The 71,921-nt window shown below is 43.5% G+C and overlaps 2 protein-coding genes across 4 annotated transcripts; one reads left to right on the top strand and one right to left on the bottom strand.

Annotated features, from left to right (window-relative positions):
- The first annotated feature begins 27,536 nt into the window (after positions 1-27,536).
- Positions 27,537-64,490, top strand: LOC123093804 (callose synthase 9). 2 transcript variants are annotated; one of them, XM_044515858.1, is made up of 51 exons: positions 27,537-27,970; positions 28,477-28,574; positions 28,986-29,149; positions 29,284-29,407; positions 30,228-30,338; positions 30,580-30,705; positions 32,776-32,865; positions 33,717-33,814; positions 33,900-34,017; positions 34,750-34,875; positions 34,957-35,033; positions 35,109-35,187; positions 36,037-36,153; positions 37,138-37,240; positions 37,344-37,467; positions 38,462-38,639; positions 38,716-38,768; positions 38,855-38,915; positions 38,999-39,080; positions 39,518-39,567; positions 40,903-40,989; positions 41,513-41,598; positions 41,671-41,695; positions 42,626-42,720; positions 42,797-42,878; positions 42,992-43,152; positions 43,250-43,370; positions 47,912-48,009; positions 48,105-48,195; positions 48,295-48,455; positions 50,896-51,005; positions 51,344-51,478; positions 51,586-51,654; positions 51,742-51,916; positions 52,056-52,170; positions 52,528-52,647; positions 53,633-53,748; positions 53,838-53,921; positions 54,024-54,136; positions 54,928-54,980; positions 58,968-59,144; positions 60,020-60,067; positions 60,653-60,811; positions 61,101-61,214; positions 61,321-61,409; positions 61,486-61,644; positions 61,746-61,848; positions 62,309-62,428; positions 63,144-63,194; positions 63,286-63,468; positions 63,872-64,490. In XM_044515858.1, the coding sequence occupies exons 1-51, from the start codon at positions 27,772-27,774 to the stop codon at positions 64,106-64,108; spliced, it is 5,715 nt and encodes a 1,904-aa protein (XP_044371793.1). In that variant the 5' UTR covers positions 27,537-27,771; the 3' UTR covers positions 64,109-64,490. The 2 variants fall into 2 exon arrangements, with proteins under 2 accessions (XP_044371793.1, XP_044371792.1); XM_044515857.1 differs by having other exon boundaries at positions 41,513-41,695.
- Positions 64,491-66,877: 2,387 nt separating this feature from the next.
- On the bottom strand, positions 66,878-71,478 carry LOC123089551 (WAT1-related protein At3g30340-like). Of its 2 annotated transcripts, none has more exons than XM_044511202.1 (7): positions 71,135-71,478; positions 68,659-68,721; positions 68,455-68,568; positions 68,142-68,382; positions 67,788-67,946; positions 67,547-67,698; positions 66,878-67,324 (listed from the first exon to the last, which is right to left on the bottom strand). In XM_044511202.1, exons 1-5 carry the CDS (start codon positions 71,320-71,322, stop codon positions 67,911-67,913), a joined length of 642 nt encoding a protein of 213 aa, XP_044367137.1. In that variant the 5' UTR covers positions 71,323-71,478; the 3' UTR covers positions 66,878-67,324; positions 67,547-67,698; positions 67,788-67,910. The 2 variants fall into 2 exon arrangements, with proteins under 2 accessions (XP_044367137.1, XP_044367136.1); XM_044511201.1 differs by lacking the exon at positions 71,135-71,478 and adding an exon at positions 68,876-70,168.
- Positions 71,479-71,921: the final 443 nt, after the last annotated feature.

Raw genomic sequence — 71,921 nt, 5'->3', positions numbered from 1 at the left:
ATGAGTGTACGGCACCCTACAAGAGAAGAGAAGATTCTCCCAAGAGAAGAAGTAGAAGAGAAGAATCGCCACCAAGAGAGAGAAGGAGTAGAGATGATCATTATGAACGAAGTGTTGGGTTTCGTAGTAATTTCAAAAAATTTCCTACGCACACACAGGATCATGTGATGCATAGCAACGAGGGGAGAGTATTGTCTACGTACCCAACGCAGACCGACTGCGGAAGCGATGACACGACGTAGAGGAAGTAGTCGTACGTCTTCTCGATCCAACCGATCAAGCACCGAAACTACGGCACCTCCGAGTTCGAGCACACGTTCAGCTCGATGACGATCCCCGGACTCCGATCCAGCAAAGTGTCGGAGAAGAGTTTCGTCTTCTCGATCCAACCGATCAAGCACCGAAACTACGGCACCTCCGAGTTTGCTATAAACACTAGTAAAGTACACATCAATAACATGTATATCAAATATACTTATGTTCACTTTGCCATCCTTCTTATCCGCCAATCACTTGGGGTAGTTCCGCTTCCAGTGACCAATTCCTTTGTAGTAGAAGCACTTAGTCTCAGGCTTAGGACCAGACTTGGGCTTCTTCACTTGAGCAGCAACTCGCTTGTCGTTCTTCTTGAAGTTCCCCTTCTTCCCTTTGCCCTTTTCTTGAAACTAGTGGTCTTGTCTACCATCAACACTTGATGTTTTTCTTGATTTCTACCTTCGTCGATTTTAGCATCACGAAGAGCTCGGGAATTGTTTACGTCATCCCTTGCATTATAGTTCATCACGAAGTTCTACTAACTTGGTGGTGGTGACTAGAGAATTCTGTCAATCACTATCTTATCTGGAAGATTATCTCCCACTTGATTCAAGCGATTGAAGTACCCAGACAATCTAAGTACATGCTCACTAGTTGAGCGATTCTCCTCCATCTTTTAGCTATAGAACTTGTTGGAGACTTCATATCTCTCAACTCGGGTATTTGCTTGAAATATTAACTTCAACTCCAGGAACATCTCATATGGTCCATGACGTTCAAAACGTCTTTGAAGTCCCGATTCTAAGCCGTTTAAGCATGGTGCACTAAACTATCAAGTAGTCATCATATTGAGCCAGCCAAACGTTCATAACGTCTGCATCTGCTCCTGCAATAGGTCTGTCACCTAGCGGTGCATCAAGGACATAATTCTTCTGTGCAGCAATGAGGATAAACCTCAGATCACGGATCCAATCCGCATTATTGCTACTAACATTTTTCAACACAATTTTTCTCTAGGAACATATCAAAATAAACACAGGGAAGCAACAACGCGAGCTATTGATCTACAACATAATTTGCAAAATACTATCAGGACTAAGTTCATGATAAATTAAAGTTCAATTAATCATATTACTTAAAGAACTCCCACTTATATAGACATCCCTCTAATCCTCTAAGTGATTACGTGATCCAAATCAACTAAACCATGACCGATCATCACGTGAGATGGAGTAGTTTTCAATGGTGAACATCGTTATGTTGATCATATCTACTATATGATTCACGCTCGACCTTTCGGTCTCCGTGTTCCGAGGCCATATCTGCATATGTTAGGCTCGTCAAGTTTAACCTGAGTATTCTGCGTGTGCAAAACTGGCTTGCACCCGTTGTAGATGGACGTAGAGCTTATCACACCCGATCATCACGTGGTGTCTGGGCACGACGAACTTTGGCAACGGTGCATACTCAGGGAGAACACTTCTTGATAATTTAGTGAGAGATCATCTTATAATGCTACCGTCAATCAAAGCAAGATAAGATGCATAAAAAGATAAACATCACATGCAATCAATATAAGTGATATGATATGGTCATCATCATCTTGTGCTTGTGATCTCCATCTCCGAAGCACCGTCATGATCACCATCGACACCGGCGCGACACCTTGATCTCCATCGTAGCATCGTTGTCGTCTCGCCAATCTTATGCTTCCACGACTATCACTACCGTTTAGTAATAAAGTAAAGCATTACATCGCGATTGCATTGCATACAATAAAGCGACAACCATATGGCTCCTGCCAGTTGCCGATAACTCGGTTACAAAACATGATCATCTCATACAATAAAATTCAGCATCATGCCTTGACCATATCACATCACAACATGCCCTGCAAAAACAAGTTGGACGTCCTCTACTTTGTTGTTGCATGTTTTACGTGGCTGCTACGGGCTTAAGTAAGAACCAATCTCACCTACGCATCAAAACCACAACGATAGTTTGTCAAATAGACTCCGTTTTAACCTTCGCAAGGACCAGGCGTAGCCATACTTGGTTCAACTAAAGTTGGAGAGACAGTCGCCCGCAAGCCATCTCTGTGCAAAGCACGTCGAGGGAACCGGTCTCGCGTAAGCGTACGCGTAAGGTTGGTCCGGGTCGTCTCGTCCAACAATACCGCCGAACCAAAGTATGACATGCTGGTAGGCAGTATGACTTGTATCGTCCACAACTCACTTGTGTTCTACTCATGCATATAACATCAACATAAATAACCTAGGCTCGGATGCCACTGTTGGGTTTCGTAGTAATTTCAAAAAAATTCCTACGCACACACAGGATCATGTGATGCATAGCAACGAGGGGAGAGTATTGTCTACGTACCCAACGCAGACCGACTGCGGAAGCGATGACACGACGTAGAGGAAGTAGTCGTACGTCTTCTCGATCCAACCGATCAAGCACCGAAACTACGGCACCTCCGAGTTCGAGCACATGTTCAGCTCGATGATGATCCCCAGACTCCGATCCAGCAAAGTGTCGGGGAAGAGTTTCGTCAGCACGACGGCGTGGTGACGATCTTGATGAACTACAGCAGCAGGGCTTCGCCTAAACTCCGCTACAGTATTATCGAGGAATATGGTGGCAGGGGGCACCGCACACGGCTAAGGAATAGATCACGTGGATCAACTTGTGTCAACTTGTGTGTCTATGGGGTGCCTCTACCTCAGTATATAAAGGAGCCAAGGGGGAAGGGGGCGCCGGCCAAGAGAGAGAGGCGCAGGAGGAGTCCTACTCCTACCGGGAGTAGGACTCCCCCCCCCCAATCCTATTCCAACTAGGATTCCCAAGGGGGAAAGAGGGAGAGGGGTGGCCGGCCACCTCTCCTAGTCCTAATAGGACTAGGGGAAGGGGGGAGGCGTGCAGCCCCCTTGGGCTGCCCCTTTCTCCTTTCCACTAAGGCCCATGTAGGCCCATATGGCTCCCGGGGGGTTCCGGTAACCTCCCGGTAACCCGGTAAAATCCCGATTTCACCCGGAACACTTCCGATATCCAAATATAGGCTTCCAATATATCAATCTTTACGTCTCGACCATTTCGAGACTCCTCGTCATGTCCGTGATCACATCCGGGACTCCGAACAACCTTCGGTACATCAAAATGCATAAACTCATAATATAACTGTCATCGTAACCTTAAGCGTGCGGACCCTACGGGTTCGAGAACAATGTAGACATGACCGAGACATGTCTCTGGTCAATAACCAATAGTGGGACCTGGATGCCCATATTGGCTCCTACATATTCTACGAAGATCTTTATCGGTCAGACCGCATAACAACATACGTTGTTCCCTTTGTCATCGGTATGTTACTTGCCCGAGATTCGATCGTCGGTATCCAATACCTAGTTCAATCTCGTTACCGGCAAGTCTCTTTACTCGTTCCGTAATACATCATCTCACAACTAACATATTAGTTGTAATGCTTGCAAGGCTTATGTGATGTGTATTACCGAGAGGGCCCAGAGATACCTCTCCGACAATCGGAGTGACAAATCCTAATCTCGAAATACGCCAACTCAACATCGACCATTGGAGACACCTGTAGTACTCCTTTATAATCACCCAGTTACGTTGTGACGTTTGGTAGTACCCAAAGTGTTCCTCCGGCAAACGGGAGTTGCATAATCTCATAGTCATAGGAACATGTATAAGTCATGAAGAAAGCAATAGCAACATACTAAACGATCGTGTGCTAAGCTAATGGAATGGGTCATGTCAATCAGATCATTCAACTAATGATGTGACCTCGTTAATCAAATAACAACTCATTGTTCATGGTTAGGAAACATAACCATCTTTGATTAACGAGCTAGTCAAGTAGAGGCATACTAGTGACACTTTGTTTGTCTATGTATTCACACATGTATTATGTTTCCGGTTAATACAATTCTAGCATGAATAATAAACATTTATCATGAAATAAGGAAATAAATAATAACTTTATTATTGCCTCTAGGTCATATTTCCTTCACGAAGAACATCCCGGAGAAGCAAGGATTCAGAAAGGAAGGACAAGTCATAAAAGAGCTACACAAAACGAAGACATCAAGCTCATGTTGGTTAATGGGTATCCGGCTCCGACTCTGAACATCACTCCGAGAGAAGCTATCACCCCGACTCCGAACATACTCAAGATGAAGGTGTTGCCGGTCTAGCACTTGTGTCGACCAACTCCTACGACATATTTGATTCACCAAATGAAGGAATTGGAAGATGCTTCATGGCTAAAGGCCCTAAGGTAACTCACCCCGAGTATGTTGATTTCAATAGTGATGAAGATGACTTGTTAGGTGAGGACAATTTACTTATTGACAACTCTAGTGATGAATACTATGATGAAACGTCAATTAATCATGCTAAACAAGATAAAACCAATGACAATGATAAGGAGAAGATTGAGCTTTTAACTAAAGAACTAAACATTCTTAAGTTAGCTCATGAAACTGTCTTAGGGGATCATCAAGAACTTTTGAGGACTCATGAGAAGTTACGCTTTGAAAAGCTCAATCTTGAGCAAGAGCATGAGTTCTTAAAGGCAATCAATGATGATCTTCGCAAGAAAAGTTCTTCTTACATTGCCAAGCGTTTACTCTTATCTACTTACATGCCTCAAGTCAAGTCTAGTAACAAGAACAAGAAGGATTCTTCCTCTAATAGTAGTAACAATAATAATGCTAAATCCAATATTGTTGCTTCTAGTAGTTCTCTTGATTCCACTAATGATTCTCTTAGCCAAGTTACACTTGAGCAAGAAAATAGCTTATTGAAGGGAATTATAGAGAAAGGTGTTTACAAAAGCCTTGCCGGGAGTAAGCAATTCGAGGAAATTTTACGCAAGCAAGGAAGGCACCGGAAGAATCAAGGTGTTGGTTTTGAACGAAAGTTCAATGCCAATGGAGTTGAGTGGGAAGAAGATCAATACCCCAAGACGAAGTTTGTTCCTCAACAAGAGCAGTATGATCCTACTTACTTCAAGGGAACACAAGCACAAGATGATCTTCCACCTCAAGACCACAACAACAAAGGCAAGGACAAGCTTCAAGAGGAGATTGATGCATTTGAAGAAGCACCTAAGGCCTTGGTCAAGTGGGTTCCCAAGACTACGTCAAGTTCTACTTCATCAAGTACAACTACAACTCCAAGGATTCACATCAAGATGATATGGATCCCAAAGAAGAAGAACTAGAGAGTTCTTGAGGGTGACTCCGCCAACATTCTTCACTCATATCATTATGGCAAGGACAAGTGCAATCAACTTCCATATCTTGCACTAGTTCAAGGAGTCACAAACCCTCATGTTGGTAAGTCAAGGGACAAGGTAACCTAATGTTTTCATGGACATCATCTTGTGTGTGCATCACTCTATGTCTATGGATATTCTTGTTTGTTCCTTGTGGGACTCACCCATGTAGGTATTGAAAGTGCAACTCACTCCAAAGGATTGCTCCAAATGATCTACATCAACATTAAGCATCCACATCTTCAACACCTACATGAAGTCATCATCGACAAAACCCAAGGTTAGTTCATCCCTCTAAGGGGGGATCTCACATCTAGGGGGAGCTTAACTCTAAGAATTGAGTCAAAGCAACTCTAATGATGTGAACACATCAATGCATTATGTAAAAGTGGTAACCCCACTTGAGCTTAAACGATGAGTATGACCTATGATCAAATGTTCTCATTTGACTCTAAGTCAATATACTCATATATAGATGACCTAGTCATCGCCAATTGTATGATAGATGCTAGAATTGGTTGTGCATGTTTTGCCACATATTTCATTTGCCATCTTATTGTGTGAGCATGTTGGTTGCATATTTAACTCATTCGAGGACATCCACTTGTTGCTTTGATTGATTCGTCTCTTTTTCTTTTGCCAAGTGGATGGAAAAGAATGCTAAGAACCTTCTCTAGCTATCTATGCTTTTCTTGTCTCAAACTCATGCTACATCACAAAATTTGATCAAGTCAGATTCAAACCACTCTGTGTGAGGAGCACTTGGAGTCCCCGATTCGTCATATACTTAAACTTCCAAAACTTCTTTGTGTGTTTCGGTCTGACCGATTCTTCCATTTCGGTCATACCGAGATCACTAAGTCGATCTAGGTTTTCAATCTCGGTGCAACCGATTCGAACTTTTTGGTCTCACCGAGTTGCTGTAACTGTCAACAGTTATGCATCTCGGTGCCACCGAGTTGCTCAAATTGGTCACACCGACAGTGTCGGGCTATATATACACACGGGCAAAATTTTGGAAAACTTTCTCCAAACCTCTCGCCCGCGCATAGCTCGCTCTGCCTTCTAGGTCTCTGGATCGTCGACTTCGTCGCCAGCCACCTCTAGTCACTGGTCTCCGCCGCCGTCAACGGATTTCATCCCCGCCGTTGCCGCCGTAGCGAGTTCATCACCGAATTAGGGTATGAACTCGATCACAGTGCTATCCTCGTCTGATTCTCAGCACATTGTGTACATTATGATTCTTGTCACGATTGAAACACATCTATCCAGTCAAAACAATCCGTAGAATAGATGCGATTTGAAAATTTAGGGTTAGGTTTCCGCCGAAACCATCTCGGACCCACCGAGTTGAAAAACTTGGTCCCACCAATTCAGCTAATGCCATTGCACTAGTAACTCTCGGTCTGGCCGAGAATTGCTAATCGGTGTGACCGATTTTAGGACTCAGTGAAACCCTAGCAGTCTCGGTGCCACCGAACTGTGACTCGGTCTGACCGAGATCACTAGTTTAGGTTCCAAAACTGCTTCGGTATCACCGAGTTTGAAAATCGGTTGATCCGAAATGCTTTCTATGGAAAACTAAAACTAAGTTTTTGAATCATTCTTTCCAAAACTGCTTCGGTATCACCGAGTTTGAAAATCGGTTGATCCGAAATGCTTTCTGTGGAAAACTAAAACTAAGTTTTTGAATCATTCTTTTGCAAAAATCTCTGCATTTTGTGATGCTCATCCATTCTATCTCATCCATAACTATTCACAAGGTCAGCAGTCAGAGTTCTCATCATGTCAGACCAAAGTGACAGCCAGAATAGGGAAGAAGAGCAGATTCACATGAGTGAGGGCACTAGTCCCTCCAGTTCCTCAGATGATGGCAGCAGAAGTACTCCTAGCAATTTGCCAAAAGCAGACACAAGAGCAAGAAGGAAGAGAACCTCAGACTCAGAGGATGAGGACTATGTGGCAGCTGAAGATGAGGCTACTTCCAAGAAAGTAGTGCTCAAAAAGGAGTATGGGTCAGCTAAGACCACAAAGCCTGGACTGAATAGGAAGGTCCCTGCCAAGAGGACACCTATGCTGAAGGTCAGAGGATCAACACAAGAACCAGAGAAACCTGATCCCAAGGAGCCGGCTGTAGAAGGAAAGAAGAGAAAGGAAAGGGTCAGAAAGACCATAGCCAGAGTTGTTGGACAACCTTCCATGATGGAAGAGGAGGAGGAAGAAGAGGTTGATGCACCAGCACCCAAGGCATAGAAGCTGATGGGTGATGCCATAAAGTCAGGGGCTGCAACATCAAAGCCCAAAGAAGCACCCAAAGCTGCCTCCAAGGCCAAATCTGCACCTAAGAGGAATACCAGGAGTATACCAGCTGCTGAGAAGAACAAGGCCCCAGTGCCTGAAGTTGCTGAGGAAGATGATGAAGGACAAGTCCTAAGGAAGCTCAAACTCAAGATTCTAGACCACAACGATGCTCATCCAGTGGCTGAGAATATGAAGCTGAGGAAGGATGCATGGCTCAGGTAGTGGAGATTGTCTGATCCATACGCAATCAGGAGAAGAACTGATGTAGATTATAGGTTCCACACTAAGGAACAACAGGACTTCTATGAGACTATGCTGTTGGATAAGAAGCCCATAGTCTATGACATGAGATGGGTGGACTGGAAATTCATCAAGGAAAATGAGGATCATTACCCAGGAGTATATGACAGCTTTAAGGCTTGTGGAGTTGATGAGTTTGTTGGACAAAAGTTCACAAACTGGAATGATGAGCTAGTTATGCAATTCTACTCCACAACTCATTTTTATCCTGATGGCAGAACTGTCTGGATGTCTGAAGGTACAAGGTACCAATCAACTATTGAGGAATGGGCCAATCTGATTAATGCCCCAGAGGAGAAGGAAGATGACTTGGATGTCTACTCCAAGAAGAAGAAGGATCCTAATTCCATGCCCCATATGTACAAGGACATCCCAGACAAGGCCCTTGAAACTTTCAAGTTTGGGTCTGTCCACTTTCTTCTGTCAGGGCTGCCAACAATCAACTGGATTCTTAGGCATACTCTATTGCCCAAGTCAGGTGACCACAACATGATCAGAGGGCATGCAATTAATATGCTTCACATTTTTGATGTGCCGCAGAGATTCAAGGTCATGAGCCTCATAGTTGAGACTATCAAGAGGACAGTAGCAGACCAAAAGAGAAGTTGTGGGTATGCCCCACAAATCCAGGAGCTGATCAACTCAAAGATGGGCACATGCAAATATCTGTTGGATAAGGAACACTTTGTTCTCTATCCAGATTTTGAGGACAATCAAGTTGTCATGAATGAGGATGACCCATCATCAGTGCAAGCTCAAGAGAAGAAGGAGAAAGCAAAGAAAGAGAAGGCTGCCAAGATGCCAACTCTAGAGGAGGCATCTGAATACTTTTTGAAGAGCAAGTAGGACCAACTTGGTTACTTGATAGCATCAACTCTGAGGATTGAGAAGGGGTTGGCCACCCTAACTCAAAACCAGGAGAGCCTGGAAAGAATCATGGAACAAAAATTCTATGATTTAGATGTCAAAGTAACTGAGATTCAGTCAGTTGTGGAGCAGCTACAGGATGACATGCAGGAGAGGAAGGGCAGGACAACTACTGATGCATTTGCCAGAGTGCCTCGAGCTCAAAGATCAGCTGCAGAGCCAGTGACAGACACCAGAGCCACTTCATCTGCACCAGCTACAGCTCCAGTGCAACCAGCTCCAGCACCAACTCCTTCAGCTCCATCCACATCAACTGAAGTCTTCGTCCAAGGAGCCATCTCTATACCACCAACTGAAGACCAAGTCTGAGAGACGATATAGTACTATGCATTTTCTAGGAACTTTTTGGTAACTTGTTGCCAAAGGGGGAGAAAAATGTATAGATCATAGGCTTCGAGAGAGAGAGAGAGTTTGCTTTTGTTCTCTCTTGTCTTCTTGGTTGAACTTTGTTTGCTTTTGCTTGCTTGAGATACTATGCTATTATCTGTAAGACATTGATGATCATGTGTTTGATCATAAGCTACACTTATGCTTGTTAGATGATATTATCTTATTTATCCTTATATGATCATTCACTTTGCTTGGTGATGAGTGCATGTATTCAATCTTTATTATTTTGAGCGCTCCACCAAGATGTATGTGACATGGAAGAGTAACCCATGAGCCTAACTCCTTGTGTATTTGCAGTCCAAAGCAAATCTTAAACTATGCACAAATTTAGGGGGAGCTCTTGCTTATCACATACTTCTCAAAGCGACGATGTTTTTCAATCTTATTATCATTTGTCGAAGCTTTGATCTATATGTTGTCATCAATTACCAAAAAGGGGGAGATTGAAAGTGCAACTATCCCTAGGTGGTTTTGGTAATTCATATCAACATATAGCTCATTGAGTTAATACTATTCCAAGACAAATATTTCAGGAAAGCTCAATGAATGGCATGGCATGGATGATGAAAGTGGATCCCTCAAAATATTAAGGACAAAAGGATTGGCTCAAGCTCAAAATCTCAAGACTCTACATTTTATATTTTAGTGATCCAAGATCACATTGAGTCTATAGGAAAAGCCAATACTAGCAAGGAGGGATGAGGTGTTGCTTAATGAGCCTCTTGCTTCAAGTGCTTAGTGATATGCTCCAAAAACCCTCAACTACTTTCTCATATCCACATATGACCTAAACCTAAAGTCAAAATCGGTCCCACCGATTCTTTCTATCCGGCGCCACCGAGTTCAGATGTCATAGCCACTGCCACAAACCCTAGGCAAATCGGTCTCACCGATAAGGATCTCGGTCTCACCGAGATGGGATTGTAATATCTCTGTTTCCCTTCGTAACTTTTCCGTCTAACCGAAGTGAGCAATCGATCCCAGATTGCAATGTAAATTGTCTATTTCCTTTTTGTAACATTTCGATCTCACCGAAATGAGCGAATCGGTCCCATCGAGTTTGCCTGACCAACTCTCTAGTTAGCTAATTACCAAAATCGGTCTCACCGAGTTTGTGTAATCGGTCTCACCGAGATTACGTTATGCCCTAACCCTAACCATATCGGTCCCACCGAAATCACTAACGGTCACTAGGTTTACTGAATCGGTCTGACCGAGTTTGTTGATTCGGTCCCACCGAGATTGGTAAATTGTGTGTAACGGTTAGATTTTGTGTGGAGGCTATATATACCCCTCCACCTCCTCTTCATTCGTGGTGAGAGCCATCAGAACAAACCTACACTTCCAACTTACCATTTCTGAGAGAGAACTACCTACTCATGTGTTGAGGCCAAGATATTCCATTCCTACCATATGAATCTTGATCTCTAGCCTTCCCCAAGTTGCTTTCCACTCAAATCTTCTTTCCACCAGATCCAAATCCTATGAGAGAGAGTTGAGTGTTGGGGAGACTATCATTTGAAGCACAAGAGCAAGGAGTTCATCATCAATGCACCATTTGTTACTTCTTGGAGAGTTGTGTCTCCTAGATTGGCTAGGTGTCACTTGGGAGCCTCCGACAAGATTGTGGAGTTGAACCAAGGAGTTTGTAAGGGCAAGGAGATCGCCTACTTCGTGAAGATCTACCGCTAGTGAGGCAAGTCCTTCATGGGCGACGGCCATGGTGGGATAGACAAGGTTGCTTCTTCGTGGACCCTTCTTGGGTGGAGCCCACCGTGGACTCGCGCAACCGTTACCCTTCGTGGGTTGAAGTCTCCATCAACGTGGATGTACGATAGCACCACCTATCGGAACCACGACAAAAACATCTGTGTCTCCAATTGCGTTTGAATCCTCCAAACCCTTCCCTTTACATTCTTGCAAGTTGCATGCTTTAATTTCCGCTGCTCATATACTCTTTGCATGCTTGCTTGAATTGTGTGAAGATTGCTTGACTTGTGCAAACATAGCTAAAATCTGCCAAAGTCTAAAATTGGGAAAAGGTTAAGTTTTTAATTGGTCAAGTAGTCTAATCACCCCCCCCCCCCTCTAGACATACTTCAAGGTCCTACACGGCCCAACATATTAACGGGCCACAAACGGGCCGACTGTAACCTCGGGCTTAATTTAGCCCACAAGCAGAAAATGACAGTAACGGGCCATAAGTAAACGAATGCTGGAAATGAGCCCAAGAATAAATGGGCTCTGAGAAGGCTGAAAGATAACATGGGCTGGAAACGGCCCAACGGAATAACGGGCCGTTAATGGGTATAAAGTGATACACTATTCATTACGGGCCAGTTTCACCACGGGCCGTTAATGGGTATAAAGTGATACACTGTTCATTGTGGGCGAGTTTCACCACGGGCCGTTAATGGGCCAAGAGTTACAAAGGGCCTCATATGGGCCGAAAGACGTCATGGGCCATACATGGGCCAGAAGTGAAAACGGGCTGGAATCATATTGGATGGCCCAGATGACGCTACTGGGCCTAATTCGGATAGGGCATAACGGGCTTTGGGTTAGCGGTTGTAAATGGGCTATATGCGAACAGACCGTGAACAGGCTTTCCATGGGCCGGCTCGCCACCTTTTGACCAAGTCAAACAGGCCGGCCTTTTCACAGGAATGGGCCTCTGTTGGGCCGTGCCACATGTCGATGTATCATAGGCGCCTTCTGTCCAATGAGTGGATGACATCTATCCCAATGATGAGCCGACACGTGTTTCCTCCAGCCAATGATGATTTTACACGTGGAAAATCCCCATTGGTCCGGGCTGTTAAAGGGTTATCGGATCCAAAACCCGACCTGATAGCTTAACAGCTTAACCGTTACGATGGATGCCACGTGTCGATCACCCTTGACGAAAGCACTTTTGTGACGCGCAATTTATTGTCATGGAAGTGGACACTTCCGTGATGATAATTTTGGTAATGTCATGGAACACTTCTACGACAGCACAGGTATGACTATCTTGATTCTATCATAAAATCTTCATGGATGTACATGCATGACAGAAAACGCGACCTACTATGACAAACACGTATCATCACGGAAGTGTATTTTTTGTAGTGACTTTAGTAAGCCGGAAACCATCAACGATGGGGTTTAGTACCAAGGGGGCAGGTGCTCGGACTAGGGCTGGACTAACGAGCTACTTGGCTCGTTAAGGCTCGTGATCGTTAAAGCTCAGATTGTTAAGCTCATTAAGGATACGGAGCTAAATATAAAAATTGGCTCGGTTCATTATATGTTCGCGAGCGCTCGCGAGCAGCTCATTGGGAAAATGCATTAGTAAACAAGATACATCACATGCATATAATTACAAACATACATAGGTCCAGCTAGTATGATTCAATAAATCAAGAATATGAGAAGACGAGAAAGATGTGAATGTGGCAAATAGCCCGTCCATAGACTTAGGAGTGATCGAAGTCACCAAAAAATTCTCTATAATGAACAAAATCACACTACTACCAAGCTTAACGAGTAGCTCACGAAACTCACAATCTCGATAGTTTAACTCAGTAGTGTTAACGAGCAAAAATTGCTGCTCGGCTCGGTTCATTAAGAAAACGAGCCGAGCTCAAACGAGTCAGAGCAGTTGAGCGCTCATTAGACTCATCGAGCTTCGAGCTTTTTGTCCAGCCCTAGCTCGGACAGACCGATCCTTTGGTTCGCCTTCAGCTGTAAAGGTTATCGTTGTGTCGTTCCATGGGCTTAGTACGGTAACTTGATAGACTTCGGCGAGGTCGCCGAGTGCCCGTTTGCGCCGGTTGTTAGAAGAGAAAGTCTCAAAGACTGTTAGGACGTTAAAGTTGTCCTTCTCCAGTGAGTATCTTTCCGAGGTTGTGGTGAGGATGGCCTCTCCACTTTTTGCTACCTGTCGGAGTACCCAGCATGCCCGGAGACTGTGGGTTGGTACTGTGTGTGGAGTAGTATGGATCAGGCAGGGTTTGTCCAATAGTTTGTCAAGAACGGACCTATGTCCCGTGAAGGGCTTGTTCTTCCTGCCCATAGCCCAATGGTCGGGTGACCCGTGGGGGTATATTCTTTTAGCCCGGGCCGCACACTGCGTCGAGGTGGTGGGCTCCAGTTGAGTTTTCTGGGCCCTCCATATGCTTTCCATCGCATAGTACTTTTGTACTACACGCGATAATTCCTTGAAGCTCTGTATGTGGCGATGGTCAAGGGCATTTAATATCCTTTGTCTGTACAGTTACGGTGGAAGACCGGAACTACGTCATTGTCTGAACAGTGTTTGATCTTGTTTTTACCAAGCAGGAGTATGGCCCAAAAGTGGTGGACCGTTTTCTTGGGGCTACTGCCACACATACATCATGTCGTATATATCTAGAGGACCTGAGTTGCTTGGAGAGTATAGATTGTGGTGGGTGGGTGGATTAAATTTTAAATCATGTCCCACGTCCGTGTTCGAAGCCGGTATGGCTTCTGAAGTAGCCGGTTCGGGTCCGGTTAAGCGCGAAGGCTCTTGCAATCCTACAGCTAAACCAGAGTCCGGTGGGAGTAAAGTCCCTTCCGAAGGGGAAGTATCCGGCTCAGGGGATTCGGGGACCCGAACATACTTGGTACTCAATATGGGGGGGGGGAGGCTTCAGTCGCCGGTTCCTCGATGATCGCCACGAAATGGGTGATCGGTGGGTGATTAATTTCCCTCTGGTCGGGCTTGAGCCCGATCCTATCATAGTCCATTGAGACCCCCAGGGCGGCGATGCGGTCTAGTAGTTCATTTGAAGACGAAACATTTGTCGGATCCAATTTTTCAGAGTACTTGGGGCCAATGCGAGGACGGTGTCAGGTAGCCATGAGAGGAGTTGCAGGCTCGATGGCCACGCGAGCCCTCATGGTAAAACCACCGAACCGGTCAGGCACCCTCCGGAAGTGATATTGTCGTTGATGACTAGGTGAGCCATGGATCGCCTTTTGCAGACAACACAATGGAGCTCTCAATGAAAGCACCAATTTTGATGTCAAAACCGGTGGATCTCGGGTAGGGGGGCCCAAGTTGTGCGTCTAGGGATCGATGGTAACAGGGAGTCAGGGGACAGGATGTTTACCCAGGTTCGGGCCCTCTTAATGGAGGTAAAACCCTACTCCTGCTTGATTATATTCGACGAGTATGAAGACTACAAGATTTGATCTACCTCAAGATCCTAACAGCTAGCCCTAGATGTCTAGCCTATGAAGATTCCGATGATGATGAAAGAGTTACCCCCCCCCCCCACAGACTAACCCCTCCAGTTTGTATACACACCGGAGGGGGGCTAAGGTTTGTACAAGGTCGGTTTCTCAGGGAAGGAAACCTCCGGACTCTATTCTTGCTGTCCACGTATTGAGAAGTCCCATCCGGACACGGTAGATGATCTTCAGCTTGATCCTGTACGACCCATGCAGCCCGGCCCATACTCCTAGGACGGACATCTAAGGACCCCCGAATCTAGGACTCCCACAGTACCCAAATGTTTCCTTAGGGTGTCATATGAAGACGCACTTCTGGGTTCGAGCTTATCAGGCTGAAGCCTTTTGACATAAGCATCGCATCCCCAAGCTTTAAGAAACGACAGCTTAGGTTTATTGCAAAACCACAGTTCATACGGTGTCGTCTCAACGGATTTTGATGGTGCCCTATTTAACGTGAATGCAGCTGTCTCTAATGCATAACCCAAAACGATAGTGGTAAATCGGTAAGAGACATCATAGAACGCACCATATCTAATAAAGTATGATTACAACGTTCGGACACACCATTACGTTGTGGTGTTCCAGGTGGCGTGAGTTGTGAAACTATTTCACATTGTTTTAAATGAAGGCCAAACTCATAACTCAAATATTCACTTCCGCGATCAAATCGTAGAAACTTTATTTTTTTTGTTATGATGATTCTCCACTTCACTCTGAAATTCTTTGAACTTTTCAAATGTTTCAGACTTGTGTTTCATTAAGTAGATATACCCATATCTGCTCAAATCATCTGTGAAGGTTAGAAAATAACGATACCCACCGCGAGTCTCGACACTCATTGGGCCGCATACATCAGTATGTGTTATTAAGTCATTGGCTCGCTCCATTGTTTCGTAGAACGGAGTTTTAGTCATCTTGCCCATGAGGCATGGTTCGCAAGTAAATAATGATTCATAATCAAGTGATTCCCAAAGTCCATCTGCATGGAGTTTCTTCATGCGCTTTACACCAATATGACCTAAACGGTAGTGCCACAAATATGTTGCACTATCATTATCAACTTTGCATCGTTTGGCATTAATATTATGAATATGTGTATCACCACAATCGAGATTCAACAGAAATAGACCACTCTTCAAGGTTGCGTGACCATAAAAGATATTACTCATATAAATAAAACAACCATTATTCTCTGATTTAAATGAATAACTGTCTCGCACTAAACAAGATCCAGATATAATGTTCATGCTCAACGTTGGCACCAAATAACAATTATTCAGGTCTAAAACTAATCCCGAAGGTAGATGTAGAGGTAGCGTGCCGACGGCGATTACATCGACCTTGGAACCATTTACGACGCGCATCGTCACCTCGTCCCTAGCCAATCTTCGTTTAATCTGTAGTCCTTGTTTCGAGTTACAAATATGAGCAACCGAACCGGTATCAAATACCCAGACACTACTACGAGCATTAGTAAGGTACACATCAATAAACATGTATATCAAATATACCTTTGTTCACTTTGCCATCCTTTTTATCCCCCAAATACTTGGGGCAGTTCCGCTTCCAGTGACCAAACCCTTTGCAGTAGAAGCACTCAGTTTCAAGCTTGGGTCCAGCTTTGGGCTTCTTCCCGGGAGTGGCAACTTGCTTACCATTCTTCTTGAAGTTCCCCTTCTTTCCCTTGCCCTTTTCTTGAAACTAGTGATCTTATTAACCATCAACACTTGATGCTCCTTCTTGATTTCCAGCTCCGCAACTTTGAGCATCGCAAAGAGCTTGGGAATAATCTTTTCCATCCCTTGCATATTATAGTTCATCACGAAGCCTTTGTAGCTTGGTGGCAGTGATTGAAGAACTTTGTTAATGACACAATCATCTGGAAGATTAACTCCCAACTGAGTCAAGTGATTATGATATCCAGACATTCTGAGTATGCGTTCACTGACAGAATTGTTCTCCTCCATCTTGTAGCTATAGAACTTGTTGGAGACTTCATATCTCTAAACTCGGGCATTTGCTTGAAATATTAGCTTCAACTCCTGGAACATCTCATATGGTCCATGACGTTCAAAATGTTTTGAAGTCCCAACTCTAAGACGTAAAGCATGGCATACTGAACTATCGAGTAGTCATCAGATCGAGCTTGCCAGACATTCATAACATTAGCATTTCCTCTTGCAGTAGGCCTTTCACCTAGCGGTGTATCAAGGACATAATTCTTTTGTGCACCAATGAGGATAATCCTCAAGTTACGGACACAGTTCGTGTAGTTAGTTTTCTCTAGGAACGCATTAAATTCAAGGGAACGGTAGCACGGGCCATTGATCTACAACATAAATATGCAAAAACTATCAGGACTAAGTTCATGATAAATTAAGTTCAGTTAATCATATTACTTAAGAACTCCCACTTAGATAAACATCCCTCAAGTCATCTAAATGATACGTGATCCAAATCAACTAAACCATGTCCGATCATCACGTGAGATGGAGTAGTCATCAATGGTGAACATCTATGTGTTGATCATATCTACTATATGATTCACGTTCGACCTTTTGGTCTCCAGTGTTCCAAGGCCATGTCTGTACATGCTAGGCTTGTCAAGTTTAACCCGAGTATTCCACATGTGCAAAACTGTCTTGCACCCGTTGTATGTGAATGTAGAGCCTATATCTGTTGGAAATATGCCCTAGAGGCAATAATAAAAGTATTATTATATTTCAATGTTCATGATAAATGTCTTTTATTCATGCTATAACTGTATTATCCGGAAATCGTAATACACGTGTGAATACTTAGACCACAATACGTCCCTGGTGAGCCTCTAGTTGACTAGCTCGTTGTGATCAACAGATAGTCATGGTTTCCTGACTGTGGACATTGGATGTCGTTGATAACGGGATCACATCATTAGGAGAATGATGTGATGGACAAGAACCAATCCTAAGCATAGCATAAAAGATCGTATAGTTCGTTTTGCTAGAGCTTTGCCAGTGTCAAGTATCTCTTCCTTCGACCATGAGATCGTGTAACTCCCGGATACCGTAAGAGTGCCTTGGGTGTATCAAATGTCACAACGTAACTGGGTGACTATAAAGGTGCATTACAGGTATCTCCGAAAGTATCTGTTGGGTTGACACGGATCGAGACTGGGATTTGTCACTCCGTATGACGGAGAGGTATCTCTGGGCCCACTCGGTAATGCATCATCATAATGAGCTCAATGTGACCAAGGTGTTGGACACGGGATCATGCATTACGGTACGAGTAAAGTGACTTGCCGGTAACGAGACTGAACAAGGTATTGGGATACCGACGATCGAGTCTCGGGCAAGTAACGTACCGATTGACAAAGGGAATTGCATACAGGGTTTGATCGAATCCTCGACATCGTGGTTCATCCGATGACAACATCGAGGAGCATGTGGGAGCCATCATGGGTATCCAGATCCCGCTGTTGGTTATTGACTGAGAGCGTCTCGGTCATGTCTGCATGTCTCCCGAACCCGTAGGGTCTACACACTTAAGGTTCGGTGACGCTAGGGTTATTAGGAAGACTAGTATGTGACTATCGAATGTTGTTCGGAGTCCCGGATGGGATCCTGGACGTCACGAGGAGATCCGGAAGGGTCCGGAGGTAAAGATTTATATATGGGAAGTTGTCAAACGGACACCGGGAAGTTTCAGGGTCATACCGGTATTGTACCGGGGCCACCGGAAGAGTTCCGGGGGTCCACCGGGAGGGGCCACCCCTCCCGGGGGGCCACATGGGCTGCGTGGGGCAGGGAGCCAGCCCCTGGTGGGCTGGCCGCACCCCCCTCCCTTGGGCCCATGCGCCTAGGGTTGAGGGGAACCCTAGAGGGGGCGCCCCCTTGGCTTGGGGGGCAAGCCACCCTCTCCCCTCTCCCCTAGGCCGCCGCACCCCCCCCCTAGATGGGTTCTAGGGGGCCGGCCCCCTTCTCCCTTCCCCCTATAAATAGAGGGGTGAGGGGAGGGCAGCCAGACCACCCTCCAAGGCGCATCCCTCCCCTCCCCAACACCTCTCCTCCTCCGTTGTGTGCTTGGCGAAGCCCTGTCGGAGTACTGCCTCTCCACCATCACCACGCCGTCGTGCTGCCGGTGGAGCTGTCTTCCTCAACCTCTCCTTCCCCTTGCTGGATCAAGAAGGAGGAGACGTCTCCCGTCCCGTACGTGTGTTGAACGCGGAGGTGCTGTCCGTTCAGCACTTGGTCATCGGTGATTCGAATCACGTCGAGTACGACTACATCATCACCTTGCAAGCTTCCGCACGCGATCTACAAGTGGTATGTAGATGCAAACTCTCTCCCTTGACTCGTTGCTTAGATGAACTCATAAATGGATCTTGGTGAAACCGTAGGAAAAATTTTAATTTTCTGCAACGTTCCCCAACAATATCACACCCGATCATCACGTGGTGTCTCAGCATGAAGAACTGCCGCAACGGTGCATACTCAGGGAGAACACTTATACCTTGAAATGTAGTTAAGGGATCATCTTATAATGCAACCGCCATACTAAGCAAAATAAGATGCATAAAGATAAACATCACATGCAATCAGAACATGTGATATTATATGGCCATCATCATCTTGTGCTTTTGATCTCCATCTCCAAAGCATCGTAATGATCCCCATTGTCACCGGCTCGACACCTTGATATCCATCGTAGCGTCGTGGTCGTCTCGCCAACTATTGCTTCCACAACTATCAATACCGGTTAGTGATAAAGTAAAGCAATTACATGGTGTTTGCATTTCATATAATAAAACGACAACCATAAGGCTCCTGCCAGTTGCCGATAACTTTTACAAAACATGATCATCTCATACAATAACGTATATCACATCATGTCTTGACCATATCACATCACAACAAGCCCTGCAAAAACAAGTTAGACGTCCTCTACTTTGTTGTTGCAAGTTTTACGTGGTTGCTACGAGCTTATAGCAAGAACCATTCTTAACTACGGCACAAAACCACAACGGTGATTTATCAAGTTTGCTGTTTTAACCTTCAACAAGGACCGGCCGCAGTCAAATTAGATTCGACTAAAGTAGGAGAAACAGACACCCGCTAACCACTTATATGCAAAACTAGTTGCATGTCTGTCGGTGGAACCGGTCTCATGAACATGGTCATGTAAGGTTGGTCCGGGCCACTTCATCCAACAATACCACTGAATCAAAATAAGACATTGGTGGAAAGCAGTATAATGATCACCGCCCACAACTCTTTGTGTTCTACACTTCTACTCGTGCATATCATCTACGCATAGACCTGGCTCGGATGCCACTGTTGGGGAACATAGCATGCAATTTCAAAAAAGTGAGTGGGAGCTCTGTAGCATTTCTGATATTATATGTGCAAGACATATTGTTGATTGGAAATGATATAGAATTTCTGGATAGCATAAAAGGATACTTAAATAAAAGGTTTTTCAATGAAAGACCTCGGTGAAGCTGCTTACATATTGAGCATCAAGATCTATTGAGATAGATCAAGACGCTTGATAAGTTTTTCAATAAGTACATACCTTGTCAAGATTTTGAAATAGTTCAAAATGGAACAGTCAAAGAAAGAGTTCTTGCCTGTGTTGCAAAGGTGTGAAATTGAGTAAGACTCAAGACCCGACCACGGCAGAAAATAGAAAGAGAATGAAAGTCATTCCCTATGCATTAGTCATAGGTTCTATAAAAGTATGCCATGCTATGGACCAGACCTATTGTATACTCTGCCCTGGTTTGGCAAGGGAGTACAATAGTGATCTAGGAGTAGATCACTGGACATTGGTCAAAATTATCCTTAGTAGAATAAGGATATGTTTCTCGATTATGGAGGTGATAAAAGAGTTCGTCGTAAAGAGTTACATCGATGCAAGCTTTTACACCGATCCAGATGACTCTAAGTCTCAATCTGGATATATATTGAAAGTGGGAGCAATTAGCTAGAGTAGCTCCGTGCAAAGCATTGTAGACATAGAATATTTGCAAAATACATACGACTCTGTAATATGACAGACCCCTTGACTAAACTTCTCTCACGAGCAAAACATGATCATACCTTAGTACTCTTTGGGTCTTAATCACATAGCGATGTGAACTAGATTATTGACTCTAGTAAACCCTATGGGTGTTGATCACATGACTATGTGAACTATGGGTATTAATCACATACAGATGTGAATATTGGTGTTAAATCACATGGCGATGTGAACTAGATTATTGACTCTAGTGCAAGTGGGAGACTGAAGGAAATATACCCTAGAGGCAATAATAAAGTTATTATTTATTTCCTTATATCATGATAAATGTTTATTATTCATGCTAGAATTGTATTAACCGGAAACATAATACATGTGTGAATACATAGACCAACATAATGTCACTAGTATGCCTCTACTTGACTAGCTCATTAATCAAAGATGGTTATGTTTCCTAACCATAGACATGTGTTGTCATTTGATTAACGGGATCACATCATTAGGAGAATGATGTGATTGACTTGACTCATTCCGTTAGCTTAGCACTTGATCGTTTAGTATGTTGCCATTGCTTTTTTCATGACTTATACATGTTCCTCTAACTATGAGATTATGCAACTCCCGTTTACCGGAGGAACACTTTGGGTGCTACCAAACGTCACAACGTAACTGGGTGATTATAAAGGAGTACTACAGGTGTCTCCAAAGGTACATGTTGGGTTGGCGTATTTCGAGATTAGGTTTTATCACTCCGATTGTCGGAGAGGTATCTCTGGGCCCTCTCGGTAATGCACATCACTATAAGCCTTGCAAGCAATGTAGCTAATGAGTTAGTTACGGAATGATGCATTACGTAACGAGTAAAGAGACTTGCCGGTAACGAGATTGAACTAGGTATTAGATACCGACGATCAAATCTCGGGCAAGTAACATACCGATGACAAAGGGAACAACGTATGTTGTTATGCGGTCTGACCGATAAAGATCTTCGTAGAATATGTAGGAGCCAATATGGGCATCCAGGTCCCGCTATTGGTTATTGACTGGAGACGTGTCTCGGTCATGTCTACATTGTTCTCGAACCCGTAGGGTCCGCACGCTTAAGGTTACGCTTTAGGGGAAAGAGAGAGGAGAGGTTGGGCGCCCCCCCCCCCCCCCCCGCAAGGCCTAGTCCGAATTGGACTAGGGGGAGGGGCCGCACCCCCTCCTTCCTTCCCTTCTCTCTTCCCCTTCCTTCTCTCCTACTCCTACTAGGAAAGGTGGAGTCCTACTCCCGGTGGGAGTAGGACTCCCCCCTTGGGCGCGCCTCCTCCTCCTTGGTCGGCCCTCCTCCCCTTGCTCCTTTATATACGGGGGCAGGGGGGCACCCCATGACACACAAGTTGATCTACGGATCGTTCCTTAGCCGTGTGCGGTGCCCCCCTCCACCATATTCCACCTCGGTCATATCGTCGCGGAGTTTAGGCGAAGCCCTGCGCCGGTAGAACATCATCATCGTCACCACGCCGTCGTGCTGACGGAACTCATCCCCAACACTTTGCTGGATCGGAGTCCGGGGATCGTCATCGAGCTGAACGTGTGCTGAACTCGGAGGTGCCGTACGTTCGGTACTTGGATCGGTCGGATCGTGAAGACGTACGACTACATCAACCGCGTTGTCATAACGCTTCCGCTTACGGTCTACGAGGGTACGTGGACATTACTCTCCCCTCTCGTTGCTATGCATCACCATGATCTTGCGTGTGCGTAGGAATTTTTTTGAAATTACTACGTTCCCCAACATGAAGATACCTGTAGATTTTTTGATTCATTCTTTGCATAAGCTGCAACTTATTTCAGTTGTAAAAGAGCTTCCACACTGTTATTTGTTTACTAGAAAACTGTTTGTTAACTGACTGAAAACAGGTTGAATAACTGAATTGTATTTTGGATGTACTGGATAGATGCCTTGTTCATTAGTGTGGGAGCCCTTTTTGGATGAAATGATTCATGTGTGCATCCAGTTCATTATTTGGATGAAATTGTAGCTAAGTGTACAAGCAGACTTCTAATATCTCTATTGTTCAATTCTACAAATTTGTTCAGTTGTACCACTTGCTACAAATTTGTTTTGTAGTTGTTCAATTTTTCAGTTGTAGAATTTGAAGCATCAAAATATATATGTTAATGCTACACATTTTCAGAGTTCAGTGCTGCAAATTTGTCCAGTTTGTATTTTTCTGCAGTCGGTGTTTCTGTCTTATCTTGCTGATGTTTTGTTGTTGTTTGTGTGTCATGTCGCTGCTACAAATTTGTTCAAGTGCCATGTCGCTGTCTCTCTATACTTGTGCTTTTTCTGTAGCTGCCGTGCCTTGGTTTCACTTGGGCCAATCTAAAGCATTGGGTCTGCATTGGAGGGCAGATGAGAGGGGGACAGTTACAACGTGACTTGCTAGAGGCAACCAAGTAACTGGATCTCAGTACGGGTAAGAGCATCTCCAGCCGAGCCCCCTGTTGGAAATATGCCCTAGAGGCAATAATAAAAGTATTATTATATTTCAATGTTCATGATAAATGTCTTTTATTCATGCTATAAATGTATTATCCGGAAATTGTAATACACGTGTGAATACTTAGACCACAATACGTCCCTGGTGAGCCTCTAGTTGACTAGCTCGTTGTGATCAACAGATAGTCATGGTTTCCTGACTATGGACATTGGATGTCGTTGATAACGGGATCACATCATTAGGAGAATGATGTGATGGACAAGACCCAATCCTAAGCATAGCATAAAAGATCGTGTAGTTCGTTTTGCTAGAGCTTTGCCAGTGTCAAGTATCTCTTCCTTCGACCATGAGATCGTGTAACTCCCGGATACCGTAAGAGTGCCTTGGGTGTATCAAACGTCACAACGTAACTGGGTGACTATAAAGGTGCATTACAGGTATCTCCGAAAGTATCTGTTGGGTTGACACGGATCGAGACTGGGATTTGTCACTCCGTATGACGGAGAGGTATCTCTGGGCCCACTCGGTAATGCATCATCATAATGAGCTCAAGGTGACCAAAGTGTTGGCCATGGGATCATGCATTACGGTACGAGTAAAGTGACTTGCCGGTAACGAGACTGAACAAGGTATTGGGATACCGACAATCGAGTCTCGGGCAAGTAACGTACCGATTGACAAAGGGAATTGCATACAGGGTTTGATCGAATCCTCGACATCGTGGTTCATCCGATGACAACATCGAGGAGCATGTGGGAGCCATCATGGGTATCCAGATCCCGCTGTTGGTTATTGACTGAGAGCGTCTCGGTCATGTCTGCATGTCTCCCGAACCCGTAGGGTCTACACACTTAAGGTTCGGTGACGCTAGGGTTATTAGGAAGACTAGTATGTGACTACCGAATGTTGTTCGGAGTCCCGGATGGGATCCTGGACGTCACGAGGAGATCCGGAAGGGTCCGGAGGTAAAGATTTATATATGGGAAGTTGTCAAACGGACACCGGGAAGTTTCGGGGTCATACCGGTATTGTACCGGGGCCACCGGAAGGGTTCCGGGGGTCCACCGGGAGGGGCCACCCCTCCCGGGGGGCCACATGGGCTGCGTGGGGCAGGGAGCCAGCCCCTGGTGGGCTGGCCGCACCCCCCTCCCTTGGGCCCATGCGCCTAGGGTTGAGGGGGAACCCTAGAGGGGGCGCCCCCCTTGGCTTGGGGGGCAAGCCACCCTCTCCCCTCTCCCCTAGGCCGCCGCACCCCCCCTAGATGGGTTCTAGGGGGCCGGCCCCCTTCTCCTTTCCTCCTATAAATAGAGGGGTGAGGGGAGGGCAGCCGCACCACCCTCCAAGGCGCAGCCCTCCCCTCCCCAACACCTCTCCTCCTCCGTTGTGTGCTTGGCGAAGCCCTGTCGGAGTACTGCCTCTCCACCATCACCATGCCGTCGTGCTGCCGGTGGAGCTGTCTTCCTCAACCTCTCCTTCCTCCTTGCTGGATCAAGAAGGAGGAGACGTCTCCCGTCCCGTACGTGTGTTGAACGCGGAGGTGCTGACCGTTCAGCACTTGGTCATCGGTGATTCGAATCACATCGAGTACGACTACATCATCACCTTGCAAGCTTCCGCACGCGATCTACAAGTGGTATGTAGATGCAAACTCTCTCCCTTGACTCGTTGCTTAGATGAACTCATAGATGGATCTTGGTGAAACCGTAGGAAAAATTTTAATTTTCTGCAACGTTCCCCAACACCCTCAACACGCCCCCCAGGAGATTTCTTCGCGTCGGCGCCAAAAAACGGCCCAGTCGCGTCCCCAGGAGCCCTTTTCCACCGGTTTGGGCCGAAATTAGCGCCGACGGACCCAGGCCGAACCCGGCGCGCTGGGGGGGGGGGGGTGCCCGGGGGTGCCGGAGCGAGCGATTTTGGCGCGAATGGGGGCGGGTCCGCTGAGTCAGCCAGACGCCACTTCGTCGCCCTCATCGCCTCGGTTCTCGCGGGAATCAATGCCAAGGCTGGCCAAGGCTGCCGCGCTGCCGCGCCGGTCAGCCTCCATTGATGCTCCATTGATGCCTCATGGGCGGCGCAGTGAAGGCGCCGCATACGCGCGTCCCGCCCGCTCCCGCCACGCGTCGCCCGTCATGCAGCCTCCTCGTCGCCCCGCTGGGGCTTTAAAAGGGGACCGCTCCCCGTCTGTGAACGCCACAACCTCCCCTGCATCCGCCTCGCAAGAGCAGCCCTCTCCCCTTCCCGCCAACGAGCAAAGATGGCTGCGAGGTTTCCAGGCGATGGCGCGGCGGTTAACGGCTTCGGCCGCCGCCGCCTCCAAGAGCTGGAGGCGTGCCTCCTCTACGAGGCCGAGTACCCGCCGCCCCCAGACATGCACGTGCGGGGGGGGGGGGGCGTGGAGGCTGAGCGCCGGTGGCGTCCCGGTGCCACCGGTGCTCGAAGGGGCGGCACGGCGGGCGGAGATCGCCAGCATCCGCTCTTCCTTGACGGAGGAACAGCGGAACGAGCCGAGGTACGCGTCCGACAGCGAAATGCTGTGGACGATGTACTTCAAGTGCCGCCGTGAGGAGCAGATCGCCCCCGTTAACGGCGTCATCCCCCGCGGCCGCCTCTACGCCGAAGGACGGCGCGAGTTGTGGGGCATCCCCGGTCGCACCCTCGAGGCTGTCCTCGACCACATCGAGACCGGCAACATGCCGCGCCTCGAGTACCCGGCGCGTCCGTCCTTCTCTCGCCGCCGCGGCAGTTCCTGGACACCGCGACGAATGGAGCCGACGTCATTGTCGTCGGGCTCTGGCTCGCTCTCCTCTGGCTCGCCGGCTCTCCGTTCTGTCAAGCCAGAGCCGACGGAGACATCGCAGCGGCGCCCTCGTCATCAACGAGGGTGCCCGCCCCTCCCCGCGCTCCCTTCGCCTGGTCCGGCCGAAGCCCGAGCCGAGCTTGCTCCCCGTGAAGCCGGAGCACGTTGACATGGTGGCCCCCGACGACGAGGCCGCCCTAAAATGGGCGAAGGAGGACTACGTCCGCGAGCAGGTGCACCGCCAGCGCCAGGCGTACGCGGAGCTCCAGGCCCAGCGCCAGGCTCGGCGACGCGACCGCGAGGAGGGCGGCGTCATCGTCCTCGACAACGACGAGGAGGGCGAGGCCGGGCCGTCCAGTGCCCCGCTGCGTGTCGGCGACCCTGGGCAGGGGTGCAGCAAGGACGGGGGTGGCTCCGGCGGGGCGCGCGACGACGACGACGACGGCGGTGACGACTACACCCACTTCTACAGGCTTCTCGACATGTAGATGGCGGGCGATGGACGCGGCGTAGTGGCTAGCGCAGTTTGGCTAGCATAGTTTGCATGTTTTACTTTTTTTTTACAAATTTTAATGAAATTTCGCCGAGTTCGTACCAGATCGCCGAGTTTGCACAAGTTTGTACGTAATTTCGTCGAACTCGCGGCGACTTGATGGGCAACGACTGGGGACGGAGTCGCCCCCAAGCGCCAAACTTGCGCCGGCTCGTCCCCAGGCGGCTTTTTTTTGCCGCCCTGGGGGACCGAACGGCTGGAGATGCTGTAAACGGCAGGTTTGTGGCAGCAGAATTGACGAATTTGACCTCAAAGTGAAAGTATTTCACAAACTAAACTGTTTTTAAAAATATTTCACACCGCTGACCCTTTTGTACAACTCCCGGCAGTAAGGCGCTGCACTCTACTATGCAACTCCTTACAACTAGGCGCTGCACAGTGTGGCGCCTGTGTGTTAGGCGCCGCACAGTAGAGTGCAGCGCCTTGCTGTTAGGCGCTGCATATTAGGGGTCAGCTGGGTGAAATATTTTCAAACATAATTTAGTTTGTGAAATAGTTTCGCGTTGAGGTCAAATTTATGTCTTTTGCCGTTTGTGGCCTTGAGGGCGACGGGGGTGGCAATCGAAGGCTCTTTCAAATGCGCGTCCCCATTTTCTCAAAAAAATAAATAATTCAAATGCGCGTCCCCCCAGTCTGCGTCGCGTGGTCGCCACACTATTTGACGGACCGACCGAGGCACCGCGCCGCACCACACATGCCCGGCCGCCGCGCACGTCTCGGCTCAGTCACACGAATGCGGTCGCACGCGCACACCGGTCCTTCCGCGTTAAGCATTTCCTCTCCTGGGCGCGCAGGCGCACGCGCTAGCCGGGGCCGAAAGCAAAGCAAGCAAGCGGCGCGCCCTGCGAGCCGAGTCCAGCCGAGCCGAGCCCCACCCCTACCGCCGGCCCCACCCCACTCCCCCTCCCCTCTTCCACCTGGAGCGAGCGGCGGTAGATCGCATCCTCCAGTCCAAACCAAAAGTCTCGCCAGAAAGCCGAGAGAGGTTTTGAGATTTTTCCTTGCCGCATTTCCTCCCCTCTCCCCTCTCCCCCTCCCCTTTCCTTCCACCCCCGCCCCGCTCCAGCTCGAGCGCGCCCAAACCCTAGCCCCCGATCTCTCCCTCCTCCCTCCTCCCTCTCTCGCCGGCTCGGCGCGCCGGCGGCTCGGGCGTTCATGCGGGGCGGCCTCTGAGAGCGCGCGCGCGTGCAGATCCAGCAGGCGCTCCGCCGAGATGGCGAGGGCGGAGGCCAACTGGGAGCGCCTGGTGCGGGCGGCGCTGCGCGGGGACCGGATGGGCGGCGTCTACGGGGTCCCCGCCAGCGGCATCGCCGGGAACGTGCCCTCCTCGCTCGGCAACAACACCCACATCGACGAGGTGCTCCGCGCCGCCGACGAGATCCAGGACGAGGACCCCACCGTCGCCAGGATTCGTAAGGCCCCTTCTACCACCGTATCTAACCCTTGCCTGCTTGCGTTTGTCCACGAACGCTGCCATGGCCCCAATTCGCCTCTCATAGTTGGGCTGTGCCTTACTACATCACTGAAAACACCTTTTGGACCCAAGCGATGCTAGTAGAAGGTACTAGTGCTCCTGAGAAAAGCAATCGCAACGCTTGTGATATGATCTGTACTAAGTGTTTGACCAATTAAGCTCCATTGCACGTTTTACTTTGGCACACAGTTTGCCTGTTGACGACATTGCCATGACCAGAATTCGCCTGCCATGTTTCAGCTATTTTACTCCACTGAACACACTGTTTAGACCCAAGATATGTTAGTAGAAAGTACCAGTGCTCTCAACTCTCGAGAAAAGCAAACACATCACTTGTGAAATGATCTCTACTATGTTTGAGCACCTAAGTTACCTTGCACCTGCACATTCAACTTCTACTCGCAATACTGCATCATCTTGTAATATGTATACTTCCATGAGCAGTGTGTGAGCACGCGTACGCGTTGGCCCAAAATCTGGACCCCAACAGCGAAGGAAGAGGGGTGCTGCAGTTCAAGACTGGGTTAATGTCAGTAATCAGGGTATGCACATATCTGCCATTACTCCCTCTCCTCATCTCTTTCCTGTGTTTGCAGGTGAATCTACTACTATTATATTATTGCATGACCATTCGGACACTTACCTATGTTAGTAGTCACTAACTAGTCTAGGTCACAGATGTTCGACTGCAGACGCTCTAAAATGTATTGTTTATGGGAATATTTAATAAGCTAATAATTTACTTTTTTTTACGTATTGCTTGCCAGTCAGAGCTGTAACATTTCATGACCGCCTTGAGCATGCAAGAAGGCTTTTGCATGTCAATCTCAGTCCCGAATCAAATCACACACCACATCTCCTGAACCATGACTTGTTGAATTGCAGTAGATTTTTTTGTTTGGGAAAGTAAAACATCTTCTAACTGTGCGTTTTCTCTTTCTCAAATTTTTTAGCAAAAACTAGCTAAGAGGGAAGGCGGTGCTATAGACCGAAGTCGGGATATAGCTAAACTGCAAGAATTTTATAAGCTGTACAGAGAAAAACATAAAGTTGATGAGTTGTGTGAAGATGAAATGAAGCTGAGGGAATCTGGTGTGTTCAGCGGTAACCTCGGAGAGTATGTATTCCTCCTATGGAGACCTTGCTGAAAAGTTATAATTCATTTTTTCTTTTGAGACATGCTGTTTTTAAGCATGGTCATTGGTTCGACTTCTAGCATTGTGGTGTTAACTACTACTGTTATTTGATCAGGCTGGAGCGCAAAACTCTGAAGCGCAAAAAAGTACTTGCAACTCTCAAGGTCTTATGGTCAGTAATAGAGGATATAACAAAGGAAATTTCCCCTGAGGATGCAGCAAATTTGATTTCTGAAGAGGTTTTGTTCTTATCCTTGATACTTATTAATTCTTGATTTCGCTTCTACTATATTCAAATGTTCAAATATCAGAGAAAATAGTAATAGTACTTCCTTTTACTGTAACATGGTTGAGTGCCACCATGGAGATAGTGGAAGTATTTTCATCTTTTTAAAAACTACAAGAGTGACCTCACCTACTGTTACTTGTACATTCAGATGTTCTGTTACCAGCAGCTGTGGATTAACAAATATTCAGGAACCATGTATCTTGTAGAAGTATCAAATATGTGAAATTAACAAGACAGAAGCTTTAACTTTAAGGTTTCAACTATTTTATTTAGCTTTAACAGATATAATGCTGAGTTGTCTCAAGGATTTACTTTGACCAAAAACATGCATATTGGGCCCATGAAAGTGCAGTTAGAAAACTAATACATTGTGTAACCTCATGTTCTAGTTTCCTTGTTTATTCTTGCCCACTTCTCTAGTATAAGGTGCTGTGCAAAGTAACTCCATTGTTTAGCAGCCTCTTTACCTGACCATTATCTTAACTATAAACTGTAGTGTACCAATAGCACCATCAATTGAATTGCAAACAAAGTTCTAATGTACTCCCTCCGTAAAGAAATATAAGAGCGTTTAGATCACTAAAGTAGTGATTATTATGAGTGTGGTGTGATTATAAGAGGGAGTATAACTGAATATAAGTGTGGTGCGATTATTATGAGTCCGTGCCTGTTCAGTTTCGCTCCCACCTTCTGAACCTACTTGGCAAAAATAAAATGTTCCATTATTTTGTATTTTGTGTGTAAATAGTAATGCACTCTTTTCTATTCAGATGAAAGAAGTGATGCAAAAGGATGCAGCAAGGACAGAGGATGTTGTGGCGTATAATATCATTCCTCTAGATTCCTTGTCTACAACTAACCTAATTGTCACTTTTCCAGAGGTATAATTCAGGGCCTGGCCTTTTTTTATGCTTATACTCCCTCCGTTTCTAAATATAAGCCACTTTAGAGATTCTAATATGGACTACATACGGATGTATATATAGACGTATTTTTGAGTGTAGATTCACTCATTTTGCTCCGTATGTAGTCCATATTAGAATCTCTAAAAGGTCTTATATTTAAAAATGGAGGGAGTATTTTTTAGATCTGGTAGCTACTATAACATTTTTTGAATTTCAGGTGAGGGCAGCAGTATCATCTTTGCAGTACCATAGGGATCTGCCCAGGCTTCCGACTACCATTTCAGTTCCTGATGCTAGGAATTCAGATATGCTAGACCTTTTGCACTGCGTGTTTGGTTTTCAGGTTAGCATGTGGCTCACCTGTTGTGTAATCTAGCCTACATTTTCCATGGAAGTTACTGCTGTAATATTTTTACTGCTTGATGAACTAATTTATTATCCGGCAACAATTTTTTTTTTGAAACGTGGTCCCTTAGGGCCTGATTCATTAAGAAAGGTAGAAGAGAGTTGCCTAGTTAATTAACGGAAAACCGTGTGAAAACCGTTACAACACGTCCCAACAGGGCACCATCAACACACGCCGACCCCGAGGCCGCGCACCAGGCGGGCTGCCGGCTCCGTCACCCAAGCAACCCATAGCTGACACCCTACAGCCAAAACCGAAGCCGTCGCTCCGGCATCCACATCGACCCCGAGGCCGCGCACCAGGCGAGCCGCTTGCTCTGCCGCCCGAGCAACCGGAGCTGACACCCTACAACCATCCCCGGAGTCGATGCTCCGGAGTACAAACGGAAACCCCACACGCCGACCCCGAGGCCGCGCACCAGGCGAGCCGCCAACTTCATCACCCGAGCAACCGGAGTCGACACCCAACATCCATATCCGGAGCTGCCGCTCCGACATCCACGCCGACCCCGAGGCCGCGCACTAGGCTGGCCAACGACACTGCCACCCACGTGACCAATGCCGGCACCCCTCCATGATGACGAGATCCGGAGCCGCCACTCTGACTTCCACGCCGGCCCCGAGGCCGCGCACCCGAGCCGATGGCTCTCAAGCCAAGACCACTCCAAAACGATGCCTCCAAGAAGGGCCACGACACCGAAGCGCCGCCATCGTCCGATCCTGGAACAAGGGTTTCCCCCGGAGTGCAAGAGGGGAGGGCGTAGGCTCTCCGACGACAACGCCTCCAAGAAGGTGTTCGGCGCCTGCAAGCGTCGTCGTTGTCTGCTCCGGTCAATGCCAGAGCAAGGCCTTCGCCCTGAGCAGCCGAAGCAATCCCTCCCCGCGCACGTGTACACAAGAACCACTGTTCGCCAGAACCACCACCACATTTGGTGAGGAGCTACAGCCTGGTGGTTGACAAGCCACTGATCGGAGGCGACTGGACTGGAATGCTTTCATCAAATGATGCATGTTTGCTGAGCCATTCCCATCCCAAGTGGTGGCCTGATTCGGCCAGAGCCTGGAGCCATCGGATAGAGCAGCCCCGCCGCCGCCACCTGCGCCATGCAGAGTCGTCGGCCTGACCACCCAAACGCCACCGTAGGAGCCAGATCCGGCCAACAAAATTTAGTTGCCAACCTGAGTGACAAACGCCAATTCTGATTAGCAATCAGCAAATTGCTTGCTGTCGTACTCAACTATATGGGTTAACTGATTTAATACCCCGTCCCCCCCCCCCCCCCCCGTCCCGAAAAAGATGTCGCGGTGGTAATTTTGTGAAAACCCCCTCCGGAAAGTCCCTACACAACCCGCACTCCCATTACTTGAGATGTCCTTATCACATATTCTTTTTTACATTGATGTACATTTCATCAAGCATTTAACTGAAAAATAAGGCAATGCATATCTTTACAAGTCACGCCGGTGAATAATAGTGTCGTAGCATGTAACTGTGCACACTTACAAGTGATAAATGAACAATAATGTTTGTGGAGCCAAACTTGCATCCTAGGGCAACAGCATGACTGAAGCTGTTATGGAAAACGAGGGAGGAATAAAATAAGCATATTGACTTCTGTATTATTTCTAGGATGGAAATAGAAATACAGGTTGCGAGGCATAATATTATTTTTATCCTTGCGCTTGGGGTATGTTTGGTTTCTGACCAAACCCACCCTTTTAGTTATTTGGTCATGCCCAAGATTATGGCTGTTGTTTGGATGGTTGCCAAATTGGGCTCATGCTCCTTTAGCCGCCTGTAGTCTCCCAGTGTATTTTCTTGCCAACATTGGCTTCAACGTGGGCAATCAAATCTTTGGCATGGTTGTCTTTGGCTCAAACTTTAACACACCATCACACCCCTTTTAATTTATCTGGGCTTTCTTGATCCATTATAGAATGACAATGTTACATAATGTTGATGCTTTCATTGAAATGTGTGATAACCCCCTTGATCTTGTGGTTGCAGAAAGACAATGTGAGCAATCAACGGGAGCACATTGTTCACCTGTTGGCAAATGAGCAGTCTCGATTAGGCAAACTACCAGGGAATGAACCGGTGTGTGTGCACTATATATTTCAGTTCATTGTTCTGTTCTCTATTTTTTTTAAATTACAAGAGTATGCAGGAGACCATTTGTCCACGTATGAATATATTTGTTTTTTTCTTTAGCTATGCCCTTCTTCCCGGACCAGTTAAATGATTGTTGTCCTAATAAATATTAAAATGCGTCAGTTGGAATTATTAGTTAGAATTTGGAATAAGTTATTACCCTGAACAAAACATTAGACATTTTAACTTATTATCGATGGTACTTTTTCTTTTGTGTATGAACTGAACATTTTCTTTTGGATTTACCTAGCTCGCTATCTAGTTGCAACATATACATATGTTTCCTTCTTTCTTGTTGGTGATAAGTTTGATATGTCATGTGCTTGTTTGTGTGTTGTTTTACTCATACATGTACTCACTTCTACTTCAGCACTTCTGTCTTCCTAACCAAGAAAAGGCATTTTGTCTAGTGCTTTAGAATGCATGACAAGAAGAGGCATTTTTTGAAACACACCATGATCAAGAGATCGTGAGTCCATAACAAATGTAATTTATCGCTAAAAAGTACATATAGTTTAATCCCCACTATTGGGATCTTGTCCCTTATTTATATGGGCAGGATTGACTGCCCCCTACCATGCACCAAACAGGTGCCATTTAAAATGCTTATGAAACATTTTTTTACTGTAGTCAATAATATTTTTGCTCCATGTATGATGACACTTCAGAGCTTATTCTTTTACTCCCATCTCTGTGATAAAAGATGGTAACAGCTAATTGTGTTTTTTTATCCAGCCTCATTATCGTGTTGATTGAGGTTATGCATGGTATTTAACATTGTTTTTATTTGTTGCTAGAAAATTGACGAGGGTGCTGTACATGTTGTGTTCTCTAAGTCCCTGGATAACTACATAAAATGGTGCAACTATTTACCACTACGTCCTGTCTGGAATAAGTATGATTTCTTATATTCTGCACTTCAATTCTTATTCTTGCCTTATTTGTTACAAATACCAAGCGACTGCATTGTTTTCTGTTAGCGTTGAATCATTGACCAAAGAAAAGAAGTTGCTATATGTTTGTTTATACTACTTGATCTGGGGAGAGGCTGCCAACGTACGATTTCTTCCAGAAGGCTTATGCTACATATTTCATCATGTAAGTCTGTAGAGGATTCCACTCAAATTCTCCAATGTGCTTATTTCGGTGCATGTTGTGCCTCCATTTACTTCTTGCATGAATATCATGAGACTATGAGAGTATTCAGTACTCATTTTTTCTAGTCTCTTGTATATTTGTTTAATAATCTCGCGCAAGCCTCACATTTGTGTGCTATTATGCTTACTTTGAACATGGGCCCTTGAATGAATCATATTTGGATGGTACTTGTATGGGCCAAACTTAAAAGTGCACTGCAAGTATGAACAAGCATCAAATTCTAGAAAGCAACAAGAAGTATACATTATAGTCAAACTATTCTTAACAGTCAGAGAGCAAACTCCTAGGAGCACAAATTACACTTCCTTACCTGCTTTATTACCTCGTTGGCATGCTTGCAAGACTGGGATTGTACTAGACTTGTAGGCTTTTAGGTCTTATGTCCTAAATGTTCTACATATTTTTCATTTGCATTATTTCTAAGGTGATCATCTTTACTCTTTAGGAGCAAACAAATCAGCAAATTATGTTAGCATATTATATTAAAATTAAGCGCATTGCTAATCTTCACCTTATTATGTTTGTACATTACTAACCTCAATTTTTCTTTCATTCTTGCATATTCAATTGCAGCTGTTAAATGTATTGATGATCTCTGACCAATTAAATTTTTGAATGATGCCAAATTTCATCTTTTGTTGTTGAAATTCCTGCTTCCTTTCTATTTTGTAGCTAGCAAGAGAACTAGAGGTGATTATGCAGAAACAGACTGCTGAGCCTGCTGGAAGCTGCATCTCTAATGATGGCGTATCATTTCTTGACCAAGTCATTTATCCTCTATATGAAATCGTTGCAGCTGTAAGTGGTGCTTCTGGATCAGCTAGTCTAACTTGATATGTTCTGTCCTATATAAATGTCTGAATGGTGGTTCTACTGCAGGAAGCAGGCAACAATGACAATGGGCGGGCAGCACATTCTGCATGGAGAAACTATGATGATTTCAATGAGTTCTTCTGGTAGGTGGATCAATTGAGCTCTTGGATTTTGTTATTCTGTTGCTATTTTCAAATACTGTTGCTTCTCTCTTTTAGGTCTGAGAAATGTTTTCAGCTGGGTTGGCCGTGGAAACTGAGCAATCCATTTTTCTCAAAGCCTATTAGGAAAGAGCAGGTTTGTTTGTATTAACTGTATACAAGATTTTTGGATCTTGCAGTAGATGGAACTAAACTAATAAATATGTGTTACGGGAACCCTTTTTTTTCTTGTTTGCTTATTATTTGTTACTATGACTGTCAGTCACAAGGAGATTGTTTATTTTTTTACCGACTTAAGTTGCACTATTAATTGTTTATCTTTTTTTCCGACTTAAGTTGCACTATTATCTATCCATGTAAGCCACTGTCACTCTTTAAGGGTCTCGGTAGCTTATCACTTGTTCCTGACATCCCAGACACTCTCTTTACCTTATTTGACATGGTCAGCTAAGACCATCATGGTGACTTTTCTGGTGTGTTGCTCCCTAGCTCCTGCTGTTCCTAATGAGGGCTGCCACTGTGGCGCAGTTACCCGGCAGCTCTCAAAGTGTTTGACGAGGTCCACTGTCGAGCAGAATCGTTGGAACTCTGAGATCTGCTGTTCTGCTGTGCTTGATGAGTGTGCTGTCTTTTGTTCACTTGCGTATTGTTGATTTGGGGAGGTCGTTCTGGTATTGGGAGATGAGTATTGAGCAGCGATTTGGATTGTGTGCAATGAAGAGGGATCTGGAATTTTCATTGTTAGGTTATGAAATATATTCCCACTTTGTGCTTCATCAGTGCGATAACATATTTTAGCAATTTACCAACACAAACCCAACATTCTCGCCAAACAGGCCCTATTCCTAGAATCGATGAATTTTGTTCTTAAATGATGTACACATCATTAGCTATGTTGAATACTTTGATGTTTTTATTGTTGATATGTTCTGTGAATTGTTTGGCAATTTTCATAAAAAAAGTGTTGATGCAATTTCTTTTACAGGGCTTGATAAGTAGGAATCATCATTATGGAAAGACATCTTTCGTGGAGCACAGAACTTTTCTGCATCTTTACCATAGCTTTCACCGCCTGTGGATGTTCCTACTTCTGATGTTTCAGGTATATGAATTATCTTGCAACGGTCTCAGTATTCCGCTTTGGGTTCAGCTTAAATGTCCACCCTTCCCCTTGTAACTGTTCTGGTCTGTGTCTTAGGTTTGTTTTGTTCATGAGTTGAGAGGTGCCAGAGGCACATCCCTCTGGTTAAAGGCTCGTGTCTTGGGGATTTGTATTTTGAAGGGGAATACTAAGGGATATTTTAAACTAATGTGTGTGTGTGTGTTAGAGGCACAGTTCATGAGTTATGTGTCTTATGATAGTGTCACTTTAGTGCGTGCTAGAAGTATCAACTGTGCTTTGCTGCTGGTCTGTTGAATGATATTTACAGAAAACATTCCCATGAATTTTTGAATTGTGATTTATCTTTCGTGAAATACCACATGGTTTGGTAGAAACTTCCACCCTTCCTCTAAAGCTTCCTGTTCTTGTAAACACCTCTAGCAATTTATGATCTGATTTCCCATGAATTTTATGAATTGTGTATTTGTCTTTCATGAAATACTACACGGTTTGGTATAAACTTCCACCCTTCCTCTAAAGCTGCCCGTTCTGTAAGCACCTCTAGCAATTTATGAACCAATTATTAGTATTCAACTATTCATTATTAAGATCAATATAATGACAATGTTTTAGAGGTGATGTGGCTTAAAGGCAATGCTGAATCAGGAGCCACCTTTAGAGTGAAGAATGATTTAGCCTTATAGAGGCATTGCAGAAGCTTACTTTGGCACATATAACCTAATAATAGTTGGACTTATCTTTTCACATGTGAGTTCATCTTCATACAAATTCATGCATTTACAGTTAGATTTTTTTATAAAAAAAGATCAGTAGGAGGATGCACAACCTTTTGTGTTTCTTTATTGCTGTTTTGGATGGTATTCCTTGACTTGAAAATTCTTTTGTGCTTTCTTGTCATTTTTAAATTCTTTTATCATGCATGTCGTGTCACCTAACAGTGCGGTTCTGTTTATGTGCATGCAGGGACTCACTATCATTGCTTTTAACAATGGCAATTTTGACACAAATACTGTATTGGAACTTCTTAGCCTTGGCCCAACTTATATCATAATGGAATTTATTGAGAGTTTGTACCAAAAAACCTTTTCGTTACCATAGTAGTGTGATCTTTTGCATAAATTCTCTTGCAGGTGACTAATTGCTTCTGTTTTTTGTTTTGTTCGCGGAAGGTGTATTGGACATTCTAATGATGTATGGCGCCTATTCAACATCTCGTGGTTCTGCAATCACCAGAGTGATCTGGCGATTCTGTTGGTTTACCGCGGCTTCATTGGTCATCTGTTACCTATATATGTAAGTTTCGATGCCTGCCCAGAGTGAATTGCCAATAATTCACCATGTAACTGGATAATTTGTTTCAATCATTCCATTAAGGATCTTTTATCATCTAGCTCAGGATGAATACTGAAATTCTTGGAACATATCTGTCCTGGGATGCAATCAGTAAGCGTTTGATCCTGGACTGTTGGAAAACAAAATATTTATAACATCTCTGAAACTTAGTATGCCAAAATTTGACCTGGTGCCCTCGATGTTTCCTGGCACTCTTAATTGGTGGGTTTTAAATATGATCTGTTCTTAAGGCCCAGGCATAAGGACTAACGGTTAACATTTTGCTAGCCTGAACATTTTTATAAAGAAAGGATTAATGGTTCTCTATTAGTCATTTGAGATGTATCTATAATCTTAGTTGTGTTGAATATAAGGACATGATAGCCAACAGTAGAAAGATCTAATTTGTACCTAATTGGGATGTCTGGCCCATCTTGACTTGGTTTGTATGTCCTTTGAAGCCTGCCATTATGTAAACCACCCTCCATTAGTTTCTGGCATTCGGCATCTCTTTTAACAGTGTTGGTTAACTTTAACATCTTAATTCTGAGAACAAGATGGGTAGAACAAGGCTTTACATGGTTTGCTTGAAAAAGTTAATAGCGGGTTGGCCCAAGAACATCTTTTTTTTTCCGGAATGAAAATACTAAAACTGGCCTGTGGACCAGGACATCAATTCAGTTTTATTGATGAAACTATCACATTAGCCATTTTTGTAGCTATTTTGACAATTCTACTTATCGAGGAGCAAAGTATTGAATCCCTTTGATGTCAACTCTAATGCTTATGCTTGTTGTTTACGTACCTACTCTCCTTTACATCCATGACCACAATCTTTAGGAAAACTTCCTGCCCAAGCGTATTAATAGATTCCCCTGGTATCAAAGCGTGGGGAAAATCCCTTTGTGGTGTTCACAGAATTTCAGTGAAAGTATAATAACTTGTCGTTTTGCAGCAAGGCACTTCAAGATGGGGTGCAATCTGCACCTTTTAAGATATATGTTGTTGTAATCAGCGCGTATGCGGGTTTCCAGTTAATCATCAGCCTACTCATGAGTATTCCCTGCTGCCGTGGTTTTACCAATGCTTGCTACAGCTGGTCTTTTGTACGCCTTGCCAAGTGGATGCATCAGGTCTTGTCCCAACATTTGTGATGAAAGTCCTCTAGATTATGTGAATGATGTCTGACTTTTTTTTTATATATTGAAGGAACACAATTATGTTGGAAGAGGCTTGAATGAAAGGCCTCTAGATTATATCAAGTAATCTGGTCTAACCCTGAAGCATAGTTCTGTGATTATGCTGGCATGTTTCAAGCACATCATCTCTAACTTGATTTACTATGCAGATATGTTGCTTTCTGGCTTGTTATTTTTGCTGCGAAATTTTCATTCACCTATTTCCTCCAGGAAAGTTTAGTTTATCTGTTTTAACTCTGCTCTCTGCTTATACTGGCATCAGTTTGTATTTGAAAGCTGTCTTTCTTATGCAGATCAAACCTCTTGTAGAACCAACAAGACTGATAATCAGTTTCAAAGGCTTACAGTATCAATGGCATGACTTTGTCTCAAAGAGTAAGTATATACACACTTTATCCCATCATTGCACCGTCTTCTTTTAGCATCAATTGATCATTGTAATAGTTTACTTGTTTCTTCATCGAGAAATCACATGAGCATTTCATTTGGTTATATTGATAGAAAATGTGCTATTTGCAGGCCTAAGAGTAACACCTCTAAACCTCTTTGTAAATATTTGTGCCTTCTGGGTTCTGTTGTATATCTGGAAATATTTTTTCTTGAAAAGTATATCTCTTCCCAAACATTAGTACCCTGAATCTCTTAAGCCTTTTATGTTGCAACTTGCCACCATGTTTTTCCATTGCTATCCCAGCGTGATGCACTAAGCTGTGCCCGTTAATGTGCAAAGCTTCTATGCAGTTTCTATCATTCTGAAGTGAGCTTGTAGGCCCAGCTTTTAATTTTCGTATTGGTTATTTGAATGCTTGCAGATAACCATAATGCGATCACAATCCTTTTTTTATGGGCTCCAGTGGCCTCAGTAAGTAACCTTTTTTCCTTCTAGCTTTCGTTGACTTATATGTACCAATACCATTATTGTATTATTTCACATACATCCCCTCTCCCCCACTTATTGAACTGTAGGTATGATATATAATCCACGGCACTACACAATCATTAATAATGATCATTCGAAATGATAAAGTAATATGATTCCTTTAGAAGAATTAATTTGATTATCATTTCAGTGTAACTTTGGGTCTTATTGAGACATTACACAACTTACTGGAGGCACAACTCCAAAGAATGACAATAGTTGGGTATCAGTTCAATTGTGTCAAGCATAATAAGCTCAATACTCTGGTAGAAATGCACAGATACACTTCTTCAGTGACATGATACTCACTTGGATAAACTATGTCCTTACTATCCAACAAGAGAAAATACTTGCACAGAGCTTCTATGGATGACAAAGGAGTAAGTAGGCAATATGTAGGAGATGTGCAGAAGGTATTTCCAAGGCATTGGAATTTGGAACACTAAAAGAACACTAATTAATTATCAGTCAGTTTATTCTCATGGACACATTGGGTACATCGAGCCCATACGCTTCCATTCTCCTTGAGTGGTTGACTATGGGTGCTTCCTCAGTGTTTATGTGCAACTCACACACAACTAGGAGTCATGTGGGGGCTAAACCCAACATTACCAGGTCAAACAAGTGCTCTTGTGCCGATGTGTTCACTGCATATTGGTTACCTGATGATTTCAGTTGTGGTCATTGCTTTACTTGATCCTGGTCTGTAGAGCATGTGGCGATGAATTTTTATTTCACTGCATATTGGTTACCTGATGATTTCAATTGTGGTCATTGCTTTACTTGATCCTGGTCTGTAGAGCATGTGGCGATGAATTTTGATTTCTATGCTGTAGACTGAAAGTTCTCTAGAGTCAATAGTTGAACTACCACATAGATGTCAGCTGATGAGCGGTGTAAACATTGCGTCAGACCTGAACAAAGATATGGTTTCCTTGCCAGCAGCCATAGGATAACTAAAATGACCACATATTTGTTTCAGCCTATCTGTTTTGATGGTAATTTATCTTCTTATATCATTATTTTGGCATGCTGGTTATTAGTTCACGGATAGATGGCAAACTGATAAATATTGTTTCTGTGGCAAATTATTCCATGGTAGCCTACCATGCAACCTTGATAATTAAGATCAGATTCATGGTAGGCTAAACGTGCCTATGCCTATTCCATCAGCTTGCTTGTTCCTTTTATTTCTGTTGGGCTGATTGTGCAGGTAGCTGCTTCTTATGTGCATGAACATATGAAATGCATATTTATAAGAGGAATATTGTTGTGCAGATTTATCTTTTGGACATCCATGTTTTTTACACCATCATGTCTGCTATTGTTGGATTCCTTCTTGGTGCACGTGACCGCCTGGGAGAGGTTAGCCCTTAAACTGTAGCTTTATGCTATCGTCATGTGGTTATTTTCTCAGAAGTTGCTTTTGCAGATCTATTACTCTTGTTGTTTTACAAGGGAAATTTTGTTGTTTTTTGTAAGATGATTTTATTGGACTATCACCATGTAGTTAGTAAAAAAGGGAGGGTGTCGGAGGAAGACTTCCACCGACGCTGTTAATATAGAAGATGAGGGGTCGCATCGGTTGGCTGTCCCACCAACTGTGGTGCTAGAGAACTGAGCTCAGGAGGCGGCTATTATGTGTAGTTAGTCAGTGTAAAGTGCACTTCTGTAAGGAAATACAATCATAAATAGCACATGAACCATTCAGATGCAAAATATATTATATATTTTGGTTGGATGTGTTAACCTTTGGTTGCCCCGCCAGCGTCTGGTTCATATTTTGATGTTTTCTTTCCTAGCTCTTCATATATTTATGGCTGATAAAGCGCAGTTTGTTTGATTATGTGTCGATTTATCCTGCCTGGTGGTCCTATTTTCTTTACAGATTAGGTCTGTTGAAGCAGTTCACAGGTTCTTTGAGAAGTTCCCTGAAGTATTCATGGATAAACTTCATGTTGCTGTTCCAAAAAGGTTTCAAATGTTTATACTGTTTTTTTACACTTCATTTCAATACACTAAAGCTGGTTTTGATGGATCATACAGGAAACAACTGCTATCATCTGGTCAGGTGTGTTTCTTTTCCGCATCAGTACTCCACAACTTGTTCCTTTACAATTTAGCTTTCTGTAGGTGGATCCCTGATCGCATGTTTGTTTTAAATATACTCTCCAAATTCGATATTTATTCCCCCCTCAGCTTAAGAAGCTTTGTTTGGTGAAGAGCTCATGGTTCAACTTGATATTTACTCATATGTTACTAGAAACATGCAGAAATGTACCATTGGAGTACCTTTTACGACAAATATGACAGTATAATTTTCTTGTAAAAACTTATCTATGCACATATTTGTGGTCAAAATTACCAAAAGTGTGTCAGCTAATGGACATGAAAGTGATAAATTTTGGACCAGTGGTATCTTGTTTTGTCGGTTATACTATTAATTTTCTTGTAGCCACTGGCCCCTTAGCTTAAAGCATGAACTTCAGACTTGAAATATTCTTGTTCCTACAGAGTGAATATATTTGTTACATGTAGCTGTGCAAAATAGTCAATTCTCCTGAAAGTTAAATAGGTAGGCATTCTTCCTCCTGCTGTCTGAGTATTGCGCAGTCCTAATCCTCCTCCATTGCACGAGTGTTTCTGCTTCCTATGCCTTACACCTGTGATGCCCCTCTGTAGCGTTTCTAGATATCTTGTGTAATTTTTATTTTGTTTTTGGCTTGCCCTGCATGTTCTAATGTGTAGCCATTATCGGAGTCATCATTTTTCTACTTAAATTCCTGCCTTGCACTGGACTCATAGTAATTCCTCGTGGTTGTTTAAGCTTTTGTTAGTTAAGACAGTTATGGCTAAGTGTTTTGCATTTTTATTGCTATTGCTCTCTTAAACAAGTAATACAAACTGCCTTTTTTGTGCGCAGATTATAAATATACCATGTTTTCTCAGTTATTTATTTTTAGTTTAAATATGTTGACACTGGAAACACCAAATTTACCAGAATGCAGAGTTAAACAAGCTTGATGCATCTAGATTTGCTCCTTTCTGGAATGAAATTGTGAAGAATTTACGGGAAGAGGACTACATTAGCAACACGTAAGCAAATTTGTTTTTAAATTTGTGTTATTGTTTTGTTGAAAGCCATAGCTCTGATGTTTTGACCCTTTTGCAGTGAACTGGATTTACTCTTGATGCCCAAGAATATAGGAGGTCTTCCAATTGTGCAGTGGCCACTTTTTTTGCTTGCTAGCAAGGTTAAAAGTCAACCAATTTTAACTTCTAATATTATTCCCTTGCACGTTCTCCATTTGCTGTCTCTGATTAGTGTCTCTTTACTCTTTAGTGATCAGTTGCCCTTTCATTGCAGGTTTTCTTGGCCAAAGATATTGCAGTTGATTGCAACGACTCACAAGATGAACTCTGGCTAAGGATCTCAAAGGACGAATATATGCAATATGCTGTCGAGGAGTGCTTTCATAGCATCAAGTATATCCTGTCATCTATTCTAGATAAAGAAGGGCATCTCTGGTAATGGTTTTTTAGAACATTATTTATTTTGATCCTGTGTCCTTTCCACCTAGTAGTTCAGCAGATTTTTATGCTGCAAAGTATTTTAATTTTTTAGGGTGCAAAGGATTTTTGATGGTATTCAAGAAAGCATTTCAAAGAACAACATCCAGAGTGATATTCATTTCAGCAAATTGCCTAATGTCATTGCCAAGCTTGTTGCTGTAGCGGGAATACTGGTAAACATTATGATTTAGTTTGAGTACATCAATATTCTGGTGTGCTTTTTGGGTGCCTTTTCAGTTACGTGCGTGTATCGGTCATATTTACGGCATCACCTTATCCCACCGGAGTCCGAACTTTTCCATTTGCTAGAACTGGATTCTCTTTCTTTTTCCGAGAAAACACAAAGGACCTTTGTGTTTCTTTTCATTGAAAAGGTTTAAGTTCAGTTACAATCCTCCTAGGAGGCATGGGGTACAAAAGGATGAAACAAAATTAGTGAACATCCCAGGTTGGGGGCAAGATAACCCTAAGTCCTTGAGCACCTGTCAATGCCCAGGAGCCAGGATGATGCTTCGTCTTTGATCCTGCCAACTAGTGTAGCATTTGGAGGACTGGCATTCTCGAAAACACACTCGTTCCGGTGCTTCCTGACCATCCAAGGCACGAGCAGGGTGATGGATGCCAGTGCCTTGCGCTGCAGCGGCAGCGTGTTTTGTGTCGCGCACAGCCACCAGTCCATTAGCGTGGCTTCATGCAAGGTTTGGCGGGCGAAGGGGCAGTCCAGCAGAAGATGCCGCATACTTTTCGGGGCTTGGTCACATAGGAGGCAGCGGGGGGGGGGGGGGGGGGGGAGTGTGCTGCAGTCCACGGCGAGCAAGCCTATCAGCGGTCCAGCAGCCATGGAGTTGGCCAGCCAGTGGAAGAATTTGACCCGCGGGGGCGTCCAACTATTCCAGATGAGCTTCCAGGAGTAGCAAAGTGTGGATCTATGGAAGGTGGCCAAGTAGCAGGACTTGTTAGAATAAGCGCCATTGGCAGACCACTTCGAGAGCAATTGATCTGGCTCATTGGATAGAGTGGTGTGCTGCACAGCCTGCCATAGCTGCAAGTATTGGCCGATCTAATGTATGCGAAGGACCCCGTGTATGTTGTGCCCAGGTATTGCCTTGTAGGGCATCGGCCGCCGTTCTGATCTTGCGACGCCTCTTGGGGATGCATTGGTAGAACATCGGCATGGTTTTGTTAACAGACCGTCCATTGAGCCATCAATCCTACCAGAAGAAAGCAGTCGCGTCGTTCCCGACAGACATGGTTGTCGATGTGAAGAAAAGTGTGCGCTTCTTGGCTGAGAATTGTATGTCAAGCCCTTGCCATGCGCGCTCAGTGTCTGCGCGAGAGAACCAAAGCCAGCGTAGCCGAAGCGCGTTCCAGATCCTGTACCCGCAGGCCACCATGCGAGAGAGGGCGGCAGACATGGCGCTAGTTCACATGACATGCCCATCGCTGGCCACGGCGCGTCCAGCCCAAAGAAATCCTCGCTGAATATTCTCGAGTTGCTTCAGGGTTTTCTTTGGGGGCGCAAACGCCAGGAGCTGGTGAACTGGGATCGCGCTAAGGACTGATTTGACCAAGGCCAGACGTCCGGTTTTGTTCATCAGCCAAGCCTTCCAAGCTGGGAGTCGGCTAGCAACCCTGTCAACAAGGGGCTGCAGCTGGGCGGTAGTGGGGTGGCGCGTGGTCAATGGAGTGCCAAAGTAGGTGATAGACAGCTCCATGATGGGGCATCCTAGCTGGGTAATAATCGGCGTGGTTACCTCAGGGTCGCCGTGTAGAAGAGTAGCTGAGCTGTTGGCGAAGTTGACCTTTGAGGCCGGAGGCCTCACCAAATAGGCTGAGAATCTCTTTGGCGGCGGCAACGGCATCGTTCTGCGTGGGGTAGCAGAACAGCACCACATCATCGGCATACATCGATATCATCGGGATCACAAGCCGTGGGTGCAGCTGCTGCAAGATGCTGAGGTTGTGGGCGCGTTTCACAAGTCGATCAAGGGTGTTGACGGCAAACACGAAGAGCTGCGGGGACAGGGGATCGCTTTGGCGAAGCCTGCGACGGAGCCAAATCAGCGGGCCCGGCTCACCGTTGAGCAGTACGCGAGTGCTGGCCGTCGAGAGGAGAATGGCGAGCCAATCCACCATATTGGCGCAAAATGTCAAAGAGGAATGTCCAAGATATGGAAGCTTGAGCATAATCCTCGGGGCTCCAAGCTGATGCAGCAACCTGAGCGATTGCTTGACGAGGACGAAGTTGTCGTGGAGTCTTCACCTGGTGATGAACACGTTTTGGTTATGGCTGACCAGGTTGTCGAGCTTGGGGGCAAGGCGCAGCTATAACATTTTGGCGAAGAGCTTGGCCACGAGATGGATCAAGCTTATCGGGCGGAAGTCGCTCAATTGGCACGCATCAGCATGTTTGGCAGTAGGATGAGGAGGGCCTGGTTGAGGTTGCAGAAATTCAGCAGTGACCTGTCTGTCCCGGGTGTTTTTTGTGCTGGCAGGCGCTTGACTGAAACCTCCTAGCATTCCCTTTTCAGTTACATGGCTTGTATAGCCGTATTTGTCGGAAGATCACCTTATTCATGGCTGAAATCCAATCTGTACCATTTGCTAGAACTAGATTCTCTTTAGAAATCCTGTATTTTATAGCCAGAGCGCCATCTACTCAAGCCAGATGTCGCTGGTACTGTAAAAGCTGTGCTGAAACCTCCTAGCATTCCCTACACCATTTTGATCTGCCCCTGTGGCTGCGAGTGTTGGCTGTATTTTCTTATTATATTAAGTATGGTGTGCATGTCCTTTAATTGGCAGTGACAAGTCTTATAAACATTTCCAGTTTTTGCACTTCCTTGTATAGCCATGACTTGGAACACTAGCATGTCCATTTGGGCCACTTCTGACATGTTGGCTTTGGAGTGAAATGGGATCTAAGTCCTTTAATTCAAACATCTGCAAGTAAAAACATTTTTTATGAATGCATAAAGAGGCTAGTTATCTACCACCTGTAAGATATAAACTGGAGTGTGCTGTCTATATTCGTTTAGGCAAGTCCATTACAGTGCTGTTGCTATCTAGGACTAGACCAACGGTGTGAGTTTGTTGGCAGTGTTATGTTATTAGCATTTGGAAGAAAACTTTTCTTACACATCTTTTGTGAGACAGATATAAGGATTGAGTTACTTGGCAACTGATTCATGAAAAACCACATAATGCAGTAATTTCGAGTCTTTGGTTTGTGAGAAAGGCTGCTCACATCAGCTTGAGTGAACAGTCAATTCAGTAAAAAATAAAAAAATCTGATTTTTTCTTTGGCAAGGAGCTTTGATGTTTTTTCTATACGCGTGCAAAGTTTGGCGATAAATCACATTCGTGGAGGTGTGGGAAAAGAAAACCAAAAGCGATGCTCCAAAACGTGTTTCTGGAAGCATTCTGGAGCACTTTTTTTTGTCCACACCTAAACAAATGCGATTCCATCGCGAAAATTTGCACGCGTGTAAAAAAACATAAATGTTTCTTACCATTTTTTTCATGTTTTTAATTATTTTTTGAAATTTATTGTTCATATAGCACTTTCGGTGAAATCATATGTTATAAATCATGGAGCAATGCTGGCCTTTTCTGACAAAAAAGCCCTAGTTCTTAATCGTTGCCATGCATTAATTATTTATATAAATTTGCTAATGAGCTAACTCTTCTCAGCAAGAAACATTCGACATCAGTAGTAACTAAAGTATAATCATGAAAGTCATGTTCTGCTCCTGAGCTCATTTGGTCTCGGGATGAACAGTAAAATCGAAAAAAAATGAAAAACATTTCAAAAAATTCTGAATTTTTATGGGTGGAAACATTGACAAAAATTCTCAGTGCTTGCAAAATTTCATCCAAAAATGACATTCGTACAAGTCGTGGCAAAACAAACAAAATCAGTACTCCAAAATGTTTTTGGAAATAACATTTTTGGAGCATCAATTTTGTTTTTGTTTTGCTGTGACTTCCACGAATGTTATTTTGTGAGCATTGAGAACTTTTGTCAATGTTTGCACCCAAAAAACATCAGAATTTTTTGAATTATTTTCAAATTGTTTTTGGGGTTACTGTTCACCCGAGCTCATTTGAGCTCGTGCTCAAATACATCACGTCCCGTATAATCACTGTAGTTTCTGACCACCACCATTACTTGGCATCATATCAATCAGCCTGTCCAACTGTAATTCACTTACTTCACCTCCGCTTGATGCCTTCCCAACTCGTCTCCTTGTCAGCCTTCGATTGGCAACCCAGCTTCATCCATATTCTTTACCTCCGCCAGGGTTGTCCCATTCGCAGATGAGTTTATCTTTGTCTGTCGTCGCTGCTGAATGCCACCACTATCTTAGACAACATGATTATGGCTTTGGATGGAGACTGGAGATGGATTTGCAGCAGCAAAGGAGAGTACATGTCGAACTTCCCACAGAATGTTTTTCTGCTGCATCTGCGCTAGTTTGGTTCCACATGTCATAGCACTGCTACTTATTCGCTCGAGTTTTAGAAGTTGAAGTGGATTATCTGGTTTTGTTCAAGGGTGTTCAAGACTTTGGTGAAAGTAGTCAAGTACGATACAAATCTTTTTCCAAACCGGATCGAACATTTTAATTCCCACTCCTAACATGTACTCTTTGTAGTTTGGTATTTAGAATAGTTTACTAGTTTATATAACTGTTGAAATGATGTTTTGCAGAAAGAAACGGAATCTGCTGATATGAAGAAGGGGGCAGTTAATGCTATTCAAGATCTATACGAAGTTGTTCATCATGAAGTGCTTTTTGTTGATTTGAGGTCTGCTATCTTGTCTATAATGTTCTAACCTTTTAGTCAGATCTGTATACTGTTGTGCCATTTCATTTCTAATCCCCTTTGCTTATGAATGTTAGTGCTAACATTGACGATTGGAGTCAGATAAATAGAGCAAGAGCTGAAGGCCGCCTCTTCAGTAATCTCAAGTGGCCAAATGAACCTGGATTGGTATTGTCGTGTGATCTTGTTTTGTCGATATTTTCCTGTTAGCTTTCATTTCTTTATAGCTATTATTTAATAAATATATCTTGATATAATGGAATGCAGAAGGACATGATCAAACGATTGCATTCACTTCTGACCATCAAGGAATCAGCTGCAAATGTTCCTAAAAACCTGGAAGCCAGCCGGAGACTGCAGTTCTTCACGAACTCTCTGTTCATGCAAATGCCTGTTGCAAGGCCTGTTTCAGAAATGCTTTCCTTTAGGTGAGGCTTCTTTAGTTCTTTTCTGCTTTGTTCCATTGACTGTTTAAGCAGTACTGCCATTGCACCTGATTCCACTCTCCGCAGGTTCTAATCACAGTAACAGCTGCAAACTGCCTTTTTCCACCTTTTAAACTTCAATATAATTAATTCTGCAAGTTAAGGTTGCCCCATAACATAGCAAGAACGAGCTGATTATCACTAGAAACTGGTTAAAACCAACTGCCCTTTGGTTTTCAGCATTTCCTATAATAATAGGATGTTTAGTTGAAAAAAAAGGCAAGAATAATGATACACTGAGGTACTATGTGTTGCACATGTTGCTACAAATCTTAGTGGGGAGAATTGGCGGCCCATTCTCCCATAAGTAATTTAATAAGAATCTAGAATCAGCTGATGTTAATCGGACACTGACCAAAACTGTACTTTGTTTTGGAAAACTGAGAGCACATGCAGTGGTCATCAGTTTTCTACTGCTCCTATTCATGTGTGAAGCAATGGCTCAGCCGACCCTAGCTTTGGGTAGAGCTCCACCTGATAAATATAAGCATCCTGTTATGAGATTAGGTTTTATGTGTGTGTTGTGAGTTTGTTTTTTGTTTGCCACACGGCCTCAAGCTCTTGTATACCGAACTTACCTCTGTACTAAATGAGAAGATGCCTTTTTTTTGCGCAAAAAAGAAATAAGATAAGATACTACTATATAAGTATATGCTTGAGGTCTATATAATAGGCTGGCACATACTATTTGGAATTAAGCAAAAGCAACCAATAAAGTCATTCTCATCTGCAATCTCCTGTTCTCTTGTCCCAGTCATTCTTATCTGTAGTGCCCTGTCCTTTTCTCCCCTAAAGTTGTTGGCATGCGGCTGTCCTCTACAGCCCCCTCTGCAAACATGGTGCACTTGGCATAAAAATATTTCAAAAATTTGACAAAAAAATGTATCTACCCTGCCACTAAATTTGGAAGGCAATCTTATATACAAATGGAGAAACTAAAAAAAAGGGCAGCCCGGTGCATGTAGCTCCCGCTTGCGCTGGGTCCGGGGAAGGGTCCGACCACTTTGGGTCTATAGTACGCAGCCTTTCCCTACATTTCTATAAGAGGCTGTTTCCAGGACTTGAACCCGTGACCCGTGACCTCATGGTCACAAGGCAGCAGCTTTACCACTGCGCCAAGGCTCCCCTTCAAATGGAGAAACTAAAGAGAAACAAATTCTGACTGCAAGGAATAAAGAAAAACTAAAGTGGGATTTTGTTTCCTTTTTTTGTTTTTCCTAATGTTCGCCACATTAATGATCATTTTTTCCGGATTCTTGATGATTAGTTTTCAAATATTTCATGACCATTTGCACCTTATTTTGGTATGGAAGCACCTGAGGGGCAGGAGCAGTATATGTTCTTATGTATTTTTATTAGTATATCCACTAATGTGTACAAGGATAAGCAAAGTATTATCTCTGTTAGTGGATATTGAGTTCATACTGGTTCGACTTTGGCATACCAGATGTCATACTGGGTGACATATCGGAAATATGTGGTTTTGTTAAAAAACCCGCTAGTTTGTTTAGTTATTCTTGTTCATGCCATGCCTTTGTAGTACAAATAGTACTCCCTCCTAAACTAATATAAGAGCGTTTAGAATACTAAAGTAGTGATCTAAACGCTCTTATATTAGTTTACAGAGGGAGTATGTAGACTAACAAAACTTCGTATTACAAGTGTATGATTCCATATTCTTGGTGGTTTGATTAAGTAATACATAAACTATAACTCATTAAATCATTACTGTAGCATAGCAAAGTACATTATATATGTTTTTTACCCTAATTATGTATAATTTTATTATAATTTTACTAAAGCTAGTACAAAGTTGAGTCACTTATTTTGGGACGGAGGGAGTACATGTCTTATTTCCTTGTAAACATTTTGTAAATAATTTGTAGTGGTTGATAGAGCTAATGTGGTTTCTTTTGTAATCTATTGATGAGTGATGACCATAGTTTTAAATGGCGGGCTATAGCATTTTTAGCAGGGTCCTGCTAAACAGCATCTATGTACAATTTAGTGGTTTTGGTACACATCTGAATATCCTACAGTTACTACGATACTCGGCCCTAGGAAGGCTCTTGTTACATATTTGTCTATGAATTGGTATAACACCCAGTCTGCAACGCTGTAACATAACCATATTCCTTGATGTGTAGTAGGCAGCGTATTTGACAGTACTAGAACCAAACCATTCATATTTTTGTATTTGAAACTATACCATTCAAGTATATAATTCTCAACTTTGAGTTTGCTGAAACTATGAGTTGAGAATTATATACTCGAATGGTATAGTTTCCAGACCAAGTGTGCGTACGAACTTCGGTCTTCCTTTTTTTACCCATTCAGTTGCACTTGCTGTATCTGCCTCTGACATTGCCATGTTCTTTTGCAGCGTATTTACTCCATATTACTCTGAGACTGTGCTTTATAGCATCGCCGAACTCCAAAAGAAAAATGAAGATGGTATATCTACACTGTTTTATCTTCAGAAGATTTATCCAGGTTTGTTCTTTCTTACCATGCTGAAATTTGGTGACACTTATGTAAAAGGTGGTCAGCTTCTGATGAATTGGTTTGAGAGATCCCCTTGTTTCCTCATTCAAACCATGTTCCTTCAAAGAGATCTTTTTCTATATTCGAGTAGATCTGATGCCCCACTTGTTTTTACCAATTGGTCACTTCTAAACATGGACAACTCGACCTAGCAGTATACTCTCATCAATACTAATGCTATACAACTGAGCTTATTTCATTCCCGTCTTAGTTGTTGAGAATGCAATTTTCTTTGTTATCATGGGAATTCCTAGTCCAAACCTTATGCGGTTAACTTCTGTATACAGATGAATGGAAGAACTTCCTTACTCGCATCAACAGGGATGAAAATGCAGCAGACACTGAACTTTTTAGCAGTGCGAATGACATACTAGAACTTCGGCTATGGGCATCTTACCGTGGGCAGACATTAGCGCGAACAGGTTTGCTATCTTTTGGAACTTATATGTTGATTCTTCTCTGTGTGCATTCCTTTTGTAGTACTCTTCCTATGCATGGATCTATATTCTGTAACTATGTTTCTCTGCAGTTCGTGGGATGATGTACTACAGGAAGGCCCTTATGTTGCAAACTTATTTGGAGAGAATGCATTCTGAAGGTATGTCTACTAGGTTCCTTTTCAGACATAAATTCTTCACTTAACTGAATGCATGTAACATCCTTTTCTGATGTTTTTCTTGTCCAGATCTCGAATCTGCATTTGATATGACTGGTCTGGCTGACACACATTTTGAGTACTCCCCTGAAGCACGTGCACAGGCTGATTTGAAATTTACGTATGTGGTTACCTGCCAAATCTACGGAGTGCAGAAAGGAGAAGGGAAGCCAGAAGCTGCAGATATAGCCCTTCTGATGCAAAGGTGCTCTTTATATCTCATGCTAAATGAGTGATGCTTCTCTTTTTAGAATCAGTGAAGGAGCTGATTAGCTCTTTTCTTTTTGTGCGTATTATATTGCGCTACACCAGTGCACCATCTCTGATTTTTCTTTGTTTTTCAGGAATGAAGCTCTCAGAATTGCATACATCGATGTTGTTGAGAGCGTTAAGAATGGAAAGCCTAGCACTGAGTATTACTCAAAGCTTGTTAAAGCTGACATCCATGGAAAGGACAAGGTAGTTTAGTTTTGGATGTCTTTCTTCCTGTCTAAAGGTTGATTGCTCTTATCGATTTTCTTGAGGGGTGTTCAATAGAAGTTGGCTTGGGTTTCAGCCGTTGTTTTCCCTGATCATGCCTTTACTGCCTACGACGTTAGTTCTTTTATATTGTTTTGGTACATTAAGTACAAAATTTGTGCAGAAAACTGTGGGGTAGACCGTCACAGTAAGTACATTGATTGTTCATTCTGATACTATTATCGCAGTTCTCATATCCTTACAAGCAGCACTAAATCTTCAACTGTGAACTTCAATATTGTGTTTTGTTATATGAGCAATGTGTTCATTCTGACCAAACTAAACTTCCTGTTACAGGAAATTTATTCTGTTAAATTGCCCGGCAATCCAAAGCTTGGGGAGGGTAAACCTGAAAATCAAAACCATGCTGTCATTTTCACTCGCGGAAATGCTGTACAAACCATTGATATGAATCAGGTATCTAGCTATCTTCATGCTTCTTTCTTGAGTTATTTACTGTCATTTTTTTAGGGAAAGATTTCATGGCTACTGGCTAGCTTTATTTCAAATTCATCCATATCTGAGGCAAAACAGAAAATAGGCAGATTCTCCGTCCACATGCCTGGAGGGATGACAGCGAGGCATCGACATTTAGCTTTAGCAATTAAATCTGTTGTTTTTGTCGCAATTACTAACAGTGCTTCTGGCCTGACAGTAATTCAGAGGCAAAGTCTGAATCGAGAGCGCATCATTCAGGCAATTATACCTTCATTATTATCCTGCTGCCTTCTCTCACACAAGTTATACCAGCACCCCACAGCGATAAGGACGGCCATAAACATGCTGCATATACATACCGTAAGCATCAACACAACTAATAAGTAAATCCAAAATAGCAGATCCCACCCTATCAATAATCGCTGCCTTTTCGATCCTGTCTTTGAGACCCCACCTTCTCCAAATATTCCTCACCCGCCGGCACCCAAACAGAGCATGCCAAATATCTTCTCTTCCTCGTAAATCAGGCAGATAGGAGAGGTTACTGTTCAAGCCCGCCCTATCAATACACATTGCCTTTTCGATCCTGCCTTAATTAGTGTCATTTTAATCCAAACTCTGCACAGTTAAACATTCTAGGACATACAGTTTCTTTGTTTTGCAAGGGAATAGAAAGTTCTCTATGAACTTAGAGAAGGTTTTACAGTCGTAGAGGCAGCTATCTAGTACTAACTGTTACAAAATGTATTTATTTGCTACACCTTCTTCACTTTCCCACGTACATTTTTTCTTGTGTGTTCATTTCTTACACATTCGGTAGTTCTGTATTCCATGCATAGTTTCTCTATTCAATCTGTTATGTATATTGTTTCTGTTTGAGGATTTGACTAATGATCCACTGCAAATCTGCAATACTGTATCAAATGTTTTGTTTATCATTGCTGAGTTGTTTTTTCAATTGAAGGATAACTATTTCGAGGAGGCACTAAAAATGAGAAATCTGCTTGAGGAATTCTCTCAAAATCATGGCAAGTTCAAGCCTTCAATCCTTGGTGTTAGAGAACATGTCTTCACTGGAAGGTGATATTTCAGTATACTTTGGTTGTGTATTTTTTTCCTGGTTTACTCCATTAGTAAACCCAGTCAAAATAACATTTTCTCTTGTGTAGTGTTTCCTCCCTCGCTTCGTTTATGTCAAATCAGGAAACTAGTTTCGTGACATTAGGACAGCGCGTTCTTTCTAATCCACTGAAGTAAGTGCATTTACATAATAATTTTCTAATGGACTGAAGTATCTTAGAATTATTTTCTAATCCACTGAAGTAAGTGCATTTACATAATAATTATTTTTGCAGAGTGAGAATGCATTATGGTCACCCAGACGTGTTTGATAGAATATTTCATATTACGAGGGGTGGCATCAGTAAGGCGTCCCGTATCATCAATATCAGTGAGGATATATTTGCAGGTAAGATTAAATACCCTTTTCTGCTTTGTCTCTTGGTGTTTGTGTATTATTCTTTACTTTTCTAGTATTAATTTGTTCTGTGGTTGCCTACTATTTTCTGAGTTAAGAACATGATGGTACACAGCTCACCATATTTACATAGTTCATTGGAAACTATATCTGTTTCTCATCTCAGAAGCATAGTAGTATACATTAGGTTATGTTTTGTCTCTACATCCCAACTGATTACCATTCTGTGTTGCTCTTCATAAGGGAAAGAAATTCTTCACTTCAGAGTCAACTATATACATATTTTTTTTATGCTCTACGCATTTTGATATTATATACTGTTTGCTGATCCAGAAAAGTGGAAAGCATACGAAATATCTTGCAATTTTCATGTTTGTTTAACAAAACACTAACAGTACTTTTGCTTTGTTAGCCTTAAAGTCCGGTTATTCATCTAAAGGAATTTTGAGGAAATGAGCAAGTTAATAATTATATGTTGCAATGCCATTTTGTAATGTAATGCTATATGCAACCGTATTCTCAAGAAACAAGTAGAAGCCTCGTGCAGATCTGTGAACACCATATTTTAGTCTTGTGTATTTTCTCATGTTTTAGTTGGACGGTATCTCTTTCGTATACAATCAGCATGTTCAATTGTTCATGGTATCATTCTTACTGTTTCCATATATGTGCGATATTTTTCTTTGTTTCTGCTATAGCGCTTATCATTAGCTAGTTAGCCGATAATATATTACACTCGTGGAGTCGTATCTTCTTACTGGCGCACCATCTTTGAATTGCAGGGTTTAACTCTACTCTGCGTCAAGGGAACATAACTCACCATGAGTATATTCAGGTCTTGTTTTTCATCAATTTGTAATTGTTTTAGTGTACCTGCTGATCAGGTGCTGATCAGGTGTTTCAGTCAACGGAAACCTTAAGCTTTCTTTGTTTGTGGACTATGAATCTTTCTAAACAACAACAACAACAAAAAAGCCTTTAGTCCTAAACAAGTTGGGGTAGGCTAGAGGTGAAACCCATAAGATCTCGCGACTAACTCATGGCTCTGACACATGAATAGCAAGCTTCCACGCACCCTGTCCATAGCTAGTTCTTTGGTGATACTCCAATCCTTCAGGTCTCTCTTAACGGACTCCTTCCATGTCAAATTCGATCTACCCCGACCTCTTTTGACATTCTCCGCACGCTTTAGCCGTCCGCTATGCACTGGAGCTTCTGGAGGTCTGCGCTGAATATGCCCAAACCATCTCAGACGATGTTGGACAAGCTTCTCTTCAATTGCTGCTATCTCAACTCTATCTCATATGTCATCATTCCGGACTCTATCCTTCCTCGTGTGGCCACACATCCATCTCAACATACGCATTTTTGCCACACCTAGCTGTTGAACATGTTGCCTTTTAGTCGGCCAACACTCATCGCCATACAACATTGCAGGTCGAACAGCCGTCCTGTAGAACTTGCCTTTTAGCTTTTGTGGCACTCTCTTGTCACAGAGAATGCCAGAAGCTTGGCGCCACTTCATCCATCCAACTTTGATTCGATGGTTCACATCTTCATCAATACCCTCATCCTCTTGCAGCATTGACCCCAAATATCGAAAGGTGTATCTTCCGAGGCACCACCTGCCCATCAAGGCTAACCTCATCCTCACACCTAGTAGTATTGAAACCACACATCATGTACTCGGTTTTAGTTCTACTAAGCCTAAACCCTTTCGATTCCAAGGTTTGTCTTCATAACTTCCAATTTAACCCCGTCTGACTATCGTCAACTAGCACCACATCATCCGCAAGGAGCATACACCATGGGATATCTCCTTGTATATCCCTTGTGACCTCATCCATCACCAAGGCAAAAAGATAAGGGCTCAAAGCTGACCCCTGATGTAGTCCTATCTTAATCGGGAAGTCATCAGTGTCGACATCACTTGTTCGAACACTTGTCACAACATTATGGTACATGTCCTTGATGAGGGTACTGTACTTTGTTGGGACTTTGTGTTTCTCCAAGGCCCACCACATGACATTCCTCGGTATCTTATCATAGGCCTTCTCCAAGTCAATGAACACCATATGCAAGTCCTTTTGCTCCCTGTATTTCTCCATAAGTTGTCGTACCAAGGAAATGGCTTCCATGGTCGACCTCCAGGGATGAAACCAAACTGATTTTTGGTCACGCTTGTCATTCTTCTTAAGCGGTGCTCAATGACTCTCTCCCATAGCTTCATTGTATGGCTCATCAGCTTAATTCCACGGTAATTAGTACAACTCTGAACGTCCCCCTTGTTCTTGAAGATTGGTACTAATATACTCTGGCATCTTGTTTGCCCGAAAAATGAGGTTGAAAAGCTTGGTTAGCCTCCTTGACCTCAGACTATCGCTATGTCCTCGAGGCCTTTCCACACCTCAATGGGGATACAATTAGGGCCCATCGCCTTGCCTCCTTTCATCCTTTTTAAAGCCTCCTTGACCTCAGACTCCTGGATTCTCCGCACAAAACGCATGCTGGTCTCATCAAAGGAGTCGTCCAGTTCAATGGTAAAACTCTCATTCTCCCCATTGAATAGCTTGTCGAAGTACTCCCGCCATCTATGCTTAATCTCCTCGTTCTTCACCAAGAGTTGGCCTGCTCCGTCCTTGATGCATTTGACTTGACCAATATCCCTTGTCTTCCTCTCTCAGATCTTGGCCATCTTATAGATGTCCCTTTTGCCTTCCTTCGTGCCTAACCGTTGGTAGAGGTCCTCATATGCCCGACCCCTTGCTTCACTGACAGCTCGCTTTGCAGCCTTCTTCGCCATCTTGTACTTCTCTATGTTGTCTGCACTCCTATCCAGGTATAGACGTCTGAAGCAATCTTTCTTCTCTTTAATCCACCACCAGGTAACCTTATCTTCGCTTCTCCTTCCCCTGGACACTCCAACTCCTCCGAGGCCACCTTACGAATGCAAGTCGCCATCTTCATCCACACATTGTCCGCATCCCCTCCTTCCTCCCAAGGGCCCTCCTTAATGACCCTCTCCTTGAACGCCTGAGCTACCTCCCCCTTGAGCTTCACCACTTTGGCACACTTATCCTGCTGGACACGAATCCGAAAGCGGAAGTCAGCAACCACCAGCTTATGCTGAGGCACAACACTCTCTAGGTATCACCTTACAGTCTAGGCGCGCACGCCTATCTTCTCTTTTCGAGAGGATGAAATCAATCTGGCTAGAGTGTTGGCCACTACTAAAAGTCACGAGGTGTGATTCTCTCTTTCTAAGGAGGGTGTTAGCTACAATCATGTCGTAGGCTAGAGCAAAGCTTAAGACATCTTCTCCTTCTTGATTCCTGATGCCATAGCCAAAGCCCCCATGCGCCCCTTCAAAACCTGTGTTAGATGTGCCTACGTGGCCACTGAGGTCTCCTCTTATGAAGAGCTTCTCGCCAATCGGTATACTCCTAACCATGTCTTCCAGGCCTTCCCAGAACTCCCTCTTGGTGTTCTCATTGTGGCCTACTTGCGGGGCATACGCGCTGATATCATTGAGAACTAAGTCCCCAACTACCAGCTTGACCAGGATAATTCGGTCCCCACATCTCTTGACGTCTACACTCCATACTTGAGGCTCTTGTTGATCAAGATGCCTACGCCATTTCTGTTTGCAGCCGTCCCCGTGTACCACAGCTTGAAGCTGGTATCCTCCACCTCCTTCGCCTTCTGTCCCCTCCATTTGGTTTCTTGGACGCAAAGGATATCAACACTTCTCCTTACCGCTGCATCAACTAGCTCCCGAAGCTCTTCCCTGTCAGAGACCCTACATTCCAGCTACCTAAGCGAATCCTCCTAGGCTCGGCTAGCTCCCTTACCCTTCGCGCTCGTCGAGTCAAATGCAAAGACCCTTGCTCATTTTCCACTACATCCGGGCGCCGATGTAACGCGCCACTAAGGATGCGACGACCCGATCCTCGCTCACTTGCCGCCGTATCCGGATCAAGATACGGCACGCTACCAGGGGGTTGCCGGCCCAGCCCTTGCCCATTTTCCACCACACCCGGGTTCCGATGTTGCACGTCGCTGAGAGGGTTACGCCCCAACGAAAATCTTTTGGGTTTCATCTCCATAAGAGTGGCTGAGTTTTATGTTGGCTCGCCAAGCCTATATCACAACCCTCCTCCTTTACCCGGGCTTGGGACTGGCTATGTTGAGACAACATAGGCAGAGTTGTGAATCTTTCTAAACAAGTAATCTTTTTTAATTTACTCCTCGCATCTGTATTCCTATATTGGACAAAACTGTTCTACAGAACTCCGCAAGGATAGACTTGATAACAGAACTGAATCCACTGCATGCCTTGTACAAAACTTTAGATGGAGACTATGTGACTACATTGCAGTTTCTGCTAACTTAGAGAATATATGAACTCTTGGTCGAAGGCATTCAGTTGTGCTAGGTAGATTACTTCTATTTGGTCATTACTAGCCAACTTTCCGGTGTGTTAAGGGGAAGTAAGCAACTCAAGTGTTCCAGTATTTTGAATTTTTGATGGATGCCATTTTTTCTTCGTCTTAATATTCCAAATATGTTTGGCCTTGAGTGATTCCACTTTTGAGCTGCCAGCTTTAAACCTTGCTTACTTTGTGTTACTCAGAGAGCAATATAGTTGGCCTCTACCACTTAATTATATTTACCAGCAATTTTATAGTTAAACAAACATACTGATGCCCTCGGTGTGATTCTCTCTTCCCACAGTGATCTCCACTCTTAGCGACTGTAGCATATAACTTCGGCTGCACTACTGCCTTTTGAACATTGTATGGATGTTTGACATATTCTGTAGGTTGGTAAAGGAAGAGATGTTGGGCTTAATCAGATCGCACTATTTGAAGGAAAAGTTGCGGGAGGAAACGGCGAACAAGTTCTTAGCAGAGATATATACAGACTTGGGCAGCTTTTTGACTTTTTCAGGATGTTATCCTTCTATGTGACTACTGTTGGGTTTTACTTCTGTACTATGGTAATTCTATATCTGATACGACATGTCATGTTTTTTCTGGCAGCGGCGTTTTCTACTATCCTGTTTGTAAATAGACAATGTCCTAGAATGCGTGCAGTCAAACATCTCTTACCTCGACTCATAAATATGAAAAAAAAAGTAGTTTGGCCATGTGAAACTCATACTACTATTTAGTTTTTTCGAGAAAAGTGTTTGTCATAATATTGCAGTTCTCCCTCGATTTATATTACTTGTAGCTCAAACGGATGTATCTAGACGTATTTCAGTGCTAAATACATCCGTTTGAGTAACAAGTAATATGGATCAGAGGGAGTAGCATATTCGTATGAAAACTGATGGTCGACGTTGCATATTGGTGACTGTCAAGGCCCAACAGGTCTCTATTTATGAACAGAGTATTGTTTTGTATGGATCTTCAGCCATTGCTATGACAGTTACTATTGTTCTATTAACCATTTTGTGTTCTGTTTCCAAATGCTCACTATGATCCTATATTATTTTTGTTGCTTTCTGTGAATCTACTATGTATTACTCCCTCTGTCCCATAATATAAGAGTGTTTTTGACACTAGTGTAGTGCCAAAAACGCTCTTATATTATGGGACGGAGGGAGTATCATTCAAACGAATCTTTTATGTTCAAATATTATTCTTATTTTAAACTCCCAACTAATACATTTTTCTTGTGCAAGCTCATGTTTTGTGCATTATAAGAGCTATACCTGTATCTGTGGGATTTGTGTTATTGCAAGTCACGTTGATAGAACTAATTGTATAAATGGACGATGCTGCCTGTTGACCTTGAGAATTCCGCTGTTGTGCCCCTTTTCTTCTTTTGTCCTTAAAGAGTCACCAATCTTTAATTTTTTTTTTGCAGCTAACTGTACTGACGGTGTACATATTTCTTTATGGTAAAACCTATCTGGTATGATTCAATACCCATTCTCCTTTTTTGCTGTAAGATCTCTGTGCAAGAATCTCAGGCAGCTTGTTTTTTACCTGTCAATCTACTTGCATGTAATTGTCAAACCTACTTGTTTCCTGCGCCTTTTGTCATGCTTATTTATGCCACTAGTTACTGCTGTTCCAGACTTCTAGGCCGCACATATCGCTTGAATTATGTCTCGGCTATTCTTTCTCTCCACTACTTTTCATGTAACATAAGTGTTGGGTGACAGCATAAGCACTTTTGTTTGGCTCATGCGGCTGCCAGTACATGTTACTTTTGGGACATAAAGTTAACACAAAGTTATAGTGAATGCAAACTTCTTAAGCTTTGCATTGCATTTAAATACTACTCCCTCCGTCCCACAATGCTTTAGCTTGCAAAAACGTCTTGCATTGTGGGACGGAGGGAGTACCTGTTTTCAAGAGAAACTTCTTCACTTGTTATTATAATGGTATGTAACAGTTTATGTGTCAAAAATACCTTTGCATCTGTAATTTCTTCAGTCTTTTCTTTGTCATGTTTTGGATTTTTTGTTCTGACGCATTTTTGGTTGTATTGTAGGCTTTATCTGGTGTTGGAGAATCAATTCAAAATAGGGCGGATATACAGGGAAATAAAGCACTGAGTGTGGCTCTGAACACCCAGTTTCTTTTCCAGATTGGTGTGTTTACTGCAATTCCTATGATTCTAGGTTTCATCCTGGAAGAAGGTGTCCTAACGGTATTTCCCTTCCCTTGCAGACTTCTGGGTCTATTATCATATCTCTATTTATCATATCTCTATTCATGTCTACTCTGAAAAGAATATTTTGAGTTTAAATTAAGTTATGTTCCTTCTATTCCAGTATGGTTTTAATTTATTCGTTTTTGAGATGAGCTTATCTTTCTAGTGTGTTATGTGGAACCTTCACACTATTTGTTAGCTTGGTTCACGAATGGCCACTACTTTGTAAAAGTTTCCCTAGAGAGCAACCGGTTATGAATCCTTACATGTGATTGTGTGGATGCAGGCTTTTGTCAGCTTCATTACCATGCAGTTCCAACTATGCTCTGTATTTTTCACGTTCTCTCTTGGAACAAGGACTCACTATTTTGGCCGCACAATACTGCATGGAGGTGCAAAGGTAGGGCTTTCTGGAAGTAATGCTCGTCTTCTTAATTTCACAGTACATTTTTCTGTTGTTGAGAATTTTACACTATACTGATCTTGTTTTTCTTATTTATTACCAGTATAGAGCAACTGGTAGGGGTTTTGTGGTACGGCATATTAAGTTTGCTGAGAATTACCGTCTTTATTCCCGAAGCCATTTTGTGAAAGGGTATGTTGTCACTTGATGTTACTTTTATGATTTTCAGTATTATATCCAAGCCAAAAATTCTTGTTCCGTTTTGTAGGCTGGAGGTTGCACTTCTGTTGGTTATCTTTCTAGCTTATGGTTTTAACAACAATGGAGCAATTGGCTATATCTTACTTTCCATAAGTAGCTGGTTTATGGCTCTTTCTTGGCTTTTTGCTCCATACGTGTTCAACCCGTCTGGATTTGAATGGCAAAAGTAAGCCCTAAGCATTCCATGTATGTTTATTCCGGCCAATCACTGTAAACTGTCAGGACAAAGATAAACCCTGTGCCACCCCTTCTCTCTCGCTCTATCAGGGTCGTCGAGGATTTCAGAGACTGGACAAACTGGCTTTTTTACCGAGGTGGTATTGGGGTTAAAGGAGAAGAAAGCTGGGAAGCTTGGTGGGATGAAGAACTGGTAATTCAATGTTGCTTTCACTAGCCTCCCCAGTCTCAAATGATCTGTTATGACATCTATCTGCTGTGTTATTTGTGTCAGCACCTGAATTGTTTTTGAAGTTCAACATTGTCACAAAACTGATCTTCTTTTACAAATATCCTGCTGTAGCCTGATAATGTCATGAGAACATATTGACATATTTCTTTGAAGCAGCATTGTCATTTATGCTTTTGAATTCTTACATAGATGTATCAAAGGTTTCAATAAGCTCACTTTATCTTTTGTCTTGCCTACTACTCTGCCAAATGTTGCATACTTTTCCTGCTCTGTTTTGGCACCACCTCTACACTGATTATGTCATTACTCGTGCTCTTTCCGCGATTATTTTCTTTGAAAAGGACGCAATTAAAGAAAATACTGAATTTTGTTGAGGACCAAGGTGTTGAAAATAATTCATTTCCAAACATTTCCTTTTCAGGCACATATTCACACCTTCCGCGGGAGGATAATGGAAACTATACTTAGTTTAAGATTTTTTATTTTCCAGTATGGAGTTGTTTACCACATGAAAGCAAGCCAAGAAAATACAGCATTATCGGTATGTTTGTGTTCCAGCCCTGATAAATGAATGTGGAATGTGGAATTTACTTAATGACAAATGAATGTGGAATTTTACTTAATGACAAATGAATGTGGAATGTGGAATTCTGTGACAAATGAATGTGGAATTTTATGTTCCAAAGATACTGCAGTTTCTTTAAGCACTTACTAAGGCAAAGCCTATATTTGTATATACCGTTGATTGTCTGATCTTCCACTTGGACTTTAAAAGATTACAAAAATATTTTCTTTCATTTCTTATATGTTTTGAAGGAAGACCATGTTAAAAATGGTTACTATTTACTTAATTTAACAGTGGTAACTCAAAACACTAATCTGTTTTTCTGTAACCTGAACACACCCACGACACATACACAGGTGCAATTCCGATACCGCATAAAACTGATCTTGGATTGAATGTTAAGCATTGCCATTCTTTTGCTAGTTTTGGTCGTCTTAACTGCTTGAAAACATCACAACACCATGTCTGGTTCTACTATTCCTTGAATGGATCTTTTATTTGTTATAGTAATGTTTATTTAAGCTTACCGATGTATCAGTTGTTCCTTTTGTTAATCATAGTGTTGTGATGTGTGTCTTCATTGCATTTTCTGGGGAACAGTTGGGGACGAATCAATTGCATGTATTTGTTGGCCTACTTTATCAAAAAGAAAAGAATACTAGAATAGTAATATCATGTCTTGGCACTGCAGGTATATTGGGTATCATGGGCTGTGCTTGGAGGGCTTTTTGTCCTCCTAATGGTATGTGTATTCGCGATGTAATGTTTAACAGCCATACTTTTTTTTACTGATCGCAGTGTTCACCTGTGTTGCTTTCTATATTAATCTGCAGGTATTTAGTTTAAACCCCAAGGCCATGGTTCATTTCCAGTTGCTCCTGCGTCTGGTCAAAAGCATTGCACTGTTAGTGGTTTTGGCAGGTTTGGTTGTGGCAATTGCGAGGACACACCTCACTGTTGTAGATGTACTTGCTTCCATCCTAGCATATGTGCCTACTGGATGGGGAATTCTTTCGGTGAGTTTCATGTGACAACTTTGGTACCATGAAATGCCGCATTTCGGAAACTGTGCCATTGTTCAAAACAACACTGGATAATAAAGGCTGGTTGGTTATTACGCAACTTAAAACTTGGTAGTGGATCTGCTAATGTTGCGTAGCTAATGAAAGGATTTATAGAATGATGACACAGATGATACTCCTATTAGTCAAGTCTTCCATGTGGTTTACCTTTGCATAGTAACAGAATGGTGTTCATGTTCATTTTCGATTGTTAGCTCGACAGGCGGGGATGTCTTTACTACCATACAACTGTTCAAGCACCATCTAGATTTTTATCTCAAGAAAACAACTCCAAATTTCAGGATACAAGAGTTTCTTACTAACCAAATCTTTATCAATCCTGTTTTTGCTTCTGCAGATTGCTGTGGCATGGAAACCAATTGTGAAGAGATTGGGTTTGTGGAAAACAGTGCGCTCGCTGGCTCGTCTGTATGATGCTAGCATGGGAATGATCATTTTTGTGCCCATAGCCATCTGCTCCTGGTTTCCTTTCATCTCCACCTTCCAGACACGGCTACTATTCAACCAGGCTTTCAGCAGAGGTTTGGAGATCTCTCTCATCCTGGCTGGCAACAACCAGAATGCAGGCATATGATGGTGGGCATGACCAATCTTTTGAATCTTCACCCAGATCGAGCACCTTCGTAGTTAGTTGATCCCCGGTTCTGAGTTAGCAGTAGATGTATATATCTCCGTGTTGACTGGCATTTATATGCTATGGCTGTATTTGTATATCGCCTGCTACATTTTTTGCACCGATGATAGTTATAGGTTGTGGTGTTCTCAAAGGACTGGGTACTGAAATCATTGTTAAAATAACTTGTGTATTTGTGTTAGTTTAGAATAATGTAGGTTTGGGGTAAAAAAATACGGACAAGAAGTGATATTGTGAAATTGGGGGCTGTACATCTGAGTTATCTTTCGTGCCAGGGAGAAGTATCATGGTCATGGAGCCAGAAATTATGCTTTTACAAATATTTATACTGTTCTGCGGCATCTAGACCTTAATAGTACATGTTATGGATAATGTTAGTTGACGTTGGACTTTGTTCTTTGAAACGGTAACTTGTTTTGGATTTTGAGAAGATATTTTTTGCCAAGTGCTCAAAGTCAGACCTCCAAAACTCATGGCGTCTTCTCCGATTTGTGGGGTGTTGCTGGAAGAAGCCTGAAATTTGAGCTGTATCTTCTGGGCGTTTTTCCTGAAAGGGCTCGTAGAGTAGAAGCTGCTGAAAAGAGCCTGAAATTTGAGCTGTATCTTCTGGGCGTTTTTCATGTTGGAAGCCTCCAAGTGCATTGTCTTTGTAATCTCGGAGTCCTTTCAAGAGAGTGCCCGAGTCACTTTGAGTGTAGTTCAGACCTTTGGATCCTTCTATCGGGTGGTCTAGGCATTTATAGGATGCTACAGAAGTTCCTACTCCCATTCGATTGCTTCAAAGTGACTTCTATCCAAAATCTTAAAGCTAGTGAAGTTTGGTTTCAAAGAACAATTTGGACATTCCGAGCCATATCTGTCTAAACATCTTGAGATGTCCCAGTATAGTTTGTACCCTTGGTGAGTGGTTGGAGCCTCTGACTTAGGGTAGGTGAAGTTTACAAAACCTAGGTCAAGAGGCAGTGTTCTTGCTAAAGACAGGGCGATATTGTGCTATTACTGTGAGTGATTCTTGTAGCCGGGCAATAGCCCGACAGGGCGATTGTCTGAGACTCGCTTGGTTTGTGTTGGACAAATGCCGGACTATTCGACGACCCTTTTAGAGCAAGTATAAGAAGTACAGTCACTAGGCCGTAAGGATTAGAATATTATATCATTGCTAAGTTGGATGTAAGAGAAGAGAAAATAGAAGGGAAGCGAGCTGTAGGTTAACAGCCGGCTGCTGCACGTGCTTCAAGAAACAATATGAGTATAAGGTTGGCCATCTATTAATGAAGTAGTACATGTTGGCTATTAGATTGACTATAGATAATGTGGCAACCTCATGTAGCCGATTGTTGGCTATAATATTAATCATGCTCTTATGGGTGCGCTCGACCCCAAGGTATTCTTGAGACGGACAAGCACCCAACTGTACGTGACTTCTCTGAGTGCACTCAGATTACGAGGTCAACGAGCTAGACTATCCAAGCCAATTATGGCCGGACTGTACACCCCTGACTTCTGGTCGGTGCATCTGTCTGCTGGGCTCGACTGTCAATTTCGGCCAGTGTGTGCTTCTCCCCGAAAATAGCTAGTACTTTTCCTACCATAAGAGCATGGTTAATAATGTAGTCGACCGATGACTATAACATGTTATCATGTCATTAGCAAATGTAATAGCCAATATGTATAGTAGTGGGCTATAAGGAAGTACTACGTTTTATCACATGGCCCATCATACACCCTCACAGAGCTTCTTGGAACCGGTGCTACAGATGGCTGTAAATCTGCAACCTGCTTCTCTTCTCTCTCACATTCTCTCCCATCCAACTCAGCAAAGATATATTTAAAGTCTTACAGCTTGCCTACGTCACCTTATTATACTTGCTCTAAGTCACCTAACCCTTGGGTGTGTTGACCACTTCATTTATTGCAAGACCACATCTAAGAAGAAGTTCCCCAGTTTTCCCCAATCCTAAATCTTTGATTTCGTGAGGAATTTGAGAGTGGATTCTACCCCCCCCTCTCTCTCCACCAACTGATTTCGTGATTTGAGCTAGTTTCAAGCTTTCGCCGTGGATCTTTTTACTCTAGGAGGTTGAAGACTCTTACAAAGTTATAGTCTTTGGTGAGGAATGTGCTTGTGAATTACCCATGTGTCTGTAGAGGTTTGGAGGCCGCCTCAAAGTCTACCACGACCGGTTGGAAATTGCCTTTGTGGTGACATCTCAAGGAAAAGAAGATGAGCCTTTGTGGTGTTGGTTTCCTTTGTAGATTCTCACCTCTCGAACAATGACTAGCTCCCCTCCAAGGAAGTGAACATCAGGATATGTCCTCGTCTCTACGTGTCCTCGGTTATCCCTAACTGTAGCTCGTCAATTTGTGTTTTACTTTGGTCCCTTGACTTTCCAAGCATCATAATTTTTTAGAGACCTATGAACCCCCCTTCCCCAGTTCCATCTCGATCCTTTCATATAGAAGGAGGGAAATGCATGAGGCAGTGGAGAGCAGGGGCGAATCTATTGTGGGGTGTGGGGGGGGGGGGACTTTCCAGGGATTCAATTTTTTTACTACTAGTATTAGGCCCAGCCCAGCCCAGGCAATCAGCGGCAGACCATCAAGCTTACACAATCACGATCTAGCCTATACTCGTCCAAAATTGGTCGGTCGTTAACTTTGAGCCTGCCCTCCATTTTCCCTAGATTCGCCACAGGTGGAGAAATGATGTAAGGTCAATGATTGAGACTTAAGATAAAAACCAAACAAAGACAATACAAAACTTGGAACTAATTGTGTCATTTTGCTATTTTCATGGCATGGTTTAATCTTTGCCAATTGCAATGAAGACAACTACATAATCAACAATTTCTCATATTGACCTTCTTTACGTGATGATTAAATTGGATGAGTAGTTGAGGACAACACAACAAGTATTGACATAGACAATATAGTTTCTCTCTCTCAGCGTTTCGTATACACAAACTTCTGGATAGTCCCTTTTGCAATATCACCAAAGGAAGTAATCATACATTGGCAACTGATTTATCGTTCTTATCTTCATTCTCAAACAACATTTGCTCCTTCGGGTTTTCTTCGCTTGGTAGTATCGAATCTTTTCTCTTTCCCCAGAGGAAAAGATAGAGCCCAGCTAGAATCATGAACATGCCGAGAATACTGCACGCATGTAAACAGAGCAAAGTATCATTTGCAAGGAAAACTCAGCAATGGGTAATATTTAGGAAGACAATGTTAGTAACTGGCAATGCATATCTTGGTATATACAGAAATTCTTTCCTAAAAACAACATGGTCTTAAGAACGTTACCCAACATTTACATATTTTTCAGAAATAAGCCAATATTTACATTTAAAAAAAATGGAGAACTGGTAAGCATACCTCCCAACGGATAGATCATGGCCGAGAAGCAGTGAGTCAAGAATAGTAGTGAAGAACACCGACACGGCACAAAACATGGCCGGATAGGTTGGCCCGCGCTGCGTGACAACCCACGAAATCATCACAAACTTGGCAGCAGTGTTAAGTATTGCCTGCAGCAAGACAATGTAAATGAGGACCTTCAACTGAGAGCCAAAAAGTGAACTGATGCACAACAAAAGGAATAGCCGAATAGTTTTACCGAGTACACAATGGTGAGCAAGCTCATGTTCCATTTGAGCGCCCATGTCGCCTTTTCTCTGTTCATGGCAACCCCCACGACAGCCAGTTCGATGCTCCCCACGAAGCATGTAGCTACAGTGGATCAGTACTTGTATGGGAACACTTTTAGCATCTGAGCCTGCTCATTACAAACTCATATATAATTAAGTTGTATTGGTCACTTTGCTTATAAGAATTAAAAAAAGGTAATACTCCCTCGTCGGAGTAGTTGAATTTTGCTTGAAATACATATACAAAATTAATGATACATACGTAATACTATTTATTTGGGATTTTGCAATAGTGAGTTGTTGCTTATATGTTTGTTGTATACCTGTACTGTGTACCAAACGGCGAGGCTGAGGCAGCTGGTGATGAGCAAGACGGTTCCACGCACATGGTGGTGACCAAACGCAGCTCCGGCTTGCTTCGGGTGGTAGCCGATGATATTGGTGGGCCAAAGGTGCAGCACCTTGCCCTTGTACAGGCTGATCACCAGAGTTCCTCCAACACAGACTAGGGTTCCAATGACCTTGATGTTCCCCACCAGGCTCCTCATGTCCAGTGACTCCTTCCTGAAAAAAAGATCATACAGTTGTTGCAGTTCTTTCCTGGTAGGTGCTGCATTATATTTCCACCATGTTTACCTGAAAAGGACCGCGAGGATGAAGGTGGCAATTGGGATGATGTTATAGAAGTTTATCGCGTATCCTGGCGATGTGTCTCCGAGGCCAATGTAGTAGAGACCAGGAATTGTGAATCTGGAAGGAGAAAGCAACAATCACTACTACTTTGTGGGTAGATATTTATCAGAACCATTGCTGAACTGAGATGTGAAAGAAATGACTAACCCCACAAGTGCACTGGTGAAAATCCATATGAATGCCTTCAATTTAAGCTCCTTCAACCTCCCTCTACATGAGGTGATGAGGGTAAGTAAACAGATAATCATTTGCAAAATGTTTCTATATCACGAAGAATTTTCATAATCACTGCCAAATGTTTCCTGTCATATGACAACCTTCTAAAATAACAGTGCTAAAATAACAATAGTTAATTAGAGCTAACTTCTCAAAGAACATCGCCAAGGGGACGGTCAAGATGGCGCCAAGGAAGAAGCGGTATGTGAGCAAGGTCCAAGCAAGTGACCCACTGTCCACCACCACTTTCGTGAGCAACACCAACCCTGTCGTGAAAATCTGGACCAACACCATGAATACGGCAGGCCACCATTCCTTCACGTTCGTCGAGCCCCCCATTGGGTATATCTGTCGCTGGACGTGCGTGATGGAGAATTGGAGATAGCCTTTGAGCAAAGCTACAGGGAGGGAGTGGCAAAGCTACGGGGAGGGAGGGGAGTGCTGGCTCTAACTCACCAAGCCAAGTGCTTGTCATTCTTTATGTGTGAGCTAGTGGCGTGCATGTACAGAGAACTTGTGTTTGCATGATGTTTACACCCTCTAATTTTTCTCTTTATATTCGAGGGATATATATGAGAGTTATTCCTCAATATCAAAAAAATAAATTAAAGATTTGAATTTGGATCGGCGGTGCATGCTCTGTTAGCTACACAGAGAACTTGTGTTTGCATCTAATTAGCTGTACTTTCTAATCTTTCTGATTTAGGGTCTGCTCTGTTAGCTACATGCCTCCACTTCTTGGGATATTGTGCACTTTGCACCTTTGCAGACAATTTGATTGGACTTTGTATCGATATCAATGCTCAAACAATTGTCTAAAAAATGTGCAAGTTATATAATCATCAGGTATCGCTAATTTATCTCATCAGATGTAATTTCAGAGCGTAGTATTCATTTTTGCGACCATGAATGTTACTTCTAGACCATATTGTCTATTTTCCTCTCTCAGTTTTTGATTTCATTACATTTCAGACTGGTAAACGAGTATGACCTATGAAGAGTATATCTTCCGTTCTTCCAATTAATTGATAAAGTAATTCCCTAGTCTTTTGTTGTAGACTTGGTTTCATTCGAGTAATGAGCTAAACCTCTATCACGTAGCCTGTAGGATACTAGTGGAATTTCCTTGTAAGCCTTTCGTGGTGAAATACTCGTTCGGCGGAGGCGGACTTCCAAAGACACCATGAGCTAAACCCGTACTGGTAAGTAACCAAATGAGAAACATGCAAGGTTGTTGTCATGAAAGACTAGTGAGATCCTGGGAAACTATGTGTGGCATATCAGATTTGATATGCTTACAATTCCCACGCCTCCAAACCCAATAGCTTCCTTGTCCATCATGAAAGAAGACAAACAGCCTGTCTAGCTAAACTTGGTCTGGAGACTACACAGTACAGTACACATGCTGGCGACACGGTGAACGCAATGGACAGACATGCCATAGACAAACACAAACCATATATTGGTCCAGCAGGGAAGAACATAACAGATCAATATAAATGCAAAGATCATGCATATTGTAATTTCTGATCATCAGGTGGTGCTAGACTGCCAGCTAGTTTATCTCATGTCATCAGCTTTAATTTCGGAGCGTAATTTTCGTTGTTGCGCCATAAGTGTTACTTGTAGACCATATTATCTAACTTTGTGGCAATGATTACGAATACATGCTATAGGTGTTTGCAAAGTTTGGTGGTCAAATGACAGAGCTTCTATAACATTTGTTTTTTACAGAGCTCCTGGGATGTCATTTGACCACCAAACCTTGAAAAACACCTATAACATTTATTCATAATAATTGCCACAAAGTTTCAGATTTAAAAAAAAATGTTTTGGTATGTTTTCGGCCGGGGGTGTAGCCATTACTTCACCTTGATTCCCTAAAGATGCGATGACCGTCCATACTACTTATAGGAGACGTTGAGCAACCGGCGGGCGCACAAGGTTGCGTTGTTGTCATGGAAGACTCGTGAAATAGACCCTTGGGAACATATGTGCGGCGTGGCATCCATATCAGATTTGATATGCTTACAATTCCCACCGCCAAAACTCAGTAGCTTCTTCGGCTGCCAGGAAAGAAGACAAACGGCCTGTCCAGCTAAACATGCCTGCAGACTACGTACGAGTAACACGGCGAACGCAACATGCAAACCCAACACGCCATCCACCCATACCCATAGGCACACACGAACCACAAATCAATGTAAGTGCAAAGAAGGAATTCGATCACCTACGTCATGAAGATAGCTAGCTAGCTTTAGATCGACCAGGAATGCATGCATGCAGAAATAAGTACCCCTCCGACAACTTTATACTAAATGAGCGACAATTAATATGGATCGGAGGAGTAATAATAAAATCTTGAAGATGAGATGCACGGGTGGTGAGTAGAGCAGCGATGACGTACGGCTCAAAGATGAGGGCGAGAGGGACGACGAGGGCGGCGCCGAGGAAGAAGCGGTAGGTGAGGAGGGCGAAGACGAAGAGCCCGGCGTCGACCACCACCTTGGTGAGCAGCATCTGCCCCGTGGTGAACAGCTCGATGAGCACCATGCAGATCGCCGGCCCCCACTCCAACTTAAACGACGACCCCATCGATCTTGGATGACCCAGCCAACAGCAACAAGAATAGGGGTTCTAGAGGGGATCGAGCGACAGTAGTACAACAAGGAGAGGGAGTGAAGTAACAAACCAGGCACCAGGGGAGAGATTCTCGTGGAATCGGGCGAGCTGATCCCAGCGGGCCCACCTGTCACGCACTGGTAGGCATGGGAGCTGCAGGCCGCGTGTGACCCGTTCTTCGCTCCTAGATGCACGCTCAACTGCTACACTAATTCAGCCTGTTTGATAGATGGTAGATTCAGTCTATTGGGCAGATTCTTTACTCGATTTTTCCTTGATTTTTATTGGGAAATCATTCCCCTCAGCCGGCTGATTTCTTAGAACCCATCCGCCACCTTGCTCGCACAACATGTGTCCCACGTGACATGCCACTGGCTCCTGATGATATTTTTGCAACTTCTGCAACATCATCAATGTTGCATAAGTTTCTTCCGTAACGTTAGCTATGTTGCAAAAAGACAAAGACGAAAAAAGAAATTCTGCAACAAAGCCTCTGTTGCAAAAGAAAAATCTGCAACAAAACCTCAGTTGCAAAAAGAAATTGCAAAATGATGAAGACGAAACCTCAGTTG

Source organism: Triticum aestivum, chromosome 4B, assembly GCF_018294505.1.
Source record: "Triticum aestivum cultivar Chinese Spring chromosome 4B, IWGSC CS RefSeq v2.1, whole genome shotgun sequence".
Taxonomy (NCBI): domain Eukaryota; kingdom Viridiplantae; phylum Streptophyta; class Magnoliopsida; order Poales; family Poaceae; genus Triticum; species Triticum aestivum.
The sequence above is the reverse complement of the archived record's forward strand: the minus strand, read 5'-3'. Positions and strand labels throughout refer to the sequence as shown.

Bases quoted from the DNA above. Each gene is read 5' to 3' on its own strand.
- LOC123093804 (XM_044515857.1), top strand. From the start codon at position 27,772: ATGGCGAGGGCGGAGGCCAACTGGGAGCGCCTGGTGCGGGCGGCGCTG. The intron at 30,339-30,579 runs GTATAATTCAGG...TTTGAATTTCAG, and splicing joins TAATTGTCACTTTTCCAGAG to GTGAGGGCAGCAGTATCATC. The intron at 37,468-38,461 runs GTAAGTTTCGAT...GTCGTTTTGCAG, and splicing joins GTCATCTGTTACCTATATAT to CAAGGCACTTCAAGATGGGG.
- LOC123089551 (XM_044511201.1), bottom strand. From the start codon at position 69,066: ATGGGGGGCTCGACGAACGTGAAGGAATGGTGGCCTGCCGTATTCATG. The intron at 68,569-68,658 runs GTTAGTCATTTC...TTCTCCTTCCAG, and splicing joins TTCACCAGTGCACTTGTGGG to ATTCACAATTCCTGGTCTCT. The intron at 67,947-68,141 runs GTATACAACAAA...TGTAATGAGCAG, and splicing joins CCGTTTGGTACACAGTACAG to GCTCAGATGCTAAAAGTGTT.